At 41.8% G+C, this 72,089-nt stretch overlaps 1 protein-coding gene across 1 annotated transcript; it reads left to right on the plus strand.

The window, feature by feature from the left end:
* The first annotated feature begins 3,194 nt into the window (after positions 1-3,194).
* On the plus strand, positions 3,195-37,136 carry LOC148011826 (4-diphosphocytidyl-2-C-methyl-D-erythritol kinase, chloroplastic-like). Its single transcript, XM_087670197.1, has 11 exons — positions 3,195-3,549; positions 4,233-4,316; positions 23,142-23,210; positions 24,816-24,920; positions 25,017-25,073; positions 34,612-34,812; positions 34,987-35,076; positions 35,164-35,263; positions 35,373-35,472; positions 36,402-36,487; positions 36,576-37,136. The coding sequence occupies exons 1-11, from the start codon at positions 3,328-3,330 to the stop codon at positions 36,683-36,685; spliced, it is 1,224 nt and encodes a 407-aa protein (XP_087526323.1). The 5' UTR covers positions 3,195-3,327; the 3' UTR covers positions 36,686-37,136.
* The last annotated feature ends 34,953 nt before the right edge of the window (positions 37,137-72,089 follow it).

Genomic DNA, 72,089 nt, shown 5'->3' on the forward strand with positions numbered 1-72,089 from the left:
GTGTAAGAGTGGAGAGATCATATGTTTTGATGTGATTGGCACGAGAGAGAGAGAGAGAGAGAGAGAGAGAGAGAGAGAGAGAGAGAGAGAGAGAGAGAGAGAGAGAGAGAGAGAGAGAGAGAGAGAGAGAGAGAGAGAGAGAGAGAGATATCACATTTTCAAATCCTCTCTTTGAAGGTTATAGGATGTGTTTGATGTGATTACTATGAGAGATGGCATTGGTTAATAGAAGACATGTTAATGGTTAGTCAACCCAATTTTATTAAATTGAATAAGGAAATACCTAATCAAGGCTAGAGTATGACAAGCATTACAAATAACTTGCAATAAGCAAAGAAAGAGTGTTGAAAGGAGTGCCATCCTTTTAGCACATGTTACGTGCCTCTATTCAAGAGTTGGAAACAATCAATGATGTGCAAAGCAAGAAAAGTACTCTACAAACATGATAAAGTCACATCGGCAAGAAAAGTGCCTCAACATGTTTATTCAAATACCCACACAAGTGATTAAAGAATGCTCTATCTTTGGGGATGCACATGATGTAAATTTATAAATTTTCAAGAATAATAAATTTGGTGCAGAATCCTCAATATTTGGGGATGTTAATGATGCATGTTTATACAAATGACAGAATAATGTAAATTTATAAAATTTCAAGAATAATAAATTTGGTGCAGAATCCTCAATATTTGGGGATGTTAATGATGCATGTTTATACAAATGATAGAATAATGAAATTGAATAGTGGTGAGAAGAAATGGTTCACAAAGAATGTGCATCATTTTTTTATACAATAAGTACTTGTCTTCAGATTTCTTCATTGATGTGCTTTATGTCGAGAAGAATTGACAATCTCCTTCCTAAAAATTGCATAACGTATTTCAATCTTTATGCAATTAAGGACCGAAAGGAAACTACTCATTTTTTAATGGGAATCATAAAACAAGAAGTAGGTTATCTAGCTAACTTGCCATTCTTATGTTTAGAGAAAAGCCCCACAAACATGTGGACACAACAAATCCCCAAAGAAATGGTGGCTTTGCAACTTAGCTTCTCAACTTCAACCACATCCTATAGCACAAATATGGTATTATTAGTGGGTAACAAGGTTTTAGCACACATAGACCTTGATCTAATGGCCACCTATCGTATTTATGTTGTTATGTTTGATCTATAAGAAGCTTGTGATGTGGTTTTCACATGGTTTGAATTATGCCAAGCAAAAGTTCTATAGGGGCAAGGTAAATATAGTGATGGGTATGCCAAGCAAAAGTTCTATAGGGGCAAGGTAAATATAGTGATGGGTAGGTGACTAGTTGTCTTTGAATGGTTGGATTTAATATACCCATTCAAGAACACTTAGGTGGATGTGTGTTTTTGACTTGAGCATTGTACATGTACACATATATGATCCCTTTTAGCTTGGGTTGTGGTGCAAATTTTAGATAAAGATGGGCCAAGTAAATAACTCATGGATAATAAGGAATGATGGTTCAATGGAATTTGTTCCATCCCCCTAGTTACATTAGGACATAAGTGCCCAATGGCAACAATTTGCTCCCCTTTTATTGAGGCATCTTGACACAACAATCAACTATTCATTTATTGTTGACCCCCACTAATTGTTTCACAATCTTAGTGTTTTCCAATATGGATGAACATAAAACCACCATCTCATTATATATTTCCACTTTTCTAACAAAGAGTTTGTTGTCACGCTAGTGTTGGATCAAGTTATATAGCATTACTATTAGCAAAACATTTGAATAACGATTATGAGAAACTATTATGTGCAAGCCTTCAAGGTAATACATGGCAAATACTACAAAGGTTATAGCCTTTCCAAACTTTGAAGTAGAAGGGGAAATTAGCCTTCTGTCCCATCAAGGTGTGGTATGCCAATGGTGATTTGGTGCTCCATATCCTAAATGTTGGCTAGTTGACATCCAAAAAAGGCTCAATACTTGGCCTAGAGAGTAACCAAATGAGGAAAGGTTTAGATCATTTGATTTAGTATGTGTTCTTGTTTGTCTTTGAGTGCCATTATATTCACAAGTGAGATCTTTGGCCAAGTGGTCTACATGGAGGTGTTTAACTATTAGGTTTTCATCCAGCATGCTTAGAATCATATAATTAAATGGGGGTCACTTGACATCCAACCATTCTAAGCTGAAACCCACAAGGTGGTAGACTATCACAATGAAAATAATGTAGCAAATGCAAAGCCACCGCTTGTAAAGGAAGGTAATTGACTTGGTTTCCATTTCGAACCCACCACCACTGTTAGCTCAAAACTTTTTTTGTTTAATGGTTGATAAGAGAAACTTCCCATGAACTCAAATATTTGGTGTAGATGGATGGTTTTTCAAACCTACTTCTTTGTAATCAATCTAAGATGCATATGTAAGTGGAAATTTATGCATATGTTTTTGATGGAATTTTCCATTTTAAAGGGAACTTGACTATCTAAATCGAGTCTAAATTCAACAATTCCCACTCTCCAACCTAGAATGTATACAAGAGATTTTGAATAACTTTATCCTTCAATGAAGACGACAACAACTCACTCCTCAAGGTGAAAATGCACACACTAGGATAATAGGAAACCAACATGCCATTGTGTCCATTTAAATCTATGATGCCATGTAAAGTCGATGCAAATAGTAGGTCCAAAGTTGCACATCATAACTTGTGTGAATCAACATCAGAGATTCATGCTCATGTGAAGTCACTCTAAGAGTGGGTTTAGACCTTAATGGATGGCTTACATGGTGAACCTCATTTCCAGTGGTGCAGTGTTCGTACAAAAAGGCAACCACCGTTTGAATACGATAGATCTTCTTGGCGTACCAGTCTACATGATAGTTAGTGTTTGATTGAGCGTTGGCCTGTAGTGGTTGAAATCTTGCTTGCATCTCCTTGTGTCCGACTTGTCCAACTTGGAACGCTCTTGAAAGCAAAATTTTACCACAATGTTTGTAGAGCAAACTAGAAATGCACATGTAGCTTAGCAGTGACCTTCTTTACTTTTCCTACTACTAGGTCTGAATTCACCCCAAGGATCGAAGGACATGAGCTCAACATTGTCAATGTCCGGCCCCTTTGGCAACTTGGGGGTGGTGGACGTGAGCTTGTGCACTAGAGGACGAGAGGGAGGCTCAATGGCATCTAATGATCTAATAAATAGCATTAGGGAGGATCATTCATGCCTTGGGATCTCTCATATCTTCCAAGGTGGTGAAGGAGAGGGGAGCTCACACCATCCTCTCTCTCCGTTTCTTTCTCTCAGTGCTCATTCACAATCTCTCTCTCTCTCGCTCCCCGCACATGGCTGCCTCTCTTTTTTTGCCTCGCACCTTCTCCTCCCATTCCTCTGTCCCTTCTGATGGCTTCTCTTCCAGTCGCAGCCATTTCTCCTCCTTCTTTCTCTCCAAGTCCCGGCCCTCCGTCACTTCTCTCACATCACAATCGGCACCTTGTTGGCTTGTGCGAGCTTCCTCTGCATCATCATCATCAGCAGACGCAACCAATGGCCTTCACCAGGTCGAGGTAACTTTGCGTCGATTTCTTCAATCTCGTAAAACAGCATTTCGCACTTCTATCGGAATGTGCAGCACTAAAGGGGGATCTCTTGTGTTTATTTTCTCATTTTCTTTCTGTTTTGCTGCATCAGGTTAATAAATAGTATTTTGATCCTCTAAAGAGTCAAAACCATGAAAATGGCTATAAACATGACGCATGTTGGTCTCAGTTAATAACGTAGCACACTGGCAAATCGTTTTTTCTCCAAAACGTGAAAGACCTTGTAATGAAAAGAAGTTAAGAGGAAAATGCTTGTATTTGAAGGTTTTTATAATAAATCCTCCAAAATTTGAAGTTTTCTTCACCTCTTGTTTTAGTTTTAGAGGTAAACTGCAGGATTTAAATCTAGATTTTCTTCAAGCAGTTGAATCCCTGTCAATTTCTGTTAATGTTGACAAAAACACCTTATCCTAACTGCTATTTTACCTTAACCCTGACTTATTTTTGTTACAATTGATAGCAAAGACCTTATCAGTTTCTGTTCATGTTTATCAAAGCATCTTATCCTAACTGCATTTTTTAACCTTAAAACATGGCTTAGTTTTGTTACAGTTAATAGCATATTGGAAATATATTCCCTTTCATTTCCTGCTAATGTTAATACCCAGAGCATTTTATCCTAACTGCGTTTTTACCTTTTTGTAGAGCAGCTCGTTTATGATCCCCTTTCAAAATTTCAGGAGCTCGAGCATAATGCCCCACCTCATAATTTGACTTTGTTCTCTCCATGCAAGGCGAGTCTGTTTTTCTCTGCTGTTTTGTTTTTTAGAACAAATGGAACTCTTCAAAGCTTTCATAGCAATGGAGAACTAGTAAAAATGATGGGAAGCGGTTATAAATGAGTAAATGGCTGCCAAAGTTTTAGGCTATCCTAAAACTGAATACAGATAACTTGAAGGACAATAGCGCAAAAGTTTTATCATGGATGTGCGAGCAATAACAGGGAATTGCCTCTAGGCATACGGCTAGCACAATGACCATCCTCCACTATATTGTTGTTGATATTGTTACTTTTAGAGATTCAAATGGATTGCATTTGCGAGTATTCCCTAGCTTAAGAGATTTTTGCAGTTCTCCAGAAGCTCCCCTTAGGTTCAAACGAAAAGATGGTCATTCCCTGGGTGGGTGCATTTGAAGCTCAGCCTTTGGCTATGAGACAGTACTAAAGGATTTATTCGTCCTCTTTTCAAGTCCATTTCAATCCTTTCCAAGCCTTCCTTTTTTAAAATAGGATTGATTTAATAGCAATTTTCTTATCCTATGAGCTGAAAACTACTCAATATCTAGTGTCCGCAAGTTTGCAAAGAGCACATTGCTTATTGAGCCACAAGATCCACAAAGTTACACACCAGCAGAATTCAGCTCCTTGAGGGCCATAAAGCAGTATGCAATCCGTATAAGATGAAAAGTCGAGCACCAACAGCAGCAACCAGCTTAGGCAATCTGAAAGAAAAGAGAACGCAACAGAGTGCAGGAAATTTGTATGCAAGCAACAAACAGAGAATATGGAGAATTAGAATTGCAGATGCTTACCATAGATAACTGATGCTTCCCCACTGTTTGCTTTTGTTAAGAAGCTTTGATAGCTCATAGGAAACAAGAAAAAGCAAAGGTTATGTATATAGAAAGGTGTGACTTAAGCTTGTAAAACAAGGCACAAACTATTATGCTAAATAGAGCATTCCATGCATCCTATTTCGAGTATGCAAACAAAATTGACCACTGAATGTATATTCAACAGGTCCAAGAATCCCCCATGATATTTAGTGTAACAGCCCTTTAGTTAGCTCATAGGAAACAAGAAAAAGCAAAGGTTATGTATATAGAAAGGTGTGACTTAAGCTTGTAAAACAAGGCACAAACTATTATGCTAAATAGAGCATTCCATGCATCCTATTTCGAGTATGCAAACAAAATTGACCACTGAATGTATATTCAACGGGTCCAAGAATCCCCCATGATATTTAGTGTAACAGCCCTTTAGTTGCCCAAGGGTGGGGGGGCTCTACCCCCTCTGCACCTTCCCCCAAGTCCCCCCCAGGAAGTTTGGTGGGAAAAGCCATGCTGCAACTCGCCCTCAAATAAGAAGCTAGTGTGCTAATGACTACATGTGCATGTAGCCAGGTTGACAATGTGCCAACCCCCTCTAGGGTTTGTCTCAAGCTATTTGGCCACTCGCCTACCATCCAATGTTGAGATTGGACCTATGATATAAATATGTTGCTCATAAATGTCTAATCCTAATATGGGGTGCTCACAAAAATAATTCGCTATGGAGCTAGATGCAAATGGATTATAAGCTTTGATATCATGATGTAAACCTTGATGGCGTTGACAACACCTTCTTCTCGTGACCCCATAATGTTTTATCAGGCTTCTCCATCATTGGAGGCCTTGAGGAGGCATTATGGACTCTACGAGGAGGACGACACTCCATATTCACCCTCATCATCACTCTTTATGTTTACACCCATGCCAGATATTCCAAATTTCATTAACCTCATAGAGGAGTTTGAGGAGTACCTACGTAACAAGTATTGAGCAAAAGACATCTCTTCAATGGGTCGAAGTTCACTATTTGGTCGAACTATATGCAGCAAGTGCTTGCGTCTCAGGGTCTTTGGGACCTTGTTGTTGGTCTTGAGTCTATACTTGACCCTTATCTAGCCCACTCTGATTACATCCGTCTATGGAGAGCTTGCAATGTCACAGCCAATGTTGAGCTGATGCAGGGTTTGTTTCTTGAGTTTCACTCTCAGTTATAGCACTTTCCTCTTGCATCGGAATGTTGGAGACATCTCATTAACCGCTATGTGGCTAGAGATCGTAGTCAGCGTATAAACATCAACTTTGAGCTTCAAGAATTTTCCATTAAGGGAATGATTTGAAAGTCAAGTTGGCAGAATATCAAAGGTTACTAGTTGAGTTTGCCACTACTGGCTCTCCGAAGTCAAATGATGATCAGGTCACGTTCTTCTTGAACAAGTTGCATGACAAATACTTCCATTTTATCTAGCACATTATCTCACTGCCTAGATTGCTAACCTTCTACGAGCTGTGAGTTCTTGTTGCATGATTAAGTCCACAAGAAGTCCACTAATATCTATTCAGAGAGACGCGGGTTGATTGCATCTTCTTTGGGAGGGAAAACGAACAGTGGCAAGAACTTGTAAGATGTGAAGGCAAGCCAACAAAGGGGGACATCACTTCCTTTGACGGAAACAAAGAACCTCGATCCCTTTGGCAACAAATTTCTAAGAAAAATAGATTTTGCACTCATTGCCAGAGGTCGGGCCATGTGGATGAGGAGTGTCGTACCAAGGCTCAAGGTCTTCCTTCTAGAAAACCACAGTAGACTACTATGACTACGTAGTCTAGTGGGGCTACGCCTCCCGTTGCTGCCCCATTTACTCCTTTAGCCCCCACGGATGTTGGACATGTGGCACATAGACAGCCTTAGCCCTACTCTACTCCTAAGGGGTTGACTGATTGGTCTGATAGCACCGATCCTATTCCACTTTATGCATCCCTTTCTAGGAACTACACTGCACCTTCTAGGTCTTTTTCCCCACCTTGCCATATGTAATGGTGGCCACACACTTAGCCTTTCATTTTGAAGTCTTCCGTTGCATTTACGCACATATATACATTTGCATCATTACACTTGTTCATTGAGTTCATTTTTCATTTCAATTTTGTTTTTGTTTTTAGAGCATCTTACTACTTTACTGACCTCTGTGATTGTAGATCTTACTTTCTTTTGCAGACTTTGTTTTTAGCGTAGGGCTAACATACACATTTGTCTAGTCCTACTTGGGCTAGAGACATGGGATGCAGACCGTTTCCTTCATGGTCTCATCTTTCTAGGAGTTCTATTCTTCTACTCCTGAGGTGGATTGTACAACATCTCTCTTGATGCTATCATGGCAATGACTTCTACCTCGCTCTTCCAGTCGGGATGCTTCTTTTCATCATGGTTCTCAACACCACATGAAGAAAGACATTTGGCTTCTCTTTCTCCTTCGGTGTCACCATTCCAGGTTGAGAGGGGGTTCCTACCCTTCTTGGTATTCTATAGGTTTCGGCACTTGTCTTCAACATCAACCTCCTCGCCCCCTTCGTTGTTGTACCTTCACCCTTTGCATTGTATAATTTCATCTTTGTACTAGGATGCTTGGGTAAGTAAATAATTTTCCCACGAGGGACACTGTCTATGTGGATAGATGCATGAGCATTTCACAGCATGTAGCATACTCATTGTGCAAAGCTTCACTAGATGGATCCTAAGTTGTTTCCATCGGCGATTTGTACACTACACCCCACCATTACTTCCTCACCATTCCCTTTTCATTGATATCCTTGAGTGGATGGGTGGCTTGTCTGTTTTGTGATGGGTTGGACCTAACCATCCCTTCTCGTTCTCCCGTCTTCTACTCAATTGATCATAAACCATCTCTCACTTAAAAAAATAAATAAATCAAGTTCATTGTAGTTTCATCCGCCTTTGTAGGGCTTGGTAGCCCATTGGTCAGCCGATGAGCATCCTTTATCCGATGCCCTGTCCACTCTGGGTTGACTACTTGGGCTCCCTTGGTAAGATAACCATCGCCTCTGTAGTCTTGGTAGGCCATTGGGTAGTCATCATGCACCCTTTGCCTGATGCCCTAGTTGCTTTGGGATGGGATGCCTTGGGCAAACTGGGTTGGCATTCTCCTAACCCTGTTTTGGGCTTGAAAGGGGGTGTTGAGCTAAGAAATGCATTCCATGCTGAGTAGCTACTTAAACAGGCCAAAACAAGTTCAATTTAATGAAAACCCTAAAATGGAGAGCGGTTCAAGAGAGTTCAGTGAAACCCTAATTCGGAAAGGTTCATCCTCATCTATAAATAGACAGGATGTCCCCATTCAGTCCTATCTCTTCCGTGCAGGTTTTTCATCCTTGTGTGTAGATCTTAGCCCTCAGTCTCCCACCATGTGACCGTTCAGCCTTCGCGACTGTTGCCATCACCTCATTCTACTATCGCGTTTTACTGTGGTATTCTACTGTGGCGTTTTATTGCGCCGTTCTATTATTGCGTTTTACTTCCACGTTTTACTGTGGCATTCTACTGCGGCATTTTATTACGCATTTAATTGCTATGTTTTGTTGCTTTGTCCACATCATCAAGCATTATTATTTGCGGTCGCCTCAGTCTTCTTACACTTTGATGATGAGCGTTTGGTGTTTCTCTCACAGTGTCACTTCGACTGGTGGTCACAGCACTTGGGATTTGTCTCCGGTGGATGTTACTCTCTGATACACTGCTCTCCCCTTGGACACATTGTATACTCTTATATTCATTTACAACATTCATTCACTTCAGAGTTGTGTTCTTTCTATCCCTTCTTTTGTTTGTGTTTAAGTTTTGAGTTTTTGCATTTAGGGTTTAAGTTTTGCTTTCTGTGTCCGTGTTTGTCTCGTTGTGCTTCTGTTGTGGTCGTATACTTTGTGTTTCCTTAGTGCAAACCCTAGCAATGCCTCCACACTCTTCTTCACAACCCCTACTCTATTAAACCTGATTGAGCCCAAATTGTAGTCGGCTCTAATTGAAAGGCATCTAGATAAAGTCGCAACAACTAAGGATAGTCTGTCAAGTCATCCTCTTTCATCCATTTGGCATCCATTGGTGAATAATTCTAAAATTTCACTAGATATCTCTTGGAAACTTTATCTTTGACCTTTCTTTCCTTATATGCCAAAATCAGCTCAGTTACCAAAATCTCATCTAGCTTTTTGATCTCAGGTTGAATCTCAGCAGATATATCCTCTAGCATATCTCCATGAAAAGGCCTTAACAAATTGATATGAAAGGCATTGTGTATCTGCCAATGTGGAGGAAACTTCAGCTAATAGGCCACATTGCTGATCTTATACTCAACTTTAGATACAGTCTTTCTCTTCCTTTTATCTTTTTTAGCCTGGCCTTTTCAAAATGCAATGATACATAATCGCCCTCTGCAAATCGCAAAGCACGTCTATGAGGATCAACTGCTCTCTTTTGTTTTTCTTGTGATCTGTGCATACTTTATCTTTGTATAGGCTACATCCAAGTTTTTCACATAACGGTCAGCCTCAAAGATCTTATTCTTAGTTTGCAAGATAGGTGGTACCTTCTTGCCACCCTCAACCACCTCAAATGGAGCTTTGCCAGTGGAATTGAAACTAGCCTTCCTTCTCGGATAGGGTGGTAAATAGCCTAATTAAGCACTTAATTACAACAACTAATAAATTTAAAAATTGAAATGTACACTTAACTATACAATTTTGGACATTGGATAGCTTGTTGGTCCCAATCCCTTGCGATATTTCTTCAACGTTTATTGCAAATGGATGTATAACTGAGATCCTCTTATCTCCTCTGCTAATCCAAGTGTTTCTTGTCGTCAAAACTGACTAGCAAGTCTCCAAACCAAATTGCCCCTTGGTTCACTTAGGGATTAGCCTTCATGTAAAGAGAAAAATTTTAGAGTTTCATTGCGAGAAATGTTGAAAAACTACAGCTGCCTTGCTCAAACAGCCATGGAAGTTATCACTTGCAGTTTAGGAACACTAGAACATGTTGTAGGATTGATCTTGGTGGTTGCAAATCATATCAACAGCCTTTCCTTGCTCTCTAACATGTTCCTTCTCTCTCACCATGGTTGGAAACTTCCACCTGTCCTTAAAAACGTTTTTCCACTTGTATGGGCAAGTTTTGCCAAGTGGCAGTCTTCTAATCCTCTTATTCAACATAATCCATTTTATTAAATTAATTTTCAGAATATTAATTTTGAAAATTAATTTAATAATTGAGTAGTTATTGACTCTTAGACTAGTATTAATTAATTAATTAATGTCTAGTCTCTAATATCACTACTAACATTTGTGGCCAATAAATTAGTCTAGGCTCAAATCTGATACCGGGTACCTAGTACTTGTTAGGCATAACTTATTACAACTTTTGCCTTTGTGTCCTTGGTCTATTACCATGAAATAATTGCCATGTGTATCACATGTGCTAAGCAACCTTGTACATTTGATTGATATCTTAATTAAATGTTATCAACAAGATTAGAGTATCTTGAAATTTCATGTCCCCGTGACAGGAACTATGCACTGTGTTGTTGTGAGCAAACTCAACCAAGGGCAAATACTACCTTCACTATGTTTTGTGGTCTGAAATATAACACCTCAAAAGATCTAACATTGCAGAATTTGCTTCCTTAGATTGAACCATCTGTTTGTGGATGGAAGGATGATGAGAATTTCAGCGTGTTACCCGTATTCTCAAACAATCCCTTCCAAAATAAATTGGTTATCCGAGGGTCTCTATCACTAATGATAGACTTTGGTATACCATGATACCTAAAGATGTGTTGTAAAAACAATCATGCCATATAATCGGCCTTATTTTCTTCCTTGTCGAAATAAAATGGGCTTGTTTGCTATACTTGCAAATGATAGTCTATATCCCATCATTCCTTGTAGGTGTCCTAGGAAGCTTAAAAATAAAATCCATTGCAATGCGTTGCCAAAGCCTATCTGGAATAGGCAAGGGCTACAACAAACCTAGCATCTTTTGCCTATCATACATTACCTTTTGTTATATGATGCATGTCCTGAGAAATTGCTTTACATCATGCCTCAAACTGGCCAATGAAGGAAATGCTCCATTGCCCCAATTAGCTGTCATGATGTCAAGCTCAAAGATACTTGTCAACCAATTTGATGTAAACATTTGCTTGAATTGTACCCACGTTGACGGTGCTCTACCATGCATCAAAAGAGTGGACTACCATTGCAATGCATTCCCTTTCAAAAAAGTGGTTACCTTTCGAATCTTTGAGGACTCCATGAAGTTCCCCTTGAATAGGTTGCATCAAATTATTGAATGAAACTCAAAGCTTTCAGCCTATCTTGTGCACCACTAAAGGAATCAAACTTCACTACTTTTCCACCCTCATCATAGTCTTTTGCTACCCCTTTGGGTGTCAAGTTGTCATACATTGGTTGTTGCAAAAAGGGTGATGGGGCTTGACGGAGCTGAGAGTGAACGTGACGGATAAAACACACACACAGAGTAGAGAGAATAGTGAGTAGAAAGGAGAGAGTGAGCATGAGATTTGATGTTCGGTACAATGACGAGTATATCTCTTTAGGTTTTTTAGATAGATATATATATGAAAGTACAAATGTGCTAAGGGTGTGTTCACACCCGTGCACATATAAAGGGCATGATGGCCCTTTATTCCCAACAACCTTCCATCTAAAGGCAATGTGCCTTAAGAGGAGAAAAGAATTAGCTAAGTCAAGGTATGTACAAAGTTGAAATACATATATCTATCCAACTCCCATCCTCTGTCGGCAATGAGCAAACCGCTTTGCTGGAAGACCCTTCACCTGTATGTGCTTTGTCTTTGTATAAAAGACGGGATTCCATGCTAGCGTGATAGCACTCTGACTATCACAATGGAGAACAGATAACTCTGTAATGCCAAGCTCTCCCACTAGACGTGAAAGGCATAAAGCCTCCTTGCATGCCTCAGTGGCAGCCACATACTCTGCCTTTGTAGTAGACAATGCAACACACTTTTGTAGCCTGGAGATCCAAGAGATTGCTCCTCTTGTGAAGGCAAACACATACCCAGAAGTGGACTTTTTGCAATCCACATGACCATCATAGTTTGCATCCATAAAGCCAACAAAAGATGCCTTCTCCGTTTCAAAGCAAATGCATAAATCTGCTGTGCCTTTGAGGTATCTCATAATACCTTTCATTGCTTTCCAATGCTTTTTACCAGGGTGTGCCATGTATTTGCTAACCACTCCCATTGCAAAGGCAATGTCAAGACGTGTAACAACCATAGCATACATCAAACTGCCAACAGCTGAAGCAAGCCTTCTCATCATCCGATGTAGGGCTATCCTTTGCACCGAGTTTCACATACGGAGGCAATGGAACCCCAATTGTTTTCTCCCCTCCATATTGAAATGCTGCAAAACCTTGGAGATATACTCCTGCTGAGATAGATAGAGTAATCCTTTTGACCTATCTCTGAGTATTCGCATACCAAGAATGTGATTTGCATCACCAAGATCCTTCATGTCAAAGCTGCCATGAAGACTTTGCTTCAGTGAGTCCAAGGCATGAGTATCCCTGCCAGCAATCAGCATGTTATCAACATATGGAACTAAGATAATCAGGCTGCCATTTGCTACCTTCTTGGTGTACAAGCAGTGATCCACTTGACTTCTATGAAAACCTTGAGATTGCACTTCTATGAAAACCTTGAGATTGCATAAATGTATCAAATTTATGATATCATGCTCTTGGTGCTTGTTTCAGCCCATACAAACTCCTTTTGAGTTTACATACCATCTTCTCTTTCCCTTTTGCCACAAACCCTTCAGGCTGCTGTATATATATGTCTTCATGAAGATCACCATGTAAGAATGCAATCTTTACATCCATCTGTATGAGCTCCATATCCTCACCTGCAACCAAGCCCAAAATGGTTCTCAATGTAGTCATCTTGACAACAAGAGAGATCTCATCAAAGTCAACTCCATGTTCTTGCTTGTACCCCTTTGAAACCAATCTTGCTTTGTACTTTGGCAAGGAACCAGAAGTGACCTTCATCTTGTAAACCCATTTGCATGGAAGGGTTTTCTGCCCTTTAGGCAACTGCACCAACTCCCAAGTGCCATTTTTCTCAAGAGATTCCATCTCTGACAACATGGCTTTACACCATTTCTTGCTGTCCTGTTTGTCAATTGCTTCCTTGAAGCAAGATGGTTCACCACAATCTGTCAGCATGACATAATCAGCCACATTGTTTGCACTAGGAACGAATCTATCAAGTTGTCTAGTAGCCCTAGACGATCTCCTAACCCAATGATCATTGTTTGCTGGCTATTCCTGCAAATTGCCATTTTCAGCTTGCTGTCTTGGCATTTCAGCTTGCAAGTTAGCATTAACAGCTTACTATCCTGGCTGTTCCTGCACATTCAGTGGCTCATCATTATGGGCAATGGCTGGCTAATCATTTCGAGCATTATTTTTTGCATTGGTAGGTTTATTTACAGCAAGTATTTGCTGCTGTACAACGGGCACATTTTGCTGTCCAAAAGTTATTTCTTCCTAGAATACAACCTTACGGACTTCCTCCGTTCTTTTGGGCTGTTTGTGCACGCGATCTTCCCGGAAGATAACATCATTATTGCGTACTACTTTTCTTTTCTCAGGATCCCATAATCTATAACCCATTTCACCTTCATCACCATATCCTAGGAAAATACATTTTTAGGACTTTGGCTCAAGTTTGTTGCATTTTTCCTTACGTATGTGCACAAATGCTTCGCAGCCAAAGACTTTCAAGTGTGCATATGAAGGTGGCTTGCCCGACCATGCTTCTTCGGGAACTCTTTCCCCTAAGATTTGTTTGGTGAGTGATTAATCAAGTGTGTAGCTGTCATAATAGTCTCTGCCCAAAAACCATGGAGCATGAGACAGCATCGTACGGACCTTGTCCTGTATGGTCCGATTCATACGCTCCGTAACTCCAATTTGGGATGGATTATGAGGGGCAGTGAGCTCCCTCTTTTTCCCTTTGCTGTCACAAAATGTGTGAAAGGCCTTGGACACATATTCCCCACCATTGTCAGAGCAAAGAAACTTAAGTGTTTTATCAGTCTGATTTTCAACCAATGCAAAGAATTTTTTAAACTTGTCAAGCACTTCGTCCTTGCTACGAATAGGATAAACCCATACCTTCCGTGTAGCATCATTGACAAAGGTGACAAAGTATCTCTTCCCCCCTAAAGATAACACTGGCATCTGACATACATTAAAATGTACTAACTTTAGAGGAGAAGATTTCAGCGAAAGAGGCTTCTATAAGACGTTTGCGCATGTTTACCGTAAACACAATGATCACAATGCTCAAAATCAACATAATGAAGACAAGGCAAGTAACCCAAATGAGAAAGCACTTTCATTCCAGTTTGACTTATGTGTTCCAACCGGCCATGCCACAAAGAAACACTTGGCTACTCTGTCACAGCAACAACATGGTCACGCACACTAGATACATGGAGAGGATACAAGGTATCACTTTTACAACCTTTGGCAATCTCTCTAGATCCTTTACAAATCTTCCATTTTCCATCACCAAAGGTGGTATGAAATCCATCATCATCTAGTTGCCCTGTGCTATTCAAGCTCTTCTTGAGCTGCGGTACATGTCGTACATGCTGTAGTGTGAGGACACAACCATGCTGAAACTGCAACTGCATATTGCCAATACCTGCAATGTCACATGCATAGTTGTCCCCAAGATGAACAATGCCATGTTGACCCCCTGTATAGTTAGAAAACCACTCATGATGAGGGGTGACATGAAAGGAAGCACGTGAATCTAGAATCCAAGCGTGCATGTCATCATCCGTATCTGCAAGTAAAGCATGTGTACTAAAGTGTGAAGAGACAAAGAGTAGGTCATTTCCACTGTCACTGTTATGAGTGACTACATTCACCTTTTTAATTTTGACACTGCTATTTTTAGGTTGACTCTCTTTCTTCTATTTCTTGCTATCATCTGTCTTCTTGCCCTTTCCTTTCTCTTTCTTCCATTTGTAGTAGTCACGTTTAAAGTGACTCTTCTTGCCACAATGATGGCATTCAACATCCTTACCACGTGATTTACTGCGTCCCTTGCTATCGGATTTGCCTTTCTGTTGTGATCTGCCTCTAGTATGCAAAGCATTGGAAGATTTACTGGATGCATTGTTTTGTCGATTCATTTCTTTCATGAGTAGAGCACTCTCTACATCAGCATACAAAAGCATCGCATTAGAATTGCTCATAGCAGTCCTGAATGTATCCCAACTCTCTGGCAGAGTACAAAGCAAGAAACGTAGCCTTGAATTGTTCATCAATCTTGAACTCCAAGGCAACCAACTGGTTGAAAATGGAGTTAAACTCACTCAAGTGAGTAGACATTGTTGTATCCTCTTTCATACTCAAATCCATAAGCTTTTTCAGCCAATAAACTTTGCTTGCGGCACTCTTTTGGGCATACAGTTCTTCTAGTCGAGTCCAAATAGCATAGGCAGAATCCAAACCTTTAATGTTAAACAGCAAGGCATAAAAAATTGATAGCTCGATGGTTGAGCGTGCAAGCTCATTTAACTCATCCCAGTCCTCCTGTTCCATATTTGCAGGCTTTGCCCCTTTGGTCTTAATCGGCTTTGCTTGCTTCTTTTACAACAGGATATTATAGCATTGTTTTTGCCAGACTGCAAAGTTATGTGCTCCTTCAAGCTTCTTAATGTGCATGAGATGACTGCTGTCATTGCTGCCAGCCATGATTTTGAGTCCAAATGTGACAAAAAATTCAGCAAATGCAGGCCCAAACTGTCACACAAGTGACCAAGGTACAAACAAGTACCAACCAACAATAAATAACCACGTAAAAGCAGAAATTTCAGACCTGCAAATAAATTTTCAGAAGCACTAAACATTGTGCTACAACACTCCACAATTGATTACAGTTGTTTCAAGGATAAATACATCACATTACATGAGAAGTCCCAAATTTTAGCTGTAATTTCTGTTGTACATGCATCCACGGGCACAAAATTTAACACGCACGGTCAAAAGCCCCAAAATTTTTGTGCTCAAAGTATCAACCATACATTTGCACTGTCTCTGACATACATAGAATAGACCAATTTTGCCAAAATAGAGCAATTTCAGCAAAACCCACAAAATTTTCCAAGTGCTAGGTGTCCAAATTGCATGGAATTAAACCCGCATGTACATCAAATTATTGGGGGTAAATGCATCTCTGCCTAGCTACCCTTGCATTACTACACTGACAGTACTCACCATTGTACACTGCAGGTGGCGGGCGTCCGTCACCGTCACTTTATTTTTTATTCTTTTACTGATTGTTTGAATAAAGGAAGGCCCAGTCACACATTGTGACTATTGGAGTTTCCATTTGTGTCTCTCTCTCTTTTTGCTCTTGCTCTCTGCCATAGCTCACTTCCTAGCAAGTTTCGATCCTTCTTACCTTTCAACTGGTATCAGAGCTTGATCATGGAACTTGGCCCGGTATTACTTCTGCCCGGATTGAAGACCTAGAGCTTGGACCTTCAATGCCAGCCATGGCTTCTTCCCCTTGAGGTAAGATTTCATCTCCCGCCTCTTCCCGGCCCTCATAGGCTCTTTCCAAGCGTTCCTTGGCTTCATTGGGCATCTTGTATGCCCCCATTTGCCCCCTAATCCATAGCATAACCAGTAGGCCCAACAATTAGCTTACGTTTTTTTTTTTTTTTTTTTTTGCGCCTGTTTCAAAATCTGGCTCAAAAACCCAAATTTTTCTCATATCTCGAGCATTCAAAACTCGATTTAGGCAAGGTAAGAGTCTAACTTGGGATTTTGGCACGCTCCATACACGATGGCGATGTTAGATTTACCAAATTCTGATCACAGCATTTTTTGCAACAGATCTGAGCTGATTTATAGCAAGAAAATATCATGCTTTCGAGGCTTGGTATTTGATGCCCAGATACTTTAAGGATGTTTGTCCAATGTTTTGAGATGCTTTGGGACTGGGTTTGAGTTTCCATAGCTCGATTTATGCAGGGATTTACTGTTGTACATTGTTTGGTCAATAAGGTTTTATTAGGGACGGCTTATGCATAATGCTCTTTGTTGACATTTGGGTGTCTAGTTGGATGTATTGATGCTTGGTCATCATGGTTTATGCTCGGATATGCTATTTGAGAGCTATTAAGCCTTGATTTGGATGTGGACACTTCGTTGTTGGTTGAGATTTATGCTACCTTGGTTGACAGGTTATTTTACCTCCAGTTTGGTTATGCCTATTGGTTTCAGGTTATGTCTTTGGGATATGCAATGAAGTATTGACCTTTGGGGTACAACATCGAGCTTGTCTTTAGTTCTGGATCAGGGACAGCTTATGCATGATGCTCTTTGTTGACATTCGGGGTACGACATCGAGCTTGTCTTTGGTTCCGGATCTTCATTTGAGCTTGAGCTCGGTTTTGGAATGCATTTGATGCTTCGTCTTGGATGTATTTTTAGCATGTATGTTACCTATGTCTGACCGGTCTTAACATGCTTGGCCTATGCCACTACTACATGCTACTTACATTGTTTGGAGCCGATTGCTACTAGTGCCTTGTCTTGGCTTGCATCTGGGTTCCGGGAAAGAATTTGGGATATTTCTTGGCTTGCCAGAGTTGTATTTGGGATACAGTTGATGTCTATGGATGCTCTAATTGGAGGCCTCAAAGCCTATATGCTCATGATGTCTTATTGATGTCTGGTCTTGGATCTTTCGTCATTGGTGCTCTCATATGCCATTCTTGAGGTTTTTGGCTTGATCCATACGGCTTTTGTGCTAGTGGGAGCATCGTTGGATGTTTGACAGACATTGAGCAGGTTGTTTATGCTATTGAGCTTTGAGTCTTCTGAGACTGGGATCTTCTTCACTTGGATGCTGCATGGTTGATATGCTGTGGTCCGTATACATGTACTTGGGTTGATTTGGGCTTCGTACTCCTTGAGCATACACCTCTTTGTGTCAGATCTTGCTAGTGTTGTGTATACTTTGCCCTATTACACAGGGAGCGTGCCGGCTTATTGATGGATTCGTTTGACATGCTTGGGTGTTTGCTTGATTTCGCCTATAGTTTGCTCTCATTGTACCTGGTTGTAATTTATTACAGCAAGCAGTTATGTATGGACTGATGTGGAATTTTCATGTTGAATAATCTTGATTTTATGTACTTTTGATGGTACTTGGTGGGTAGCATCATTAGCTATCAGTTTGTGGTCATTTTGCCTTGGTTTTGGTGGTATTTTTTGGCTGTTTACAGCAGAAAACAGCAAGCAGTTTTTGAATTGTTTGCACTGTTTTGGATTGCGTTATGGGTTCTTTTTCCACTGACAGTGCTATCTTTAATATCACTAAGCTTGATGGTATGAATTATGCCCATTGGAAGTGCTAAGTTTGGTAGGTATTGGTGCAGAAATCGCAGATAAAGCCACTGAGGATGCATGGCGAGCAGCCTGAAACTATGATTGATGACGAATGGGATGAGCTTGATGAGTTATGCAAGTCCACCCTCATCTTGTCTCTCACTGAACAGGTGCATTACAATGTGGTTGAGGAAGCACAAAGTGCTTGGCAGCTTTGTGATAAAATTAAGAACCTCTATGACAAGAAAATTTCAGCAAGTCAGATGTATTGGTTGAAGTAGCTTATGGACCTGCACATGAAGGAGAATATGATAATGTTTGCTCATTTGGGCCAGGTTTATGCTATTCTCAAGAACTTGACTTCGCAGGGTATTACCTTTAATGATGAGGTTACTCCATTGTTTTTGCTTGGGACTCTAAGTGAGTCATGGGTATTCCACACTACCTTATGCGCTCTTGCTACTATTTTGAAATTTCCTGATGTAGAGAGTGCTCTTCTGCAGGAAGAGATCAACTGTAAGAACTTGGATGTCTCTTGTGTGTCGCATGCTTTGACTATTAGAGGCAGAGATGGTATGACAAGAATGGCCATGGGAATGCAGTGGCAGAAACTCGCAAAAGTCTAGGTCTAAGTCGCATGGTAAGTCGCGCGCAAGTCTCGTGGGAGAAATGTTAATGTGACATATCATCATTGTGGCAAAAAGGATCATATATGCCCATAGAGCCATGAGTTGTACAATGAGAAGGGCAAAGAGAAGAGGAAAGACAAAGTATAGGAAAAGTTCTCTGATCGTAGCATTATGCTTACGAAATCCAGTGTGAAAATCGAGGAGATAAATGTCATGCAGATTGATGACTCCGATGAGGAGTACATACTTGTAACTAGTTCTTGTGATGCTACATCGATGACTGATGTTCACTCTATGTATGCACAGTGCTGGCTTTTGGATTTTGGTGCTTTATTTCATGTTACTCCATGTTGTGAGTGGTTTCATTCCTAACGCATTGTCTCTGGTTCAGTTCGCTTGGGTGATGATAGGTCACTTGCTATTGTTGGCATTGGGAATGTACGGATGCAGTTCTCTACTAGCAGTATTTTTGTGTTACAGGATGTATGTCATGTACCTGCGCTTACACGCAGTCTTATGTCTATAGGGCAGCTTGATGATGCTGGGTTTCATGTTTCATTTGGGGATTTTGCTTGGAAGATCACTCGTGGCAAATTTGTGCTTGCTAGAGGTGCCAAAGCTGGTAGCCTCTATCCTCTTGTAGTTAATGGATTCTCTGTTGACCATGTTTTGTTAGTGGGTTCCATCCCACATGTATCTCTTTGGCATGTCCGTTTAGGCCATATGTCCTTGAAGGGAATGAAAATGCTTTCTGGTTTGCAATACTTACCGTCCCTTGACTACGCATGTTTTGATTCATGTGAGCATTGTCTTTATGGCAGACAGACTAGGAATACACATAAGAAGTGTGGTAGAACAGGCATGAGTGAGCCCCTTACATTGGTACATTTGGATGTTTGTGGATCCATGCTGTGTCAGTCTATGGGTGGTGCAAAGTATTTTGTAAAGTTTAGGCTTATCTCATTAAGCTTAAGTTCGATGTGTTGGTTGTATTTCAGAGATGGCTTGCATTTGTTGAAAACCAGATTGGACATAGGCTGAAATGCCTTAGAATTGACAATGGGGAAGAATATGTAATGTGCTTTTGAGCACCTATGTGATGAGAGGGGTATTAAGCGCCAATTGACTGCCTCCTATACCCCATCCCAGAATGGTTTGACTGAGTAGATGAATAGAACCATTCAGGAGCGTGTACGCAGTATGCTTAGCCATGCAGGCTTACCACAGAGCTTTTGGGCTAAGGCAGTCAGTACAGCTGTGCATGTCATAAATAGATCACTTTCTAGTGGTTTGGATTTTCAGGTTGCAGAGGAGGTATGGATTGGAAAACCTCCATCTTATGTGCATCTACGTGTCTTTGGATGTGAGGCATTCTGCTATGTGTTCAAAGACAAGAGTACTAAGTTGGATCCTAAGAGTATCAAATGCATTTTCCTTGGCTATGGGGATGCGTGCAAGATGGGTTACCACCTTTGGGATCCGCAAGTGCGGAAAGTCATTTGCAGCCATGATGTAGTCTTCCATGAAGACAAGATGCATAGACAGCTTGAGAAGGTGGTACAGATATGCAAGCTTATATTCCAGGAGGAGCCACGTGCTCTTGCACAGCCAGTTGGACAGCCTGCAACAGCAGTTGGTACACATGGCCAGGGTGTCGGACTGGCCGCAGAGCTTGCTGTGAGACGGTCTACTAGAGATAGACGTCCACCCGATAGATTTGAGCCCTCGATACATTATGTCTTGGTTACAGATGCAGGAGAGCCTCTCACCTGGCAGGGAGCACCTAGTGTGCAAGTTGAAGAAAAGTCTTTATGGCTTGAAGCAGACACCTAGGGAGTGGTATCATAAGTTGATGCCTTTATGCAGTCACAGGGCTATAGCATAAGTGCTATGGATCTGTGTCTTTACAGAAGAAAGCCCGTGATGGCTTATTGCTTATTTTGGTACTTTATGTGGATGATATATTGATAGCAGGGAAAGCTCATGATAAGCTGGATGCTCTTAAATCTCAGCTGAAGAAGAGCTTTGAGATGAAGGTTTTGGGATAGGTCTCTCACATTCTTGGTATGCGCATTAAGCACAATAGGTATTAGGGACTACTCTATCTCTCACAGAGAGAGTACATTCATAAAGTCCGCGAGCATTTTCGCATGCAGAACGTAAAGCCTATTGGCTGTCCATTATCTTTTTATGTGAAGGTTTCACAGGTTGATTGTCCGCAGACAAATGAGCAGAGAGTCGAGATGGTTAAGATTCCTTATGCATCAGGCGTGGGCAGTTTGATGTATGCCATGATAGCTACTCATCCAGATATTACCTTTGCAGTTGGTGTTGTGGCATGCTATATGGCTACACTTGGCAAAAAGCATTGGGGTGCCGTAAAGGGTATCATGAGATACATGAAGGGCACAGCAGATATGTGTATTTGCTATGGCAGCCAAGATACATGAGTTATGGGCTACACAGACTCCGATTATGCTGGATATACAGATAGTAGGAAGTCCACTTCTGGCTATGTCTTTACTTATGCTGGAGGTGTTGTTTCTTGGATGTCTAGGGTTCAGAAGTGTACGGCTCTCTCTACCACTGAGACCGAGTATGTTGCGGCCACTTAGGTTTGCAAGGAGGCCATATGGTTGGGCCGTTTGGTTCATGACCTTGGGATTGATACTATACCTACGCTGCATTTGGATTCTATGAGTGCTATTCAGCTAGCCAAGAATCTGGTCTTCAATATGAAGATAAAACACATTGAGGTGAGGTATCACTTCATACGTGGAGTCGTGGAGGACAAGTCTGTTGACCTTGTTAAGATCTCCATAGACGAAAATCTTGTAGATCTGCTTACGAAATGCCTCACTACTGAGCACTTTGCCTTTCTCAGGAGATTAATGAGTGTTGGATGAGATGATGTTTTTCCTCATCCTGTTGTGCATGTGTACATTGTATTGTCTTTTCTTTTTCTTTTCACTCCTCATTGGGGCAGATTCACCTTTAGGTAGGAGGTTGTAAAGGCGCCTCTGCCTAGCCGCCCGTGTATTACTACACTGACAGTACCCGCCACTGCACACTGCAGGTGGCGGGCACCCGTCACCGTCACTTTATTTTTATTCTTTTAGTGATAGTTTGAATAAAGGAAGGCCCAATCACACATTGTGACTGTTGGAGTTTCCATTTGTGTGTCTCTCTCTTCTTGCTCTTGCTCTCCATCATAGCTCACTTCCAAGCAAGCTTCGATCCTTCTCACCTTTCAAAAATGACCAAATGGTGCAAATTTGGAATGAGAATAATCTATATGATGGAGCTTAGCTAATAAAGACAGATTTGAAGGGCAAAAAACTATAGTAGGAGCTCAAAAATGGTTAATACTTTACAGACCTTTTGCATAATTTTTTTACTCAAATACTTTTCAGGTGTGTCTTATCTTAGCGATAAAAAACCCATTTTGAGGTAAATGCCTTGGGTCAAGGGCCTGCAATGTAAGGGTAAATAAAAAAAATATTAATCTAAGAAGTGGTATGCTGAACGTTTGTGCCCTGCAAGCCATTGCAGTAAAAAATAAATATAAAAAGGGCAAGGGTCATATGCACTTGTGAACTCCTGTTAGCCAAGTAATTACATTGAGATGTGGAACAAGGTCCATGGCTCTTAGGCAGCTGATTTCCTTAGTTTTCTATCTTGTTTCATGAATAAGAGTATTTCTACTTAAAAGATTTGATGCTCAAACACTAATTTCGTCTTTAAGCATGTTTCAAGCTTAGTATATTTGTTCAACTTTATGTCTCTTTGTCATGAAAGCAGGGAAGGAGCCCTGTAGGATTTGCGAATCTAATTGATACAATCTGAAGTTGATTGTAGCAGTGTATAATGTCTTATATTCGGCTCTGTACATGTTGCAGATAAATGTCTTCCTCAGAATAACAAGCAAGAGACCTGATGGATATCATGATCTGGCTTCTCTCTTTCATGTATGTGATGCTTTGAAGGAAAAAGTTCTTTTGCTGCAGTAACTGTTTATTATGACATTGCTACTAGGACAATATTTGTAGTTGGAATGTATGTTTTTCAGGCAGGGGTGAAGTTTGTTTTAAATAGGAAGTTCTACATTTGGAAGTATGCTAAGAACGACTGCCACCTTATTTAGAATATAAAACTGCCACACAGATAAATTAACAGGACTGTCTTTCCTCATAGACATTTTCATTACCAGTTGATAGTATGTGTGGAATTCATCAAGCAGGTGCAAGACTTTAAGGATCTGTAATGACTCGAGCTGCAGATCTTACCTGCATGGCACAAAGTCATAATCAGGAATGACAGGGATATTATAATTCATCATGTTCTGTGAATCTGAGCTGCAACATGGCTCCAATCTCACTAACAGTAGTTTTGGACAGCAAAAAATCAGCTTAACTTTCTACCACACAAGTGCATTGACAAGTTATCATTGAGCTTCACTAGCTTGAGCTATTGCAAATTCGGTTGGTTTTTGAAACGTTTCTCTTGGGAGTTACACTTGCATTGAAAACTTTCCTTGAGCGTTATTAATACAATGCTCTTAAACATGTTAACGTCTATCTTCCTGGGAGGGGGTGCAAATTCAGCTTGGCTTGGACTGGAGTGTCTGTTTCCTTAGAAATTTATCACCCACAGTCCACTGATTCCCATCAGCACAAAGAAATTTTGAAAGCTAATTCCCCTTCAACAAGAGGACTATTTTCTTCTATGGATCAGATAAATGGTCTCTATGCAACCCACAACCCCTTTGGATTGGCTTTAAATCATCATGTTACTTACTGGTCTTTGGCCTGATTGTGTTCCCTTAATTGAAAACTTAGAGTTGTTTTGGGTGAGTCATTGATATGTCTTACTCCACTCTGAGTTGTGGTTGCATTTACCAAAGGTATACCCGGCATTATAGATTTCCCAAGGCTTAGCTAATTGTGATGTCAGGCCTTTTGGCCTTGATGGCCAATTACTATTTGTAGGCAAATGGGGTGTATGCCTGAAGCATTGTTTTGGCATTTTACGACCATCTACTTTTTCACTTGCCTCCACCTTATCATAATGGAGAGGGGCAGGTTCATTGAGAACAGAACTCGATCGCAATCTCAATTTTAGTCTAATAGCACCTTTTTTTTGAAATACCTCATAGTTTGTAGATCTGAACACTAAAGCAAGTCCAGAGAGGAAAAAAAAAGAAAACTATCTCACAAAGAGTAATCCACAATGTAGCTTGTCCCTGCTTGCTATGCCCTAGGTGTGCACATGACATGCCAGCCTTCGTCAATACAAATAGTCAAAGAAATAGGACAAAAAAAAACCTAATATTTTTAATAAACCATGAATCATCTCTTCTTCAGGTCTTTCATTGTAAGATTTGTGATTTGATATTAAAGTTACTGCAAGTTTTTCAATAGTTGAGTGTTGTGCCAGTTTCTTGTTGTACTGTGCTTGGGTAACTATGCAATAAGAGTTATCTAAAAAAGAATGCACTATTACCATTGTGGCCAATGTTGCATCGTATTTTCTTGAACCCAACTATGATAACTTACACATTCTTGATTTTACAGGCAGTCAGTTTAGGTGATGTACTGAAATTCTCAGTGTCACCTTCAACAACTAAAGATTCTCTGACGACAAATGTTGCAGGAATTCCTTTAGATGACAGTAATCTGGTAAATAATGGTCTGTCTTTGTATTTGAAAGAGGTGACTTAACTGTCATTATGGTCAGTTTGGATGGTGATAAGGTCTTGTGTACTTATGGCTCAGATTATAAAGGCCCTCAATTTGTTCCGCCAAAAGACTGGATCCAACACCCACTATTGGGTAATATATGCTTCAATATTTCTCCACATTTTCTTAATTTGTTTGTTCCTTGTCGTATTGGTGTGAAAGAGAAAATTGTTTTTCATTAATGTGTTTGTGTGATGAGAAATACATGTGAAAAATCACTTGTATGCATATTTCAATTGGATCTGTTCCTGTAGCAATGCCAATTTTGAAGTAGGCATTAACAGTTCATAATGTGATTTATTTCCCTTTTAAAGGTTCTTCGCTTTCACTTTGCAGTTATTCTTTAGCTTCTGATACTAGATAAGGTTAAAGGACGGTTCTACCCGCAGCTTAAAAGGTTTGATTAAGATTACCAATCATGCTTCTTGTCTTCTTGTCACTATGGTAGTATATTGGCAGGAGTAGAGGTTAATATTCTATCAATTTTACTCACTGATCTTGTTGGAAGCTTCAGTGAGGTCCTGTGATTTATTGCTCACAGCCCCTTTCTGTCAAGGGACCAAGCATTTTTCCATAATCTATTCCACTTTGACGATTTTCTGTGGTCTAATTTCTTTCTCTTTCAGGGGGATTACTCATCAGGCTAGCTTGGTTACCTAGGAGCCAGCTTGCCACTTATAGTTCGCCTCGAAGCTTCTTGAGATAAGATTATCCTTGATGACCTGTTTGAGCTGAAAGTCCTTTGTGTCTTCACAATTCATATGGTGGCTTAGGTACTGTTTGAATCTGTACATTGTTGTTTCTGTCTGCTCTCATACCCATTCTGCTTGTTCTTACTTCCAACTTTGTTTCACACTTCTCATCAGATTATGCTTTACAAACCTCCTCAAATTTTCTGCAAAACTCCCTTTTCTTCTACATGATGGTTGCATCCAGAATGTTGTGGATCAGGCTTGTCATGGCTACACCCTTGAGATTTGCATTTCACAGAGTCTCAGCAGTGGAAAGGTTGGGTCTCACTGTAAGAGCTGAAGTAGCTGGGACATCATTTCTTGAGAGCAGGAAATCTATAGTGGATGATGTACAAACAAAAGCTCAACCAAGGTGGGAAACAATGGTTGTTTCTGTCTAAGTGTACGTTTGGAAGGCAACTTTAAAGTTTGCCCTGTGACTCTGTGAGAGTGTGCAATGGAAGAGAAGCACGAACACGGAGAGAAAGCGGCACTTATGGAAGAAGAATGCTAATTACAAAGGAGGGGACTGATCAGTCCCTGCATGCAGCCCAATGCGTCAGTGAGGACACCGGATCAGGCTGAAATGATGATGACAGCAGCACCGATGGTGATGGAGATGGAGGCGGTGACGGAGATGGAGAATATCCAGCCTGCTGTCTGTGCTGGTGGTGGAGGAGACTGCAGCAACCAATGGAGCACCTGCCAAAAGAGAGGAGAAGATGATCCGCCCAGCCCACCCCTCAGCTATAAATAGCTGAAAATCACCTAAAATGGCTGGCCAGGCAATCTAGGGACAAATATGGCCATGCAGTTGGCAGCCCTAAAAATGCTGATGTGGTAGACACAATGTTGATGTGGCCATCGTGGGACAGTCGCACACTAGCAGGGGCTGGAAACTGACTGGAAATGCAAGAAATGCACACAAATTTCAATTGGAAGAAGAAATACGTACTCTAGAATGAGCTGCCTTCTTTGTCAAAGCACATGACATACATATTAGAGCTCCTAAGGTACCCGTTTGACTCAAGACTGAGGGTTAAACATAGGAGATGATAGCATATGACAAACATGACTGCTAATACCTCCTCTTGGTTATGGATTTGAGTTAGAAAGGAAAAGTGCCGATGACGATGAAGAAGCTCCTGACGATCGTGGGAATCCCCCTCGAACCATCGGAGCAGTGGGTGGGGGATGGGAAAGAACCTGTGGAATAGATGGCGCACAAGTGGGAATAGGTGTAGCAATAGAGAAGTGCCTTGGAGGACCTTGCATATGAGAAGGAATGGAGCTTGTAGAGCCCACTTTTCTACCAACATGTTGCTAAAATAGCTCCTGAAGAAGAATCCACAATAAACATGGCCTTCTTGGTGAAGACAACCTTGGTACCAAGTCTAGCTAAGCCCTAAATGGGGAAGAGTGAAAAGGTCCAATTTTGAAATGGAGCTAGAGGAACAATCTAGCAATAATGGCAAAGTGTCAACACCATGAATAGGCATCGGACAAATGTCGCCAAGAATGACTAAACCCTTGGATGAGTATCCTATAGCATATCACCTCGGAGAGTTATATGACTCGAAGCATCAATGAAGGGGAGTCAACCATTGAAAAAGGCTCCTCGAACACATGGATATGAAGGAACACAGACTCATGGGTAATAGCTGGTGTAGGGGTAGAGGAAGGCTCGGATGACGTAGATCCATCCTTCGCTCTTGGACGAAGGTGAGGGTACTTCTTCCAACACTTCTCCTTAGGATGTGTCCCCTTTCCACAGTGTGGGCATTGAGGCTTCTCTGAATTAGTGTTAGAGCCTGAAGAATGCTCGTGTCTCCTTCTTGGGCTTATCCTTTGTTTTCTCCTTCTTTCCCCCCTCCTGTACCGGCAATAAAAGCTTTTGTGGAGTTGGATCCATTGGCTACCTCTTTCAAATGCTTGGCATGCTCCAAGACAAGCGAGCTAAACTTCTCCCATAAAAGAGTCTCGCGGGTCCTCGACATAAGAAGAGTGGTGTAGAAGACATCATATTTCAGAGATGGCAGCTAAGTCAAGAGAATCATGGCCATATCCTCTAAAGAGATGATCCCGTCGATGGAAGAAAGCTCATCCTCCATGTCCTTCAATTTGTTGATGTGATCCTTCATGGAAGGAGAGTCGTTAAGAGCGAGCATCTATAATTTCTTCTCAAGAGTAATTGGGTGGACAAATGTCTTTTGATGGTACAAAGAAGCAAGCTTTGTCCCCACTTTTGCTACCTGCCGCAACCTACGTACATGCACTAGGACAAAATTTGACCTAGAGACATGCTAGTCTAAGAAGGTGGCCACCATCGCGTACGTCCAATAGCAAGGCTTTGCTAAGGGAACGCCTGACGAGGTGGGGTGGAAGGTGAGATAGATGCATGAAGTGCAACGGGATTGGAACCTGCAGATCAATTAGCCAGTCCCTCAGGGGTAGTGAAAGAGATAGGTTACTGAGGTTTTACTCGAGCCACATATCTAGTAGCAGCAACGGGTGCTGAAGGAGCAGATGAAGCAGGAGCGGAAGGTGTAGCTCCACTGGACGGTGTAGTCGTAGCGGTGTGCAGAGGCTTTTTAGGTGGAATACCTTGGGCCTTGGAGTGACACTCCTCGTCCACATGGCTTGCTCTCTAGCAATGTGTGCAAAACTGGTTTTTCTTAGGGAGTTGCTGCTAGATAGATCTAGATTCTTTGGTTCCATTTGAGGAAGAGGAGTCACCCTTTGATTGGCTTGCCTTCACATCTTGCGAGTTCTTACTACTGGTGGTTTTCTCTCCCGAAGAAGAGGCAACCAACCCCCTTTGCTCTAAATAAGGTTGTGATGATGATTTCTTGTGGAGTTGATCATGCAGTCTCGTGTAATGCAAAAACTGGCACTCAAACTTGTAGAAGGTTTGCAATCGGGTTGGAAGATGATGCGTTGAATGAAATTGAAGTACTTTTTGGTCAACTTATTCAAGAAGAATGCAACTTGATCATCATTTGACTTTGGAGAGCCAGTAGTGGTGAACTCGGTAAGTAACCGCCTATATTCAGCCAGCTTAACTTTCAGATCATCCCCTTTCTTAATAGAAAACTCTTGAAGCTCAAAGTCGAGATTGATGCGCCGAGTATGATCACGAGCCGTATAGCGGTCGAGAAGGTGACTCCAACGCTCTGACGCGAGCGGGAAGTGTTGCAACTGAGAGTGAAACTCAAGAAGCAATCCTTGCATCAGCTCAACATTGACTATGGCATTTTGGGCTCTCTATCGACGGATGAGTTAGGGTAAGCTAGTCGAGGGTCCGACATAGGGTCTAGACCAATGACGAGGTTCCAAAGACCTTGAGACTCAAGCACTTGTGTGAAATTAGACCAAGTGGTTAAAATTTGACCTATTAAAACGTGTCTTATCTGTGAAGGCATTCTTGACCATTGCTACAGGAGTGGTAGTGCTCGGAGATGGATAGTGTGAAAAAGTGTAGTGTAGGTAGGATGGGGGAGTGGAGTACACTTGGGAATGGGCACCAGAGTGCCCACCAGGCATGGAGGTAGTGTGCGAGGTGGATCCATAGGCAGGGATGGGCTAACTAGGCATAGTCACATGAGGAACCCAAGGAGGTAAAACGGGAACATGGGAAGCAGAAGATGGGAATCCCTGCGTAGGTGTAATCCAAGGAGAGTGTGAACACACACCATAAGCTGAGGATAGAAATCCTTGCGTATGAGTGGTCATGTGAGATGTGAAGCTGGGGATAGTGTGGGGGATGCCCATCATAGTCGTCGACCTAGGAGTTATAGTTGTGTGCTCATTTGCTGAAAGGTGAGAGGCACTGTGTTAAAGGATGGCATTCCCCCTAACGAAGTACCATGGTGCAAAGAGGTAGAGAATGGGGTAGAGAAGGAAAAGGTGCTAGGAGTAGAGATGGAAGATCCAACCCCTAGGGTGTGTGATGCAGATGTGGAGTGTAATCCAAGGTTTTGGAAAGCTGATGAGAGGTGATCAAGATGTGATATAGAAGAGGGTGGGATGGGAGGGAAGTGAGAAGTGTGTGTGATATGCTCAAATGAAATAGAAGTTGTAGATGTCTCTGAATTTCGTCTGCTTCGTGAGCCCCCTCTATTGAAGTTCACATACGCAAAGCCATCTGGATCTTGTACCTCAAAAGAAGAAACATGCGAGGGTTTTGATTCATGCAATACAAAAGAATTGTATGAACCTGACATCGGATCTGGCTGAGATAATGAAGATGGATCGCTAGACGTTTCGAATGCCGTATGTCCTCCATGATTGGAGAGGTGGCCAGCCTTACCAACCGGTCCGAATGTGGTAGCAAAACTGGTAGGAGGGGTGTAAACATCATTGTACTTGTTGCGATAGTACTGCTCAAAGTCCTTTATCATGCTAGTGAAATTTGGTAAAGGTGGATTGTGGTTCTTCTCACCGAGTTCATAATGTCGTCTCAGGGTCCCCAATGATGGAGAAGCCTGATAAGACATCATAGGAACTGGAGAAGGTGTGTGGGACATTGTGCTTCGGTTATGAGTTGTATTGTGTGCCTCACACAAAGACAAGCTGTCCACAATATCCGTAGGATACTCTTTACAAGAGCACCGGCTCTGATACCATGTGAAGAAAACTGCTAGGGTTTGCACTGAGGACACACAGAGTGCACGACCACGACAGAAACACAGAGATAGAGACAGACACAGACACAGAGGGCAAAACTCAAACCCTAAACACAAAACTCAACTCTGAAGTGAATGAAAGCTGTAAATGAATGTAAGAGTGTACAATGTGCTCAAGGGAAGAGCAATGCCGGAGTGTGACGTCCATCAGAGACACCGATCCCAAGTCTGTGACCACTAGTCAGAGTGTAGGAGTGTTGGATAGTGAATGGCAGCAGGTTGGTCACCAAAATGCAGCAGGCTGGAGGTTGGAAACTGGTAAACGCAGTAGTGTACTGCCAATCGGAGGCTGGAAATTGCGCACAATTTGCTGTAAACAGCAGGCTGAAAGAGTGTTTGATGTGGCTGGCAATAGCTGGATGATCAGATCGCAGGAGATGATGATGTTGCTAGCAGTTGACGTCAACATGGATGAAGGCACCAGCAGTAGGAGCAAAAACGGATGGAGTGGCAGCAGTTTTGAGGGCTGGATAACCACGTGGGAGGAGGTAGATGATTGAAATCTGCACGTGGAGTGAGAAACCTGCACAGACGGAATAAGGCTGAATGGGGGCAGCCTGTCTATTTATAGGTGTGGAAGGGCGCCCCAAAAATTAGAGTTTCCACTGAACTCTCTCGAACCGCTCCTCATTTTAGGGTTTTACTCTAAAAGAGCATTTTTAGTGTGATTTGGGGTTGTTTAAGAGGCTAATTAGCAAGCAATGCATATGTTAGCTCAACATAAAGGACCTTAGGCGAGTGTTATACGTTGCTCTATGAGCTTGATTGAACAAAGCCAAGAGGTTGTGTGACATAAACCTCCTCGTGAAGACAAGCATTCAGAAAAATATTATTCACATCCAATTGATGCACAAGCCAATCAAAATGGGTAGCCAAAGCAATGACACTGTAAATAGTGGTTATTCATGATGTGGGTACTAACATTCCATCATAGTCAATCCCATGTTGTTGGGCATACCCTTTGGCAACCAGACGTGGATCAATGCTACCATTAGATCTACGTTTCAATTTGTAAACCCACTTTGTGCCTATAGCACGCTTACCATCAGGCAAGGGACATAACTCCCATGTGCCATTTTTATGAACATAGTCCATTTTCATTCCATAGTTGCCATCTAATGCTCATCCTCTAAAGCATCACGTTTCTCGTTGCATGTAGTAGATAGATACAATTGCTTGTGCAATCAAGTTACCGTGTGCTTACTGTGTGCATGGCGAATGATTGCTGTAGTTCTACCAAGAAGTGGAATGGATAGTTTGCTATCCTGTAGTGTATCCAACAGCCATCAAGGGACTGTTTTAGCTTCCCGAAGAGCTGCCTTTTCATCAACCACTTCATCATTAGCAATGTCTTGATCAATGGGTTGAAAGTCTTTGTTGGTCAACATGTGTTTGCTGTTGATTTTGTTGTTGTAAACCCTAAATAGGTTGCTGAAATTGACCAAAGTCAAGTGCACTTTGCTGAAATATTGGTAACGAACTATCAAACATATCCATAGGCGCCACAATGGCTAATTTTTGTAGTCCATGAAGGGCTGACCAGCATATTCAGTGAATATCACATCTCTACTAATAAAAATCTTGTTCGTGGAGGGTTGATACAAGCAGTACCCTTTGCTTTCTACATTGTAACCAATGAAAATGCATTTGACAGCCTTGTCTTGCAACTTATGTCTTCGTGGTTGTGGCACCAAAGCATATGCCAAGCAACCAAAGTCATGAAAGTGTGACACCACTAGTTTTCAGCCATTCCAAGCCTCATAAGGTGTACATTCAGCCAATGCTTTAGTAGGGCTACAATTCAACATAGTATCCTGGTCTTTTACCTACCTTGGGAAACCTTGCTAGTCATCTCCTAAGTTGACATTATCTATTCATATTACACTTGCATAGTAGTTGATATCGATGCAGGCTAATGTCACATTCAGCCAATGCTTTAGTAGGGCTACAATTCAACATAGTATCCTGGTCTTTTACCTACCTTGGGAAACCTTGCTAGTCATCTCCTAAGTTGACATTATCTATTCATATTACACTTGCATAGTAGTTGATATCGATGCAGGCTAATGTCGTGGTGTGGGTTTGGGTTGCCCTTGTGGTGGTAGTGTCACATCCTAGTTGCGAGAATGTAATTTGATAAGGTTTTCTAGTGTCAATTCTTTGCAACATCAAGTCCTCATTGTAATAGTTTTTGGGAATTGTCAAACTTGCATAAAAACATCTTGAAAGAGGTTAATTGACAAAGTCTTTGTTGAGTTAGTAGAAAAGACAACGAGCACAATTTCATTGTTTGTATCTCCTTGTATAAGCTTTTGCAAGTCAGCAAAGTGTAGTGGCAAAGCTTTGATAAGTGTTAGGTAGGCCAACCAAGGCTGTAGAAACAAGAGAGGCATCAATAATTATTTCATCAATATTTGCAAGTTGTTCAGTTATGTCCTTGACATGTATAATATAGGCTCTATCATGTGCTCCATCTCAAGCTGTTTGCGCAAATTGGCTACACGATTGAATATGCAGGATAATTTACATTTTGCATGAGAGTGCAATCAAAGCATGTGCCCGGGCATTTTGCCCATCCCTTCTCAATTGATCCACAGTAGGAGGTGTAGTAGGGGTTGGAGTGGAAGATCCATTGGTGATAGTGGATGGACTAGATGAACCAGCAACATCTTGTGTAGCAGGGCTTGCAGGCTGAACCTCTGAACGAGATACATAACCCCAAAGTGCAGGCTGTTGGCACACAAAATGGGGCTGCCATGTCAGATTGGTTAATGCATAGGCTGTCGGACTGAATTTGGACCTGTCGGGGCAGATGTGACATGCCATGGACTGATGGACAGGCAGGCAACAGGTATGCGATGGGCAGGAGACGAACAGACAGGTGATTGGGGAGTGTTTGAGACACATTTGACCCGACGTTGCACTGCAGGAGGTGGAAGATCTGACAAGCAGATGTGATGGGCAGCAGGCAGCTGATCAGAAGGGACCGTCTGGTGCGAAACGTGCTGCTGGACAGGTTGGATCGGCAACCGTATATGAGAGAGTAGCTGAGTGCGAGGCTCAATGGCGGTAGTGGTGGTGGCAGCTCATGAGCTGAGTGGTGGGGCTGAGAAGAGGTATGGCTGTTGGCACACAAAATGGGGTTGCCGTGTCAGATTGGTCAATGCACAGGCTGTTGGACTGAATTTGAACCTGTCGGGGCAGATGCGACACGTCACGGACTGATGGACAGGCAGGCAACAGGTTTGCGATGGGCAGGAGATGAACAGGCAGGTGATTGGGGAGTGTTTGAGACACATTTGACCTAGCATTGTACATGCAGGAGGTGGAAGATCTGACAAGCAGATGTGATGGGCAGCAGGCAGCTGATCAGAAGGGACTGTTTAGTGCCAAATGTGCTGCTGGACAGGTTGGATTGGCAACGGTATATGAGAGAGTAGCTGAGTGTGAGGCTTAATGGCAGCATTGGTGGTGGCAACTCATGAGTTGAGTGGTGGGGCTGAGAAGAGGTATGGCTTTGATACCATTGTCAGGTTAGGATTTGGCAATATGCACACAATCACACACACTCACAGTGAACAAGTGAATAGCAAGAGAGAAGAGAGTGTTGGAAGGTCACATGCACTATGTGAGAATGATTATGAAAGCACAATCTCTAAGGTACTATGTTCCACATCCACTGATGGGTGTTCACATGGGGGAAAAACCCTTATCCAGCTAGAATGTAAAAAGTGCCTGTGGATAAGGGAGTGTTCACACCAGAACTACGGAGGAACGCAATAAGTGTAAAATTTTATTTTGACAGAATTCCATTGATCAAGCATTGCTAAAAAGAAAAGGAACATGTTGGTGAGAAAGGAAAACTTCCCTCCTCTTTCCGTGGTCTCGTCGTTTTGTATTTTTTGTTATTTGATAGAAACTTTGTGATTATACCGAGGAGATTTATGGTGGATTCTTGGGCTCTGTTTGTGCTAGAGGGCTAACCCCCAAGTAATCATGTTCATAACTGCGAACAGGTCAGTATATGTGTCTGGTTATATCCTTGAAGGGATGCCAGCTAGATAGATATTTGCTCGTGCGGCATAGTCATAATTGTGTGTCAGCAGTGCGGAATGTTCAGTAAAACTTATCCAGTTAATATATGGAAGTGCAACGATTGTCAATGAGAAGTGTTCATCTTATGAGATCTAAATTTCATTAACATAAATACTGCAGATTCATCTAGACAAGAGGGTACCTACCGGTGCAGGACTGGGAGGAGGCAGTGGGAATGCAGCAACAGCCCTTTGGGCTGCAAACTGGCTGACTGGTGGACTTGCAGAGGAAAAGCAACTTCAAGAATGGTCAGGGGAGATTGGATCAGACATACCCTTTTTCTTCTCCAAGGGAGCTGCATACTGTACTGGGAGAGGGGAGGTTTGTCTCAGCTGCAAATGTTTGAAAAAAAGGGCATAAATGTAGCTACATACATCGTGTTTGGATGGGGCTGTGTACGTGCCTGCATGTCTTGAGTGTGCATGTGCACTTCTATAGATGTTTCATTGAATATGATAATGGTTGAAGCTCAATTAACCAACTGAAATTGACCAGGTTGTGGACGATGTATCTCCTCTACCTTCAGATTTGCCAATGGTCCTCATAAAACCAGAGGAGGAGTGTTCAACTGCAGAGGTGTACAAGGTTTGTCTCTTATGATGTGCTTATTCTGTAATTTCCTCATCATTCCATGGATCTTTAATGAACTTGTGGGCTTTGTTCAATTCAAAGCACTTCCGTTTGGATCAAGCCAGTTCTGTGGATCCACGGAAGTTACTGGAGGGAATAACAGGAGGTGGCATCTCTCAATCTGTGTGCATCAATGATCTTGGTAAAAATAGTTTGTATTACTATGCAAGAGCATATGTGTTTGCTCTGCTGGTGTCATCAGTGGCTTTGAAAAGACGTATGCTTATGGTCTTGCCTTAGTGTTATTGCAGAACCTCCTGCATTTGAAGTGTTACCATCACTGAAGAAACTCAAAGAAAGGGTGCTGGCTGCTGGCAGGGGTAGATATCAGGCAGTTTTCATGTCTGGAAGGTGAGTACCGTCCCCATGATGCTTTGGACCCAACTGAAACATTGCGTTTTCTATTTAAGAGTGTGGTTCCGCTTTCTGAAAATCCCTGGGGTATACTCCATTGAATCACACTTTTTCCATGTATGCAATTCCTACTTCACCATCCTACAACCTCAACACCTTCAAATCAGTCTTGCAAGTAATTCCTTCAAAGTTCTGTCCAGTAAATAAGTATCCCGTTTTTCAAAATTATGTTTAGAGCCTTTGTGCTCTCACAACTGGTTTCACATGAGTGATTGTGTGATGTAGGCATAAGTAAAGAACAAAATTGTCGGATTCACATCCTGTTTTGTGAATTTGGACTTAAATATTTCACAGCTTACCTCTTTTTTGTTGTTTCACATGATGTGTATTTGTAGCATGCATGTGATAGTAGCTGTCAGAAATCAAAATCTTTTTCCTTCACCTTCCTGCCACCAATGGATATTTGGGCATGGCTGATCACTGGATCAAAAACTGCTACTTCTATTCAATGCATTTAACAAGAGTAGCTGATTAAAATTTCCTGGAAACTTAGTTGAGGATGCTACATCTGCAACAAGGCATTTTAAGTTCTGCAGCTACTTCGGAAAAAAAGAGCAAAAATTGCAATAGAAATGAGAGCTTTACTGTCTTTTAATAAAAGGGGGAGCTCTATATTACCGAATAGGTGTTACTGAGTCATAATCTGCATTTTATGGCATTGCTACCAAACATCAGCTTATGAGGACACTGGTACCAATGATAATTGGGTTTTATGTTTTCAAAACTGATAGCCTATGTTTTACTAAATTGTTAAAGTTGGAACAGCACATCATATGAGTTGGTTTCTCATCTTTCAGATTAACTTGAAAAAAGAGAAAGGAAAAGGAAAGACGGCATATAAAGTGTGAGCTTGATTGTGTGTGCAGTGGCAGTACCATAGTCGCAGTTGGGGATAGTGAACCACCACAATTTATCTATGACGAGGAGGATTATCAAAAGGTTTTTACTTCAGGTGATTTTCTATGAACACGACTGATTTCATGGTTGCTACTTCCACAATGTTCAGGTTTTGTGTAATACTTCTATGCTGGAATATGCAGAGGCTTTTTTCTTGACGAGGAAGGAGAATGAGTGGTACCAGCAAGTGAGCACAGAATGTCCTATAAGCCCTGGGGAAATGGGAGAGGTACCAGAGGCTTGCCGAGGGTGAAGTAAATCAAATATGCTCAAAAACATCACTAATATTTTCCCTCAGTTGTGAGCTTTGAGGTATGCTGCTTGCCGGAGTAGTAATTGGAACACCTTGCCATTTGGCTAAATTAGGATATCTGAGTTAGACCGTAGGCAGGACAAAGCAAGCTACACCTCAGCCAAATAGGGAGTTCTGCCTATGCATCTAGAATGCGAGGAGGGAAAATTTGTGGCAGACACTGTTGCTGATAACAAGCCTCAAATCTGCTGTCTGCAATGGAAATTGAGGATGTAACAATATTCTGAACCTTTACTGCAAGGTGAGTATAGTTGAGGTATCAAGGGTGTTCATTTTTATCCAGATGCACAACAGAGGAATAATATACATTCTGATAAAGAGGATTCTAGGTTACCAAGCCCAGAATTGTATTGTAGCTTCGTCAAAAGTAGTAACTATTTCAATACTCAAAAGCTGGACAAGATGTCGTACCCATGGAGCTCTAATTGCCTGTAACTACATTTAAAGCATGAAATGTATCCTACTGAGTAGCATTATTGTGCTAGTTAATTAGTTCTTTTTTTCATTGGGTTTCTTTTTGCTCTTTTTTTTTTTGGGGGGGGGGGGGGGTGCACATGTCAAAACATGAGAAAACCCATAGTCTCATTTCGATTTGATTGTCAAGTGGTGGGTACACAATCACCAAACAACCCCAAATGAGAATGTTACTTTTTAAAGAGCTTGTTTATCCAAATTTTCTGCATATTCTTCCAAGCCATCTTGTACTTGGGAAAGGGAGTGATATGAGAATCTTTGCTTCAATGGAAAAGCTTTTGCGCAAATCTTTTGCACATCTAAACTCTTCTAGTTGGCCAATTTGTCAAAGCTAGAGATCGTTGGCATGGGCAGCAATGTAAACAATCTTTGGTATCTTCCTTCTCTTTTGCATCGATGATCATTAAAGGACATTACTATATAGTGTAATGCTTACTTTTGGTGCACACTTGCAACTATGTCCTAGTTATTACTAAAATGTCTCAATTTTTCATTTTGTCTTTTGTAATGAACTCAACACAATATCATTATACAAGACTTGGCATCTAATAGGACAAGTTTCACAAGCACTACAACACTTGGAACAAGACTCGATCTCAGCCCCAAAAAGTCTCTTCATTGCCATATCCATGGCAACAAAAAATCCACTTGTTGATAATATATTGTTCAAAACATTGATCTTTCTCCTCTTTGGTAAAATAACAAGAAGAAGAGCTATTGACATTTCATATGGTTTTGATGTATACATGTTTGCTAGCTCCACATTTCTTGAAGTTATGATATGTAGTAGGCACAATCACACATACGCAAGGGCTTGATGTGATGCTTGGTAGTATTGCTTCAACAACAACATTCTAAAGTGGAAAGCATACCAAGACTTGTCATGTTGTGACAATTTGTGCATTGCAACTTGAGCTTCCATGATACTAAGCTTGCTAGATATCTTGACAAGAGCACTAACAACAAATACTTCGGGATCAATTGAGCATCAACACGTAATGGATGTGGAACTCTCAAAGCTTTCAATCTAGAAACTATTTGATGACATTGTTTGTACTTGAACTTCTTAGGCCATACAAAGTAAGCGCTATCCAAATTCTATACCCTACCTTTGTATGCAGCCATACTAAAGTTAGGCCTTTGTGACATGAAAGCATCTAGGGAAGAAATACATCTATCTACCATGGGACAACAACACAAACATTGGACACTTAAATAGAGTGTAATGACGACAAAATTACAAAATATCAAGCCATCATACAACAAAAAATCACTTGAATGGAAATCCATCAACCATCATCTCCCCCATAGGAATAGTGTTTTCCATGACGAGCATACAGACATCATTTAGATCCAATTGAGAACCATGCCTCTCAATCCATGAAGGAGAAGTGCCTAGGATGCACAACCCAAAAGAGAGCAAGTGATTAGAATTAAAAATTAAGGCAAGCTACTTAAACCATTGAAAATCCCACTTGAAATTCATGTGAGAAAAACCACCCATTTAGATTCTCCCAAGCATACCAATGTGACCCTGACCTGCCATGGCGAGTGTGTTCCTTTGTCACTTTGTTCCATGTTGGAACACCAACTCTATCCAATGACGCATCCACATGAAAATCTAGGAGAATGGAGTCAATGATACCCCTTCCCTTGATGTACTCAATCCCAAGCTTATTTATGCTTGAAAAGATTACAGGAATCTTAACAAACTCATTGTTTCTAATTGAGGATGCAAAATCCTTGTCCATGCCTTTGTAATGACAAACTTGAAATGAATAGAGAGCAAGATCACAATCATAATCAGTGTGTGCTAGATAGTATGATGAGGGCATATGGTGGGATGTATGAGAGTACATAGATTGGTGTCCTATGAAAGCAAAAGAGAAGAGAAAAGAAATTGAGGGACTTGCACTAGAGTAATAAAAAGGAAACTTAAGAGATACCTCTATCAATACTCTCCTGTGAAGACATATCCATCAAGGTATCTATGAAGTCACAATGCACCCCAGTTGTCGAGTGAAAACACAACACCTTGAATTGAATTGCACACATTCCAACCAAAACCATACCAATCCATGGTGCAGACACTAGTTTCTTTCTGTTTTCCATTGTTTTGGAAACTTTTCCATCCCTTTTTCCGGTCCTCTCTTCTCTCTTAAGATCACTTAGAGGGAAAACAAGAAGCACGATCTTCAAAGACATACATGTCAAAGTCAAAGTTGCAATGCTCAAATCTCATTATACCACCATGTGCTTGTGAATGAGCGACCACCTCCAAGCCTATTCATTAACATTCGTCTCTTGAGTCCTAACCGGCATGACTGTTAAACTAGGTAGGTCTCCCTTGATTCCCTTATTGATGCGTATGCAATCAAAGGGTAAGGGAACTTAGACACGATTTGCTAGTGCTCAAGGTGGGATTTGAGAATGCAGGCTACATCCCCACCAAAGGCTCTTTTATCCTCTTAGTCGCCTTGCTAGATGGGACACAACAAGAGGTGGATGACAACATTGTTTCCATGTGGGAAAACAAACTGGCAACTATTCAATGAGGAGTTTGAAAAGGAGTTAGAAAGCAGTGAAGATTGGAGCATCCTAAAGCATAAAAACGTTTTATGTTTGGGAGGGAAACCATAGGACCATAGCATAGATGGAGAGCATTGATGACCTATACAGAAATAACAAGGCAAGTCATGTAAGAGTGCAATCACAGTTCATTTTGCCAAAGCCCAAGGATGAGTTGGCAAGTCATTCATGTTTTTGTCTTTCTCTAATTCATTATGAATAGTGTTTTAGTCTACTTTAATTAGATTTATGCTTTTCATTGGTCTAACTACATATAATTGCAAATTCATAGATTGAACAAAGATGCAAGTGTTGTCACAAACCTCAAGGACTACTTGTACCATACAAATACCTTGTGTTCATGTGACATACAAGAATTCATCAATAGATTCATAGAAGAAGAGAAGAATTCTATTCAAAAGATTGGGCTTTGGAGGCAAGTATGGGTAGAACAATGTGGTATCCTCTTAGCGAGTGCATCCTAGGGTGGATGGTTTATGTAGGGAGTTGCCAAATTTTGTTTTGTCTTTCATGTCTTTCATCAACATTAATTTTTTATTCTTGTGATTGATTTAGGAAAAATGGGAGGCTAACTTTGAGTTTGTATGCAAGAAGATCCCTTTCAATCTTCCAAAGAATGAAATGGAGGCAAAAATCAATGTGGCAAGAAAGGTAATCATGAAAGCCTATAGGTAGGAAGTTGCATGGTTTAGAGTCACGATTTTATAATCTCTGCTCACACCAAACAAAAGTAATATTAAGTCAAGGTTATGTATTTCTAGATCTTAGCAGTGGTAAATCCATTGTTAGGCAATGATTGGTTTCAAATACTATGGAAGCTACCTTTTGAGGATGTGAAGTTTAAAATAACAATTGAGAAGTTGCACTCCATTGCTTCAGTTGCACATTCTATGCAAAAGAAACTGTCACTCCTCTCATTGCTTGGGGAAAATGAAAATTTAGGACAAAGCTATGGAATGCCAATGGGTGATCATGTCTTCATCCTACGGTTGGCAAAGGAGGCATGGATGGATCAAGCCTTGGAAGAGGCTTCTTGATTGCTAAAGAAAGTGATCGAGTCCAATGTTGCAAGATAGAATATTGAGCTTCCATTAGAGCCAATGTTGGATCTTCCATGACATTGTGGCCAGATACAGAGGGGTCCTATTTCTTCCTATCTTAGAAGAAGATCTCTACGACCACTCTACTGGCCACACATGTGGACATACAAAATGCCTCTGGTGCGCAGATCGAATGCTGGACGCGTGTGTAGTGAATGTGGAAGGTCCTCAAGAACAAAGAACTCTGCAAACCTTCATAATTTCAAGTACAAAAGCAAAAGGAAATTTGCACAATATGAGACAAAAGAGACAAATTGGGTGCAATCTCCCTCATGCCCTCTGTGGTATGAAAGGGCACCAGAGCCACTACAGTGTCTCTTCATAGCTCACTACTGTCACTGTCACTTCATCTTCTCTTCAGTCTTCAGCAGCTACCTCTTCCATTTGTTTTAGCTCTTTTGAACTTAGATTCATCATTTCCAAAAGTTAGAAAACTTTCCCAAAGTCACTCGTACATTCTACATAACACTTACAGAAGATCTACAAAACAAAACAGGATAGGAACAGAGCAGAGATAGAACAGAGACAAAGGCTCCACAGAAGGTCTACAGAGGGTCATAAGAGAACGACAGATCCTCATAACTCATACTAAAACCATTCCAAACTTTCAAAAACTATTCAATAAAATTTCAAAAGATTTCAATTTTCATCAATCATCAATCCATGCTTCATATAGAAGAAAATCAGAACAAAACAGAAGCCATACAAAAGATATCAGAACCAATCAGAACCTCACACAACCTATCAGAACATCACAAAGCCTCATATTTCTACTAAGAATCATCACGAACTTCCAAAACATAATCAATATAATCCAAAACACTCTCAAATACTTCCATTAACAACCATACATCACTCAAAATCCATAAAAAATCAACCATTCAGACCTCAAAAACAACAAAAAGCAATAAAAAATTATCTTTTTCCACTCTCAACACTTTTATTCTTTTATAGCTTAAGCCTTTGGTGACATACTTAAGTACATAATCTCTCAGCTTCTCCCAATAGTAGATTTTCCCAACTGTGTTGAGCACCTTGGCATAGATAGGGTGTCTCACTAATAGGGAATCGTGGGCTTCCCAAAGTATCTGCAACCCAAGAAATAGAAGAGCTAAAACAGTTAGAGGACTCTAACTTTCCTTTTTGCAAAAACGGTATGCTCTTCATCTCCAATGGGAATAAGAGGGCTACCAAATTATGACCAACACTGAGTAGAGACACACAATCAAAACCTCTAAGTACGATCCAACCTATGTGGCTCCTTTCTCATTCAGATTATTGGCCATCACCCACAATCAACATTTAGAAGATCACGTTATGGAAATCCCTATTTGGATTGACTTGTGACTCAGGAAGAACTGCAGATGTCGCTAGCAAGATGAAATCCCTATTTGGATTGACTCTTGACTGAGGAAGAACTGTAGATGTCGCTAGCAAGATGAACTCCAGTGACTTCCCAACCAATGTCGTGACCTACATTACACACATAAGCATTAGGCCTCAAAACATGGACCATTATGTCCACTTAGAGTATAACCCACAGTTCTATGCTTGGCTCATGAAGAAATAAAGCACAAGAAGTAGGTGTGCTAAATGCCCTTAACCCTTCATCCTCCAATCCAAGGAAAGGTCTTCATCATTCTTGGGGGGAGGGGACAAGGTGAAAAAGAACTTGAACTTCAAAAGTTCATATCGAACTTCAAAAGACAAAAGGGCGAATTAAGGGAACTTGTACTTGAAGTGAGCTTTTTTATGGAATTTGTGCTTGGAATGTGTGGATTGCTTGAAGTATAAAATATTTCCATTCCTTATTGGAAAATCACACCATTCCATAGTGTTTGTTCTTAATATTTTTTTTCTTTTTTTTTCATAAAAGGTACTCTCAAATGAGCTAATTGTAGGTTTTTGTGCCATAATAGAAACCCAATATGATAGGACAACTTCCGCTCTTAGAGGAGGAGCACAATAGGTATCGATTGTGTTACAGCTTCCTCCAATGCCATAACAATCAAGACACAGTACTTTGCTTGAAAACACTACAATATTGCAAAAAAATTCATGAATAAATTTGCAATTATTAATATCGTATAACATTCAAGAATAAGATCCAAGCATGAAGTACTTATCATATTCAGCAACACAAAACTGCTGCCCATCAAATGTTACGCTGTTTTACATGTCATGATATGCATAAGTCATCCAGCACGGCTCAACTCAGAATATTATTGGATAATGTGGTGTTGCAAGCTCAAAATCCTTCAAATAAGCTTTTGGATGTTCATGTCAAGAGTTCTTATCTAGAATGCATGCATTATTACTATTATTATACTTACATCCTATATTCATTTTTTAAAAATTATTTTTACATTTTTTTAAATAAGTTGCAACAGGTGCAATTATTCAACAGATGAAGACTCTAGGCTACTAATCATACTCAGAATGACCTTTGTATTGAGTGGATGCATTTGTTCAACTTGTTTGTTCTAGTCTAACTTCTTGGTGTTGTATTTCCTTTTTGTTGTAGTATATTAAAAATTGACTGGAAAAGTTTGTCATTCACACTATTGTCATCTTGCTATTGTCTTCTTTATGAGTTCTGTCATCAATGTATGCATTTGTAGGACTTGTTAATTTTGGTTTGGTTGAGATCAAGACCTCTTGTTATCCCATTACTAATAGTGATGTGATGGCTATTTCTTATTGTCTCTTCGTCGTTGATGGGAAATATTTGTCATTTGAAGTATTATTATTTTGCTATCGTCTCTTAATCAAGGAATAGAAACATTTGCCATTTACTAGAATTCTTGCTATCCCTTAATCATGAGAAATGTGAATTGTTTTTCCTTGTCCGTATGAATTTGATGTTCAGGTACAAGATGTCATAGCTAGATGCATCTTCTCCATGATGTTATTAGCCTGCAATTTTATTGACATCGGCACCTTCCATTTGCAAAATAGCTTACATAGTAGAGTATTCTAACTTTATTTTCATGTCCTTGCATCTGTTTTGTTTGGATTTTCTCTTAAAATCGTCGTGTTCTTTCCCTGTTCACTAATTCCTTGTTTGGATCAACCCAATGTTTGGTTACACTTATTGTCATTTGATATTGCGTCGCTTATACTAGAAATTTCGAGTGTCAATGTGGCACTTAGGAAATGTTACGGTTTATTGTAGGCCATAATCTCTTCTTCTTACCATGCACTGCTCACTAAACTAACAAGGAGCAAGGTTAGGATGAAGAGGAGGTTTGGTCTCAAACAACACAAGTTCCACAAACACCACCTCACAGATTGCCCACAACACAATTCTCCCACTTGTCATTCATACCTTTTGCTTCATTGCATGTTGCAACACAATTTGGTTCCACACCATCCTTTATATCCCCACCTTCTAGATCTTTTGGGATGGTTCCCCTACTTCTGCTAACTCCTACAACATATCCATCCTCTAACGTGCCCTCTCCCTATACACCTACACATGTTCCAGGATAGTGGCAAGGTCCATCAACCAAAAATGCCAAGTGCTAGTGCTTCTATATCATTATAGCCTTGAATACACATGAGAAAATGCTTGGATACTGTGGCTCTCAGATACCATGAGCAAAAAGTGCTTGAATAAAGGTGAACAAACGAAACTTTCTTCTTGCACATAAGAAAACCCTAAAATTGAGTTAAGTATAAATGATTAAAACGATCTCTTACCATCAAATCTATGTAGGAGTGAGATAGGAAAAATGGAGATAGACATAAAAGACACAATATTGCATGGAGGGAGTCAAAGGACCTATGAAAAAAAAGCACTTGGAGAATATTGCAAACTTGAGCACACTAACCCTAGAAATGTGATGTGTTGGCACTTCAAAACCATGACACAAAAAGTGTTTGAAAACACTAGCATAAACAACTTTCTTCTTGCACACAAAGTAAACCCAAAACTTGGGTTTAAGTATAAAGAATTAAACAAATCTCTTACCTTCAAACCTATGCAAGATTGAGACAAGGACAGACAAAGAGAGATATAAAGATGAAGATAGAGGGAGTCAAAGGGCTTGTGAATAAAAATGCCAAACTGTCCTAAAAGTTGCCAAACAAGAAAAGATTAACAAAAGAAAATGGGCAAGAAGCTCCAAGTACGCTCTTCTCACTAAACTAGAAAAACAAGTAGATCTAGGTAATGAGAAGGCTCAATACCAAATTTTGGAAATTAAAAGAAGCTTAAGAAAGCTTGAAGAGGATGAAGGAAAAACAATCCACCTTTATCTTAGAACATGGTGGATTGGTAAAATAGACAAACCCTCTAAAGAAATGTTCAACTTATTGAAGATGTATCTAGTACCTATGCTCCAAAAGAAGGATGGTTCAATTTCCTTAAACAAGGAAGAGAATCTAGAGACAACTAGGGCTTTCTTTGAAGATATATTTTCTTCCCCTAGTCAACAGTCTCAAGAAGCAATACTGGCCATAGCCAAAATAGCGAGAATAAGACCAAAAGTAGTACCACAATCCAGAGCAAGAATACTAGATTCTGATATCACAGAGGTGGAACTTTTAGATACCATAGACAGTTTAGCAAATGGCAAGAGTCTCGGACTCCCTAATGAATTCTATAAAGAATTTAAGAATTCAATATTGACCCCTCTAATAATGGTCTAAGGAGTCGATTAAATTTGGTGCCCTTCCTGTAGATATTAACCAGGGAGTGATCAAACTTACACGCAAGAGAGATGATAGAACTCTCATCAGCATACAAAATATTTGCAAAAGCTCTAGCAAGAAGACTCAGCCCCCACTTAGATGGATGGCTTAGAAAGGAACAGAAAGGCTTTGTTAAGGGTAGTTTTATCCTAGATGCTATCATCAGCTTGTGGGAGGGATTTGAACATGCCCAAAAAAAGAAACAAGACTTCCTATTCTTTAAAATTGATTTTGATAAGGCCTACAATTGACTAGAGATTGGTGTTTTGTCTTACAATCCTTGTAGGATATGGGCATGGGACAAAGATTTATTAGATTTGTAAGTACTTTATTTGGTAATGGAAGTGCTAAAGTGGCAAATTAATGGTGAGTTGTTACCAACTTTCCCCCTGTACAAATCCATGAGACACATCTGTCCACTAGCCCCTTTGCTATTTGCAATAGCATCTAATGCACTAGGTTGGTTAATTGAGGAAGAAGTCAAATGGGTCAGACTCAAAGGAATAATTATGCCCAACAATAAGAAAGAACATAGTTCTTAATTTGTTTTGCGAATGACACAAATGGAATAGTTAACAATGATCCATCCTCTATAGAAGCCTTTTGGATATGTATAAAAGAATTCTGTTAGGCATCAGGCTCCATTGTAAACTCTAGTAAAATTGGCATTAAGGCACTAATTAACCACCCCCCCCCCCCCCCCCCCCCCCCCCCCCCCCCCCGCCTTTCAGATTACTGGGAATCCCAATAGGGTTTGGGGTCTTAATGAAACAAAGATTGGAATGGGGTGCTGACCAAAGTTAAGAAAAAGCTAGAGTATCTCAACGGAAGAGGGCAAGTTTTTTAGATTACTGGGAATCCCAATAGGGTTTGGGGTCTTAATGAAACAAAGATGGGAATGGGTGCTGACTAAAGTTAAGAAAAAGCTAGAGTATCTCAATGGATTTCAGTGCTCCTTTGCTAGTAGAATGGTGGTTTTGAAGCACATTCTGATACCCTCTAGAATATATTTCTTAGCTTGCTGGAGACCTTCAAAATCTAGACTCAAGAAGCTAGAATCACTTGCTAGAAATTTCTTATGGTCAGGTAACAATGAGCAATTCAATATTTCCAAGGTCGCATGGGAAGATTGCACTCTTCCAAAGGAATTGGGAGGACTTGGATTCCCAAACCTAGAAAAGATAGCCAACAAGATGGCTGCAAAATGGATCTCAAGAACATTTCAACATGGAAATGAAGATTGGGCTGTACTCATCAAGGCCAGCTATAGGAATTTCTCTATCCTTAACTTTCCAAGATGGAAAGAGATGGATCCCTTAATAGTTTGCTATTAGTCAAGTAAAAGTCAAAGTCAAAGGATGCTCAAATTTGATGAGAAACATCTAGCTGTCATGGCTTACTTTCAAAGATTAGATTGTCATCTCTCCAATCAGTAACTTCACTCTTCCATGAAGTGCATCCGACTCTATTTGGCTTAGCATTTTTCATGGTTTGGTGGAGGAAGAGCAATTTCCTATTGCATACAAGATGCTCAAAAAAGGAATTAAACAATGGTAAAACATTTGGGATTACTCTTGAGGGGACTGGAAAGAGTTGGATACTCTAAATAACCATTTTTAGCTTTTCAAGGGAAGAAATAACCTTGATATTGCAGAGAAGGAACTCCTGGGGGTCACACATTTATTGCACAATTCAATTGAATAAGGATTTTAACTTCAAAGGGATTTGCTAGTTAAATGATAAACCACTTCTACCTATTCAAGAGAGAAAAGAGTCACCCAACAAGCTAGTTAAGAAATTGAACAAGAGATGGCACATCAATTGGGGTCAACACCAATGGATTTATAGATTCCATATGATCTGGATTTCTAGCATATAGCCTAAAAAATCTAGCCTTCTATGGTGGCTGATTCAGTTGAAAGCAGTTTGGACATTCTCCAGAGCTAAAAAGCTAGGCATTGGCACTGGTATATGTCCACGATGCTGTAAAGAAGAAGAAACCATCCCCCATCTTTTCTTCTCGTGTCAATCTAATCGAAATGCCCTGAATCTTCTACAAAAAATGGTTTCCCCTTTTCATCCCTCAACCATAACATGGAAATAATCAATTCTTGGTCAAATTTATAATTTGCATCCACTCATTTGGAATTGGCTACATAGTTTACTATTGTGGTAGATATGGGTTTCACGTAATAAAAAATTATTTAAACAGCTCATTGTTGATCCAATGCATAGTTTTAAAGAGGATTTTTTGTTTTGGGAAAAAACCCAAATGAAATAGTTGGCTAAAGAGTGCAGCAAGCATCCCTCACCCAAGAAGAAAAAGGAATATCCGTATGAAGGACTAGGTATCGAGTTGATTAAGTTCCTCATTCATGAGGAAAGGAGAGAGAAAATGGAGTGAAGGGAAGCATGGTTTATTGCAATGTATGAGAAACCTACTTGCCAACACCCTTGATGTAATGGAAGCTCAAGCTAGGAAATGAAAAGGAAAGCAAATTAAAAGTAAATGTAAATAGAAGCTAGTCTACCTAGCAACCAAAGACTACTTAGACTTTTTGGGTGGACCCCTGCTTAAGTCCACACATTTTGTAATACTCTTTTTTAAACTTTTATCCATACTAATACAACTTCTAGTTTCATTAAAAAAATAACAAATCCCTTCTTTGATAGAGGATACTCGCAATCATTTGTTATCCTCATTATGGTTGTTATTTCTTTGGTGTCAAAATAATAGAACTAAATTGTTTTTAATTAGAATCAACACAATCTTTTGCTTTCCTCTCTCTCTCTCTCTCTCTCCCACCTACTTTTGTCAATGAATCTCTCTCTCTCTCTCTCTGTCTCTTTGTCTCTTCTCTCTCTCTCTCTCTCTCTCTCTCTCTCTCTCCACACATAAATGCAGAAGGGTGTCTCTCCTCGCTATTTTCGTCGGCAAAACTAGCTAGATCAATCCACTTCTGATCTCTATTTGCAAACACCGTGTGATTATAGCTATTGTTGGAAGTCTATGCGTATTGATTATTTGTAGTTAGCTTAATCGTGAAGAGGCCTTGGTTTCTATAGCTTCTTGACTGCGAGGGCTTCTGTGAGTGAATGGAACAATGTTTTTTTCCTTCAAAAAAGTGTTGTGGTCTTCACGAAAAAAATGTTAATTACTCCCTTCCAAGAAATCGTTACTCATTTGGAATAGAGTTGTTGTGACGTTGGGAATCGTCTTATTGGTGCATCTTGGCTGGACCTTCAATTTTCTACATCTTGATTTAGGCAAAAGCTTATTTACAAATGACATGCTTGGCATGTAGGTGTGCATGTGTCCAATCCCAAACATAGTTACCATTCAACATTATGGTCTACCAACTTGGTCACAACTAACAATCAAGATAATTTTAAAGCTGTGTTGGCACGTCAATCTCAACGAATCTGCAATAGAAATTAAAAAAATCAATGAAGCGTACAATGTACATGAATTTGGGATTTCCAGCGGCAAAGAGTTAAGTACAAAAGTCTCAAGCTCCAGGGCTAGAGCAAGGTGAGTTGTAGTTTGGAGCCATTTGCTAAGCTAAGACTAATTGATCCAATTTGACATGTTCCTAGTTTAACATGGTCATGTAGGATCATGCCACCATCCTCCCTCCCAAACCCGGTTATTGCCTATTGTGAACTGTCATGTACCTTCTTTGTCATCCTTGGCTCTGGGGTAGTTGGTTTTTGACTGAATACTAGATTAGTTTGCCTTTACTTACATATGCATGAAGCTTATCTTCTAGGATTTGGCTAACCCTTTCTATTCCCCAATCAACTTGTAGATGATCCACAATATGCATGCTAAGTTTAGGGGCTAGCCTCCTAAATGCCTCCCTCCTAAAGTGAATATTATAATTTCTATCCCAAATTGAAACAATATTTTCATGAAGAAATCATGGTGGATTTGGCAAAGCATATGGAGTGTTGAATGAGCCTTCTGTTTGGAATGCAGCAGCTTGGAATGCACTTATGGAAACATATTGGATTATTTTGAATAGATGCAACTGTATTTCTTGGGTGCCTATCAAGAGTGGCCAAATGTGAAGCTTAGACAATTAGCTTTCAATCATGCACTTCGAATAGGAAAATATGATGATGCTGCCTATGTTTGTATGGCTAATATTTATGTTACAACTGGCATGCAAGATGATGTTAAGACATGATTGAAGTCATGTGAGTGGCAAACAAGGCTTTGAGATGCACACAAAATTGCACAATCATACCATGAAAAATTTGGTTCTCATGGTATGTGAATTTGACATATAATTAAAGATCCAAGATTTCATGCATGTGTGAAGGCTAGTTTCGGTAGTGAAACTTCTAGTGCCATCCCATCCACTAAAGGCCATGCCTCACTCAAGGGTACCATCACACTCAGGGATCCCCACAATCATATTTCTTTTGAGGCCATGCTGTATAGATATTTGATCCCTGAATAAATGGATTGATAGTTAACAATAATTTGTTAATAATGCATGTGTGGTTCAATATTGTTTGTAATTCAAGTATATTGAAGCATTTCTTCTTTTGTATATAGACATGGTGAAGTGAAGGGGTTCTTCAAGCTTAGATCTGGAAAAGAAAAGAAAAAACCTTGTGGAAAGGAGTGTGGGACAACATGACATGATTGATGTGCCACCCAATGAGGCATGCAGAGCTACTTCCAATCTAGAAGAAAGTGAGATTGGTGATGAACATGGTGCCAACACTTCCAATGTTGCAAGGAAGAAAGAGTAGGAAGAAATAGATACTGAGTGCATGATTCCACAAGTTGTGGTAAAACCATATGGATTTGACACCCTTGAAGCTTTGACTGTTAACCCAGGTAGGTCTCCCTTGATTCCCTTATTGATGCGTATGCAATCAAAGGGTAAGGGAACTTAGACACGATTTGCTAGTGCTCAAGGTGGGATTTGAGAATGCAGGCTACATCCCCACCAAAGGCTCTTTTATCCTCTTAGTCGCCTTGCTAGATGGGACACAACAAGAGGTGGATGACAACATTGTTTCCATGTGGGAAAACAAACTGGCAACTATTCAATGAGGAGTTTGAAAAGGAGTTAGAAAGCAGTGAAGATTGGAGCATCCTAAAGCATAAAAACGTTTTATGTTTGGGAGGGAAACCATAGGACCATAGCATGGATGGAGAGCATTGATGACCTATACAGAAATAACAAGGCAAGTCATGTAAGAGTGCAATCACAGTTCATTTTGCCAAAGCCCAAGGATGAGTTGGCAAGTCATTCATGTTTTTGTCTTTCTCTACTTCATTATGAATAGTGTTTTAGTCTACTTTAATTAGATTTATGCTTTTCATTGGTCTAACTACATATAATTGCAAATTCATAGATTGAACAAAGATGCAAGTGTTGTCACAAACCTCAAGGACTACTTGTACCATACAAATACCTTGTGTTAATGTGACATACAAGAATTCATCAATAGATTCATAGAAGAAGAGAAGAATTCTATTCAAAAGATTGGGCTTTGGAGGCAAGTATGGGTAGAACAATGTGGTATCCTCTTAGCGAGTGCATCCTAGGGTGGATGGTTTATGTAGGGAGTTGCCAAATTTTGTTTTGTCTTTCATGTCTTTCATGTCTTTCATCAACATTAATTTTTTATTCTTGTGATTGATTTAGGAAAAATGGGAGGCTAACTTTGAGGTTGTATGCAAGAAGATCCCTTCCAATCTTCCAAAGAATGAAATGGAGGCAAAAATCAATGTGGCAAGAAAGGTCATCATGAAAGCCTATAGATAGGAAGTTGCATGGTTTAGAGTCACGATTTTATAATCTCTGCTCACACCAAACAAAAGTAATATTAAGTCAAGGTTATGTATTTCTAGATCTTAGCAGTGGTAAATCCATCGTTAGGCAATGACTGGTTTCAAATACTATGGAAGCTACCTTTTGAGGATGTGAAGTTTAAAATAACAATTGAGAAGTTGCACTCCATTGCTTCAGTTGCACATTCTATGCAAAAGAAACTGTCACTCCTCTCATTGCTTGGGGAAAATGAAAATTTAGGACAAAGCTATGGAATGCCAATGGGTGATCATGTCTTCATCCTACGGTTGGCAAAGGAGGCATGGATGGATCAAGCCTTGGAAGAGGCTTCTTGATTGCTAAAGAAAGTGATCGAGTCCAATGTTGCAAGATAGAATATTGAGCTTCCATTAGAGCCAATGTTGGATCTTCCATGACATTGTGGCCAGATACAGAGGGGTCCTATTTCTTCCTATCTTAGAACTTCATCTTCTCTTCAGTCTTCAGCAACTGCCTCTTCCATTTGTTTTAGCTCTTTTGAACTTAGATTCATCATTTCCAAAAGTTAGAAAACTTTCCCAAAGTCACTCATACATTCTACATAACACTTACAGAAGATCTACAGAACAAAACAGGACAGGAACAGAGCAGAGATAGAATAGAGACAAAGGCTCCACAGAAGGTCTACAGAGGGTCATAAGAGAACGACAGATCCTCCTCATACTAAAACCATTCCAAACTATCAAAAACTATTCAATAAAATTCCAAAAGATTTCAACCTTCATCAATCATCAATCCATTCTTCATATAGAAGAAAATCAGAACAAAACAGAAGCTATACAGAAGGTATCAGAACCAATCAGAACCTCACACAACCTATCAGAACATCACAAAGCCTCATATTTCTACTAAGAATCATCACAAACTTCCAAAACATAATCAATATCATCCAGAACACTCTCAAACACTTCCATTAACAACCATACATCACTCAAAATCCATAAAAAATCAACCATTCAGACCTCAAAAACAACAAAAAGCAGTAAAAAATTATCTTTTTTCACTCTCAACACTTTTATTCTTTGATAGCTTAAGTCTTTGGTGACATACTTAAGTACATAATCTCTCAGCTTCTCCCAATAGTAGATTTTCCCAACTGTGTTGAGCACCTTGGCATAGATAGGGTGTCTCACTAATAGGGAATCGTGGGCTTCCCAAAGTATCTGCTACCCAAGAAATAGAAGAGCTAAAACAGTTAGAGGACTCTAGATTTCCTTTTTGCAAAAATGGTATGCTCTTCATCTCCAATGGGAACAAGAGGGCTACCAAATTATGACCAACACTGAGTAGAGACGCACAATCAAAACCTCTAAGTAGGATCCAACCTATATGGCTCCTTCCTCATTCAGATTATTGGCCATCACCCACAATCAATCTTTAGAAGATCATGTTATGGCAATCCCTATTTGGATTGACTCGTGACTCAGGAAGAACTGCAGATGTTGCTAGCAAGATGAAATCCCTATTTGGATTGACTCCTGACTGAGGAAGAACTGTAGATGTCGCTAGCAAGATGAACTCCAGTGACTTCCCAACCAATGTCGTGACCTACATTACACACATAAGCATTAGGCCTCAAAACATGGACCATTATGTCCACTTAGAGTATAACCCACAGTTCTATGCTTGGCTCATGAAGAAATAAAGTACAACAAGTAGGTGTGCTAAATGCCCTTAACCCTTCATCCTGCAATCCAAGGAAAGATCTTCATCATTCTTGGGGGGAGGGGACAAGGTGAAAAAGAACTTGAACTTCAAAAGTTCATATGGAACTTCAAAAGTTCATATGGAACTTCAAAAGAAAAAAGGGCGAATTAAGGGAACTTGTACTTGAAGTGAGCTTTTTTATGGAATTTGTGCTTGGAATGCGTGGATTGCTTGAAGTATAAAATATTTCCATTCCTTATTGGAACATCGCACCATTCCATAGTGTTTGTTGTTAATATTTTTCTCTTTTTTTTTTCATAAAAGGTACTCTCAAATGAGCTAATTGCAAGTTGTTGTGCCATAATAGAAACCCAATATGATAGGACAACTTCCGCTCTCAGAGGAGGAGCACAATAGGTATCGATTGTGTTACGGCTTCCTCCAATGCCATAACAATCAAGACACAGTACTTTGCTTGAAAACACTACAATATTGCAAAAAAATTCATGAATAAATTTGCAATTATTAATATCGTATAACATTCAAGAATAAGATCCAAGCATGAAGCACTTATCATATTCAGCAAGACAGAACTGCTACCCATCAAATGTTATGCTGTTTTACTATCACCATAGATCATTAGTTAAATAACATGAGAGAACGACATCAATACTCAATGAACCACCAAAGAGCTTGCTCTCAAGAAATCTCATTGGCAATCAAGTCCTCGACCACATCGAGAATCTTAACAAACATATTTCTGTTGCTAATGGCTCATTGAGGATGCCTAAATCCAACCGTTTGTAGCTTTTAACAAACATGGTGAAGGTGGCATCGAAGCATCTAATGCAAGTGATTAGGTCATCACTGGTATTCACAGCTAGATCTAATACGAAATTAAGGATAGATATCCAGTTATAGGAGCCTCTAAGGCTTGCAAGAGGGACTAGAAAGCTTAGCTATTGAGGCCTATCTTATGGGCTTGGTTGGACTAGAAAGCTTAGCTATCGAGGCTTGCCTTATGGGCTATTTAGTGGCGTGTCTGTTGGCCACTTGTACGATGGATTGGTCTTGTATCTTAGCTGCCATGCTTCTTTATGCTTGTGGAGCAGTTGGAATAGTAAACTTGTCAGGTCGAGTCAGTTTGGATGTAGTGGTGCGTGGTTTTAGTGGGCCAGTAGACCTGTTGAGGCTCGATGGGTTTAGTTCCTTTTGGTTTAGTTCGTTTCTCATACCTAGCTGGCTTATAATCTCGTGGAGATGGGTTGGAAGGTTGGAGGGGAGCTTCAAGCTCTACCCCAAGACCTACGGACCACTTATTGCTTAAGTGTTTCGAACCGAGCGGCCATGGCTACCTCTCACATAGCCGACGCGCAATGCTTACCTTACGGGTGTAGTGAGCTTACCTTGATGCTTGATCGAGTACCCTCCTCTCTCTTGCATGTCAGTAGCTCCACGATCCTTGAGGCAAGCTCAAGCAACCTCAATCCCTCTCCCATGATCTTCATCCTCCATAGCCACGCGAGAGACGAGAGAAGAGAAGAGAGGAGAAGAAGATGAAGAGAGAAGATGGAGAACTTCTTCTCCAAGATCCCTCGCTCTCACACAATCACTCCCTCACTCCCTCACACTCTCTCAATCCCTCTCTCAAGCACAAGCAAGAAGGCAAGAAAGAAGAGAAGAAGAAGAAGAAGCTTTGGCCACACACAAGAATGAGGTTCCCATTCACTTTTCAACTTTATATACATGCCCTATTTTTCATGGGCGGTCATCCCCCTTTTTTACATGGCCAGCCATTAGCCTAGGCCCATTTCTCATTTCCCACCGTTCTAGTCTATCCTATCCCCAACTAATGCATATAATTTGCACAGGAGTGAGCCTAGTGCTCTCTTATAAGGTTTTGGAAGTGTTTTCACACTTAATGGTGCGCTTTTCATTCTTTTACTCTCCTTGGGCGACTTTAAGACTTCTTGAGGGTTGTGCCCGTGCATTTAATTTTTTCCAGGGTCTAGTTGCCAGTTAAGACGCCTTTTCCTTCTTTTCTTTTTTTCCATTTCTAGCTCCTCTGTGTTGTAGTAAATATTACCCCCTCTTAGCCAAGTGCCAGTCCCATGGCATGGTGGTGGAAGGTAGTGGGATAGATGATGTTGTCGTGAGGTGGATCGGGTGAGTAGATGACGCTGATGCTTGTGAATGAGAAGTGATGGGGTTTGATGACGATAACCAAGAGAGATTCCAGCGGGCTTTAGGCTCCATGAAGATCCTAGGCATCTGTCACACTATTGTGGCGCCCCGTTAGGTAGCTGGTTGTCCTTTGTGTACCTGAAACGCTTGAAGCAATAAGCAATCCCTTAGGACGATGGTATTGGAGGGATTGATTCTGGGAAAACCCCCCAATCGCTAGTTGCCTTGAAAACTCGTGGCTATGGTTGGAGATCCTTGTCTTTGAGTAGAAGGTTTTCAGTTTTGAGTTGAAGGTCTTCAGGCTTGTGGAATCAATAAGCGATCCATAGATCTTGAGGCATTGGGCAGGGATCGTTGGACGATGAGGTTCCAAGTTCTATGCCAATGGCAGATCCATCCGGGGTTTTCTTCTACTTGATCTGGTTCAGTCATGGCAGCCATCAGGAGACGGATGCTTGGCAACATAAAGTGTGTGGAGCCCTTTAGACCTTTGCGATGAAGCTTCAAATGTGTGGGAATGGAGTTATGTCCAATTGATGGAAAAATTCCTTGCCATTGGAGGATGTAGTGGACGATCTTCTTCAGCCAAACAACCAGCTCTGGAGACACGAACATAACCTGCAAGAAAAGTTGTGCACTTCCTAGGGGGTGTGTCTGTCTCACTGTGTAGTGCATGGTGCATGTGCCAGTGGAATTGGGAAATGGGTCTAACCTTGGGCAAGCCCTTGGTAATGTCCCACTCTTGAGGACGCAATTCATGTGTCGTTGGAGGTGCAGTGTAAAACTTAGGGTGACAGGTTTGAAAGTCCTGCCCTTGATGTGCCCTAAGTGTGAAGTGGGGGAGGGCTAGAGAGGACGCTAGATGCAGTGAGTGTGGTGCACAATAATAGTGAAGAAATACTGCAAGCACATGTGAAGTGTCTTCCCTGTCAACCTATTTAGTAGTAAATTCATCTTTCAGCTTTGCTGTTTTTGCCCTTGTCTGGCCCCCTTAAAAAAAAAAAAGAATAAAAGAGAGTACATTTGGCAAGGTATATGGCACCTATTTAGTCATGGGGCGATCGCAGGCATTGTGATAAAAATGCGCGACTTTGTAGGTATTCTTTAATACCGGCTTTAGCTGTCAGAGGAGTGGTGGACAAGAAGGGGTGATTACACCTTGCAAAGCGGGTGTCACTCATATTTTCTAAGAGCTCTAGGGAGAAGGCAGGGAGGAGAGCAACCCGCATCATCAACCTAGTCATGGCTCTACTATCTATTCCTAGGTTAATATCGAAGAAGAGTGGGGGGAGATGGGCTTCCTCTATGGTGGGTTTCTGGAGCATCAAGAATTTGATAAGCCAGAGGTAATTACAAGTGGTCAAAAATGCCGGATCGGGGCAGGAAGAAAAGTCTACAAGAAAATGATTTATGGAGGGAAGTATATCTTCTACCCTAAACACTAAACACTCCTCAGGGCTCCTAGCATTTACATTATATATTCTCGGGAAGTCATAATCCCCATGTAAATCTCTATCATAGTCCACTCCATGCCTATGGGGGTAGGGCATGTATATGGGATCGTTACGCTCTTCGGGGAGTGAACTACAAAATGCGGTCCAGGCATCAAAATTGGTGTCCCAAATCCTCCTTCACCATTTCAGCTGTGCCTCGTAGCCTTGGACGGTTTTGGGAACCAGATTGACCTTGTCTTCCCAGTACTCTTGTGGCTCTTGTCACCACCTAGTCATTATCATGCTTCTTTCTTCCATCCATCTGTTTGCAAGTTCATTAGCCAGATCTTTGATCTTGGCTACGACTCCTAGAGGCAGGGCTCGGTCTAGAGAGTGTGGGAAAGCAAATGAAAGCTCGAACGGCCTCTTATGTAACTCTCGCTGACGCCAGATGACCAACTCCTGGGGCCAGTCTACATGATGTGTATCATTCCTTAGTGGCATGGGCTCCTCAGGGAGTTGTCGTGGAAGTGTGCATGCTCGGCGTTGGGCCTTCTCAGCTAACTCTTGTCTCCTTCTCGTTGTTGCAACTATGTGTTTAGGTAGATCGGCATCTGCAGGTTCCTCCTGTGGGATCTCGGGTTGAGGCAGACTCGGCATCCTTTGCGGCTCTTCGTCATCATCTTGCTCGAAATCCGGACCCTCTTTGACATTTCGCTCAACCACAAGGGGAATGACTGGTGGTGGTGGTGGTGGCTGGTCCTGCTCCTGAAAACCTAACTCCTTGAGCTCAGCAGTGGAGAGGCCCGTACAGTGTAGGTAATAGAATTGTTGCTCTTTGGTGATTCCTGTACTTGTTGGAAGCTCCCACTCTTGAAGACCGTATCTTAGAGCTCGGGTGGTTAGCTCCAACTTTCTTTTCACCTTTTCCACTAAATCATCGCCCTCAGCTTGCGTCACGTGGAGCATTGTGTTGAGGAAGGCCTACCGCTGGGTCTTAGTGGCTATTTCTGTAGCCTCAACCCTAGCTTCGGCAAAGCATTCTTTCGCATTCTGCCACTACCAGGCGTTCGGTTAAGTCCCTTACCCTATCAAAGTTTTTCCTTTTTCACTCTATGGCTCTCTCCTCTGCCAGGGTGGTTACTACCTGTTGCTGCTCATTTGATAAAAACCATACTGGTTTCTTTCTCTTAATTTCTAAGCTAGCTGTTCTTCAGCAATCCCTCTGGCTTGATCGACAATGTTGAGCCTTTGGTGCACCTCGACCAGGATTTTTTATTTTTCATGCACCAGCCGCTCTTGGCTTTAGATTTCAGCGAGGAATAGCCTTTTTTGATTGAAAGCGATGGCCATGAGGGCTTCTATGTCTTCCTGGGAGGTCTCCAGCGAATCTTGCAATCTTTGCACTTCATCCTGTAGCCGTTTTGCTTCAGCTGCTGCTGAGACTCCTGGCCCTTCACTCTTTAGGAATTCAAATTCACTTATTAACCTGTTCTGTTCTTCTAACTCCTGCCACGACTGGGGCTCCATGGCATGTTCTTGTGGAACAGTGGCTTCGCCTTCCTGAACCCCTTGGTAGAGCATTTCCACTTGGGCGACTCTTTGCTGTAGATCACTGTATTGCTGCATCAGTAGCTTTAGGTTCCTTTGTTCTGCGACCAAGCTCTGCTCCTCGTCCTCCAGCCTTTGTCTAAGGCGGCTTTCATTGTTTTGTGCTTCCTTCGTATTTTTTGCTAGCTGGTCCTGCAGGGCCTTCAGTTCTCTTCGTCTGTCAGCTTCCTGCCTTGAGACTTCTAGCCTGAGGGCCACTAACATCTCCTTTTCTTTCTCTAGCTCCAGCAAGGCCACCTTCTTTTCTTCTTTTGCCTTGTCTAGTTGTGTCAGTAGCTCAGCCACATATGCGTCATAGTTAGTGTCGGCATGCAGGAGTATGCGGCAGTGGGCCTTTTCAATCTAGTTTCAGGCACGATTTCGGCCACCTTGCTCACTAGCATTTGCACCATGGTCATGAGATGTGCCATGTCGAGGGGAGGCATGGGTTGTGCGGTGGTTGTAGTCGTAGTTTCAGCCGTTGTCGACACAAAGGAGGAAGGAAGTGGATGTAGGAGGGACTTGCCCTTGCCTACGACCACTGGAGCTGCTTCCACACTTGCACTGGCTTCGACTTTATGGCGGGGCTTACGGGTTTGAGTTCTCCGCCCCCATGGGTCTCTTCCACAGATCTTCATGTAGCTTCCACCAATTCGGCCAGTGCTGCTCTTCGGCTTCTTCTCCCGCCCTTCTTTTCCTGTCCTCTTCTGCCTTCTTCGACTCCTCTCTTATCCTTGCAAGCTTCTCCTCCTCTTTCCTACTCCTTTCTTCCTCAGCTCTTCGAGACTCTCTTTGAGCCCTTTTGATGTCAGCCCGTTCTTCCTTACTTAATTTCTCTTTCTTCTCCTTCCGTCTCCTGTCACTCTTGTTTTGTTCTTCGGGTTTGCTCGCTCGTGTAGGTGGCACCTCCTGCTCTCCCTTGTCACTTATTGTTCTTTTGCTTGATTCCCCTCCTTCGTGGTGAGGTGGGCTTTGATGCACAACTTCCTCATCCATGACGCCCTCATCCTTTATTGCTTCGTCTATGATGGCTATTAGGATACCCCTGTATCTGATTGTAGCTACCTTTGACGCAGGTTTCTTCCTTGCGGAGTGCGCGGTTGAGGCAGGGTATTCTCCTCCTGCTGGTGCTTCCGCTGGGGTGAGGAGGGCAGCTAAACTTTGAATGGTTTTCTGTATGAACCCATTCTATTCTATCTCTTCAGGGACTCCTGCTGCTATGCTTTCCAACAGCGAGACCCCGATCCTATTTATCAATGCATTGTACCATTGGCCCGAGAAGAGGGTATGGATCATCTTCGCTTGTAATTTCACTGCTGGGTCCAGGATGTCAGCCAAGCTGATTCCATCCACGGTGTGCACCGCTTCTTTCTTTACCCCCAGCATGGCGTAAACATCTCATCTCGGTTGTCTCTCTTTCTTGGGCACGAGCCCCAGGGCCTTTTCTATGATTGTTGCATTGAGGGGCACTTCGATTCTTCTTTCCTGCTCCCCTATCCTTAATGTGACAGTGCCACAGTTCTTGCTCTTGTTGAAGCTCCTTAGGAAATCCGCACGCATGTTGTAATCCACGGCCTGCCCCATCTTTTCCACATACTTGTGGAGGTGGCATCTGTCCACCAAGTCTTTGATCATAGGTTCCTCCAGGATGGCCTTGTCCAGATTCAGTGTGTGCCTGAAAGTGAACTGACTGAATCCTCGCGTCTCGATGCTAATGCCGAATTTGGTCATCTCTTCTTCAGAGAATGGGAGTTTTCCCCCTTTGTCTTGTCTTACCATGGTTGTGACTTGTCAACACACCATGCCAACATTAATGCCTAACAATCGGCTTATTTCTAATCAAAACTCAGTTTGAGAGAAAAATGTATGTGCCCAAAATGGGTATACTTGCTTAGAGGCTTGACCATTGCTATTGTTTTCCTTTGCAGTATTCTTCCATAAAAACTTACTTAATTATAACAATCTACTAGCTAGATAGCATAACTTTCATTTTTGCTCTGCTCTTGCTCACATTGCTCCCCCTTCCGTCGGGGATCTTTCAAGGAATCCTTCCTAGGGTTAGCACAGGAAGGACGAGGTAAGCACTGTTTCGCATGGGTTGACTTACCTGGCCAATAGCCAATCATAGAAGCTTGGATTGTATTCGAGTTGGGCATGACAATCAAGAGTAGATGGTTGGATGGAGACTTGGGAAATGTAGGTCAAAACATCGTGGAAGAGATCTCTAGTATTGAGGCGACTGGCAACATGTAATTCCTCTGCGGTGAGGAATTGGTCAATGTAGGGGTGGGCGAGCACATGGTCGTCCAAATGCTGATTATGGGTGATGGCCAAGACCCTAAACAAGATAGGTGCCACATAAGTGGGGTCATATTCAATGGTTTTAACTACCTTGCATTGCTCAGCATTGGTCATTATCCGACAACCTTTTTTCTCCCATTGGATCCTTAACGTAAACCACTGCTGCAAGAACGTGGAAGGCAAGCTTGCCATCTGTGTGAGCTCTTGCAACTCCTGTTCAGGAGCAGAACAAGGAGGCTTACGATACAAAGTGATAAGTCTTCTGAGGGCAGCTTGATCCTTTGAGATTTCGTTGTTTGCTATCAGTTCGACAGCAATTTTGGAGAATTTAGTGGTCATAAGTTCGTATTCCTCCCAAGTGCATGATAATGCACGAACATCTGAAGCAAGCGTTTTGCCAAGAAGACCTAGGTCTAGCCTCTCATAACTTCTAGCAAATGTAGTCTTAGCTAGCCATTTTTAGGCACCTGAATCCAAGGATTGCCCTCATAGTATCCTTGTGCCTGCAAGAGATCTTTGGGAATCCAGCGCGGCATGGTTGTGTGTCTACGGCGATAGCGCCTAGACTGCCTTTTAGGTCAAGATGGTTGATAATTTTGACGTTTAGGATCATACTTGGGTGATCTACCTGGATGTGGTTTTTGCAATTTTGGCACCCATAGAAACTTGGACTCTTTGGCCTTGTGAGCGCTCTTGGTGGGTTTGGGCCTAGGGTTGAGAGCCCGGCACGAGGCCATAGTTTCCTTCTGTTCATACTCGGGCTGAAGCGTGGTCGTAGGGGTTTCTACTGGTGGCTTTGTAAAGGTGGGGGAATTAAGACAACCCTTGCTGAAGGTCGTCTGTTGAGTGTTAAAATGACTTGTTTTTTGGCTGATTTTTGTTGTTTTTGAGAGCTGAATGATTGATTTTATGGGATGATTGATTGATTTAGAAGTGATTTGAGAATGTTTTGGATGATATTGATTGTGTTTTGGAAGATTATGATGTTTGTTGGTGGTTCTGTGATGTTCTGATAGGTTCTGTATACCTTCTGTTTTGCTCTGTTTTGGTCTGTTTTGTTCTGATTGTCTTCTGAAAGGAGGGAAGGAGTATTGATTGATGAAGAATGAGATATTGTGAAAGTTTATTGAATGGTTTGTGAGAGTTTGGAATGATTTGAGAATGAGTTATGTGGTTTTGATGACCTTCTGTAACCTTCTGTAGGTCTTCTGTAGAGCTTCTGCTTCTGTTCTGTTTCTGTTCTGTTCTGTACTGTAGCTGTTCTGGTACTGTTCTGTAGACTGTTCTGTATGCTTCTGTAAGTGTTCTGTGGAATGTATGTGTGACTTTGGGAAAGTTTTCTAGCCTTGGAAAGAGGTGAATACAAGTGCAAAAGAGCTGAAGGAAGTGGAAGAAGTAGCTGTTAAAGACTCAAGAGAAGACTAGAGTGAAGTGATAGTAGTGAGCTATGAAAGGACACTGTAGTGGCTCTGGTGACTCTTCATATCAGACATACCTCTTGGGAGGGGTATCCACGACCTAAGAAGGATTATTGAGAGTGATTTTGAGAGATTGTAGTAAGGATATGATGTATTATTGATAGAGTGAGAGAGAGAGAGTTAGAGATAGCCAATTCTACTCAACCAGAGTGATTGTATATGAGAGATTGAGAGAGAAGACTATGAAGATATTGAAGATGAATACTATGTGATGTATTTCCATTCAAAGATGGTGTATTCCTTTGATTTCTTTGTTCTATTGATGGATTTTGTGAAGATGTTGAAGAATATGGTTGATTCTATTCAAAACCGTGGGAGATCTACATGATGCTGCATGAAGATTTGTTGTGCCTGGTGTTCTTTTCTTCATTGTGATCATATGAAACATGATAAACAAGCTTGTTGATGTTACAAGATAGATTTTCTTGCAAGAGAATTCCCTTTTCCTTGGTGTTCCTCTCGGGGCTCCATGTTTTTGGTGCGCAGCCGGGGAATCTGTCAAACAAATTCTTCCTAAGAAAATAGTGGCACATTCCTTAACAGTGGATACTGTAAGCCGACTTCCAAAAGATGCAAAGCCATTATCAATGGGTGAATACTTCCTGCCTGAACCAGGAATGACTTCTGAAATCACTTCTGACAATGAGATAGAAGCATGGATGTACTGCTCTTCCTGTTACATGGTCACAGCAGAAGCAGAAGCAGAAACAGAGGCAGAGGCAGAAGAGGAAATAGAGAATCTATTCTTCTGTTACAGAGCTCCTACAGAGACAGAAGCAGTAACAGAAGCAGAAGCAGACGCAGAGACAGAGACAGAAGAGGATGGATATGATATGGATGAAGAAGATTATGAAAGTGAAATAGAAGAATCTATCCCACCTGAAGATGATACATTTGAAGAAGAAGTTCCAGAAGCATCAGAAGTAGACGAGCTCATGCTATGGGACAGAATGGTGATGGTACCATTCGGTCTGGTAAATGGATCTTCTCATATGCAAAACCTTTATAAGGGATGGATTAAGAAGACCAAGCCGTCTTTCAGCAGTGGCTCATGCCGTCCTAACCCATCCTTGCCGAAGAAAGATGATGATGATGCACCGTGCCAACAAGCACCAATCCAACTAACCCAACAAGCACCAGAGGGTCCCTGTTATGTGACGTTCTTGGATGTGTCATCATCAGAAGATGAGTCTTTAAGCCAAGAGGTAATTAATTTTGAAACCAAACCCAAAACAGCTCTAATCCCATTCCAACGTCTTAAGGAACAACCTAAGTTTTCACCAAAAGAAGAAGTGGGTTCTAGTGGGACATCAGAAGAGGACACCACTCCCTTGAAGGAGTCAGATCTCTACCCAGAATCAGTCCGTGGGACCTTCATCCGTGAAGTAGAAGGTGAAAGGCAGTTAACCTTTGTGGATGCAGATGGCATTGAACGCCACTTGATGGTGGGTAGCAGTCTCCCAGAAGAGGAGTTGTCAACTTTGTACAACTTGTTGAAAGAAAATTTGGACGTGTTTGCGTGGTCCTACAAAGACCTAAAGGGGATTGATCCCACAATATGTCAACATCATATTGACTTGGAGCCTGATGCCAAGCCAGTACGGCAACGACAGAGGCGAATGAACCCGAATTATTCCACATTGGTGAAAGCGGAGCTGCTGAAGCTTCTGGAAGCCAAGTTTATCTATCCAGTGGCAAACAGTGAATGGGTTTCACCCATCGTGGTTGTACCCAAGAAGAATGGAAAATTGCGAATATGTGTGGATTTCCGAAAGCTTAATTCCAAGACAAAGAAGGATCACTTTCCTATCCCTTTCACAGACCAACTGTTGGACACAGTGGCAGGACATGAACTTTATTCTCTTTTGGATGGATTCAACGGATACAACCAAGTCCAAATCGCAGAAGAAGACCAATCCAAAACAACCTTCACCACAGAATGGGGGACCTACGCTTACCGAGTGATGCCATTTGGGCTCTGCAATGCCCCTGCTACTTTCCAACGAGTCATGATGGTTGCATTTCAAAATCATCTGCATGACTTTATTGAGGTATATTTGGATGACTTCTGTGTCTATAGTTTGATCAGTGAACACTGGGGACATTTGGAACAATGCTTTGACCGATGCCGGGAGTATGGGATTTCCCTCAACCCCGACAAATGCATCTTTGGGGTCTCTTCTGGAGTTCTGTTGGGCCATATTGTCTCTGCACAAGGAATATTAACAGACCCTGCAAAGATTGAAAAGATCGCAGCTCTGACAGCACCCACCAACCTCAAACAGTTGAGGGGATTCCTAGGCCATGTGGGTTACTACAGAAGGTTTATAGCCCATTTTGCAACAAAGGCAACCTCTTTGCACAAGCTTCTGAGGAAAGATGCAGAGTTTACTTGGACGGAAGAATGTGACAAAGCCTTCCACACTCTGAAGCAGTGTCTGATTGAGGCACCCATTCTGCAACCTCCTGATTGGACGAAAGAGTTCCATGTACACACTGATGCATCAATTGAAGGTTTAGGTGCTGTCCTTTGCCAGAAGGGCTCCTCGAAGTTGGATCAACCGATCTATTATGCAAGCTGAAAAGTCACTGATAGGGAACGAAACTATACAGTGACCGAGCTGGAGTGCTTGGCAATGGTGTTTGCCCTGGAGAAGTTTCGCCATTACCTCCTATCTACCCACTTTAAATTTTATGTGGACCATGAGGCCCTGTCCTTCTTGATGAACAAAGCAGATGTGAAAGGACGATTGATGAGATGGCTCCTTTTATTCCAGGAGTTCGACTTTGAGGTGATTACTAAGCCTGGTCGTTCCCATGTTCTGGCTGATCATCTATCGCGTATCCCACAAACTGCAGACGAGGAGCAGGATGATCCAGACCTCCCTAATGCTTCCCTATTCTTGGTAGAAACTGTAACTCCCTAGTATGCAGACATTGCCAATCTGCTGGCAACCCAACAGTACCCTCCTGGTATTTCTAGTCGGGAAAGGAAGAAGCTCATGCTAGAATCAGCCCCATACACCCTGCTAGGTGGTGCACTGTACAAGAAAGGAAAAGATGAAGTGCTCCAAAGATGTGTTGCAGGGGATGAGATTGGGATTGTTCTGAAGGCTTGCCACGACGAGCCATGTGGAGGTCACTTTGCAGGAGAAGCTACAGCCAGGAAGGCTTTGCTAGCAGGATATTGGTGGCCTACCATCCACAAAGATTCCTATGATTACTGTAAAAGATGTGATGCTTGTCAAAGAATGGGGAAACCCACGAAGACAAGTGCCATGCCATTGCAACCTATCCTTCCGTTGAAGCCGTTTGAGAAGTGGGGCATTGACTTCTAGGTCCGATCGACCCTCCCACCAGAAGGAAACAGAACCGATACATCCTCGTATGTACGGATTATGTCACAAAGTGGTGTGAAGCTAAAGCCCTAAAGCGAGACGATGGTAACAGCGTGGCCCTGTTCATGTACGAGAATATCATCACCCGTTTTGGTAGTCCCTTAGAGCTGGTAAGTGATAGAGGCACTCATTTCCTCAACAAAGTCATGGAAGAGTTGACAGAGTTGTATAAGATCTGCCATCGCAAGTCCACTCCTTATTACCCTAGAGCCAACGGCCAAGTCGAAGTCACGAATCGCATCCTCTACTCGATTCTGACAAGAACAATTGCCGCACATCGTCGTGATTGGGACGATCGACTTACAGAGGCCCTTTGGGCGTATAGAACCTCCCATAAAGCAGCAACAGGACAGACACCCTTCCAGCTGGTGTATGGTACAGAAGCAGTTTTTCCTGTTGAATTGGAACTACCCTCTTTGAGAGTGGCCATCAAAGAGCGTTTGGGGGATGATGATTCACTGCAACGTCGTCTCCTGCACTTGGAATGTTTGGACGAAATTCGTAGGATGGCTCTACAGTGCATGGAAGCCACGCAAGCTCGACGCAAGGCTTACCATGATAGCTTTATCAAGCATAAGGAGTTCAAAGAAGGTGATTTGGTCCTAGCCTATGATTCACGCTTTGGCAAGTTTCCTGGCAAGCTCCAACAGCGGTGGATGGGCCCCTATAAGGTACTTGCCGTCAAACCTAATGGCTCTGTCCAAGTACAGACCGTGGATGCCTCTGATGATCCCTTTCTGATCAACGGATATCGCTTGAAGAAGTACTTCCCTCCTTGGGGATCTTGACAATTACGGACACTTGATCCTTCCCCTCGTTGGCGTGGCACTGTACTTCTTATGATGCTACTTTTGATAGCCGTTCTTCAATCACTTCTGATGAAGAGGGTGCAACCCTCTGTCCCCTCAAAACCCCCTTCCAGCCTTGATTTCTTATCCTCTATTTTCCACCAGCGACAGTGGCGAGGTGGGTTCTGACAAATGGTCTCTCTACCATTCCCTTGCTCAACTGGAAGAGAAAAAAAAAGAGAGAACAACAAAACAAAACAAAATATATCGGTTATGGGAGAAAAGGACTTAGGTCCCTGTCATGCCGACCTATTCTTCGAGAAAAGGTGGAAACACCCTCGGGAATAGGGGAAAATAAGAAAAAGAAAAAAAACAAAGAAGAAAAAGAAAAAACAAAACAAATCTGTTATGAGAGAAAAGGAAGCAATTCCCTATCATAGCAGGCCTCGTTCCAAGAAAAGGTGATAAACACCCTTGGGCGAGAAGCTGGCTGTGGAAAAGGTGGTAACACCCAGCAGTCCAGAAAGTGGATTTATTAATTGATATCCCTAGGATCCAATTCTGAAGCTGCCTCCCTTGGTACGCTGTGTCCTGGGTCTTTTTGCAAAAGTGACTACCTGTCCTCTTACAGACGACATATTCCTATCCAGCACAATGTTCGATTTGATGGCTACCTCCCTGGGTATGCATCTTCAACAATTGACGAAGCGATCTTCATCGACAACCCCTTGAGTGATGTGAGCTTTCATCCTAACCGGATGGGGAAGTGAGTACGGTTGCCCTCTGTATCTATCAACAGAGAGTGAGACAGAGGGTGGGGCGAGAGACCAGTCTTTTCCCTTCAAATCGAATGAGAGGTGAGAAGTGTGAATGAAGTGTTGCATGCACGGGATGGGCCTCTCAAAGCACAAAGCACAATTTGTCCCTGTGCATTGCACCATAAGGCTCCCTTGCCTTCCTTCTTGCACCATATGCCGGCATAGGGCGGGATGCACAGTTGAACCATCAAATGCGCACAAGGCATACAACCTTTGCACAAGCGACCGTGAGGATTACATCAATGGGTTTTAGGAAAAGGCTGCCCTCCTGTATCTATCCACAGAGCGTGAGACAGAGGGTGGGTTGAGTGTGACTGGAGTTTCTTCAATCAATTACCGAGAGGTGAGATTGAGGGACGTTACGACACTTGGAGTCAGGTATGTTCCCGTTTCCCTATGCACCCACGGGATGGGTTTTTACCGTCAACACAAGACACGTCACCCTGTTCTGTACACTGCACTGTAAGGCTCCCTTGCCTTTCTTCTTGCACCTATGCCAGACGGGTTAGACGCACTAATGCACCATCAACTGTGCACCCTGGCATACTCCCTTTGCACCATTTCTCCCTTGTTGATTCCTCAACCGGGTATGCGATATGGGTTTAATCATTCTTCCTCAAAGTGATATTAGTCATGGGGCGAGTGACTGTTCTTTCATTCCAATTGAGTGATTGTGAGTTGAGTGTAGTATCCCTCATCATCGACGAATTTCCTGCGATTCCTTCCATTAGCTACCTCCCTGGGTACTGCCGCGTGGTCCCTGCCATGACGGTCGTGTGCCGAGAAGATGCCTTGGTCCCTCCAGCACCGACAACAACATTGGACGTGCCATCGACACTCCACCTTGATTCTTGACGAAACGGGCCAAGTTTTTTCTAACCCTCCCACTTTGGTTTCTTCGTGACGGTCATGTTTTAAGTGTGGGGACGTTAGTGGATGGTCTGTGGCATGGTCCCAGGTCCCTGTTGCTTGGTTAACCCTATCCGTTAAGGTCTTAAGTGTGGAGACGCGTCCCTGCGCGTCTACATTGTATACCCCTCTGCATATGCCTTAACCTGCTCATGCATGTATGCCATGTCTTGCTTTTACTCTGATGGGGTCCCTTCCCACCCCCCGGTTATGTTCCACCCACCCTTGGGACTGTTCCCTTGCAGTTTTCCTTCATTCCCTGATTTTGAGGTCCTGCCATGTGAATGCACCCTACGTTCACCAAAGTCCCCATCCAACCTTATAGCCCTGTTCCTCCCTTTGAACGGTCCATTTTTCCTTTTTACCTACCCCTATTCCGGTGCACGGTTTTTGAGTTATTAATTTTTGAAGCATTTTACGCAATTTAGACGGTTTTCCATGTGAACGCGCTTTCCTTGCTTCGGAACCGTGATCTGATGTCATAGCCCTGACCAGCACTTTTCTCTTGACATTTTTTCTTTTTATTCCGCATCATTTCGATACATGGTTTGTCCGTTATTAATTTTCCGGGTTTTCACGACTTTTTCGTGTGTATTTTTGCTATTTTTCCATGTGAACCTGCCCTATTTGCATCGAAATTCCAATTTGATTTGACAGCCGTGTCCCCTGTACCTTCCCCCACCTTTTTTCTTTTTCCTCCACCCTTTTTTGACTTCTGGATTTTTACTTATTAATTTTTAAATGAGTTTTCGGGAGTATTTTTGGAGTTTTTCACATGTGAACCCCTCCTATTTCCGCCGGAACTGCGTTTTAATGTGATCACCCTGTTCCCCTCCTTCCTGTGGACATTTTTCCTTCTTACTGCCTGCCATTCCGACGAAAGGTTCGTTTGATATTAATTTTCGATCCCATTTTCGGGTTTATTTTTTGGGTTTTTCCCATGTGAACGCGTCTTATCTCAGTTGGAATTATGTTTTGATGTGATAGGATTGTCGGGCACATCTTTCTGTACAGTTTTCCTTTTTTTTGCACCTCATTCCGATGCACGGATGTTTCGATATTAGTTTTTAAATTGCGTTTTTGGTTCGTTTTTTGTGTTTTTTTGCACGTGACCGCCTTTACCCCTCCCGGAACCTCCTTCATATATTTTTCTTGTTTTCCCTCTGTAGTCCTGCCCACTTGTTGTTTTTACGCTATTTCGTTTTGACGTCGGGATTGGGAGTTATTAATTTTTCTTTATTTTTACGTTTTTCCTCACGCCCGTTTTGCGCGTGAACGCGCCCTTTTTCGATTTTACGCGTCTCCACGCGCCCCGGTCGTGTCCGCGTAACCCGTACCGTCATCCCAGCTTCATTTCAATCCCGTCACGGCAAATTTTTTTACCCCGCCCTGCGCACGTGCGCGGGACGGGGGTACGCGTCCCTTTCTTTGGGCACCCCCCACTCCGCTTGGGCCCCTACCCATCCACCCTTTCCCCCCTACCCCCCTTGGGCCCCTGCCCATCCACCCTGCCCAAACACCCTGCCCACCCCTTCCCCCCTACCGCCCGACCCCTTCCCCCAACCGCCTCCCTCTCCTTGCGTCCCTCCTCTTCTCCCTCCCCTTCCTCCTTCCCTTCCTCCCGCCTGCATTCTCCCTCCCCTCCATCTTCTCCTCCTCCCCCCTTTCTCATTCCTCTGCCCCGCTGCCGCCACTGTCGCATCCTCCTCGTCGACGCCAGTCGCCCGCGCCAGCCCCTCCACCGCTCCGTCGTGCCGCCAGTGCTGCTCCTCGGCCCTCCTCTGCAGCGCCCGACGACGCCTGCCCCGCCTCGGCTCCAGCATCGATCGCCTGGCCCCTCGTCGTCGTGCCCTCGCAAATCCCAAGGCCCCCTGCCTGCGCCGCCGGGTGTTCAGCCCGCGCCCCGTGCCTGTGGTGCTCGCCGCCTGCACAGCGTCGCCGCCACGCCGTGTGGACTGCCGACGTCGCCGTGTGGACCGCACCACCGTCCGAGCTCGCCCTGCCTCCAGTCGCCGCCTGCCCCTCACCCTCCTCGACGCCTGCCAGACGCGCCACACGTCGGCCGCCTCTCGCCCGGCAGTCCGCCAGCAGCCGCCCGCCGCCACCTTCCTCCTCACCCTCCTCCTCCTCCCTACCTACCCTTAGAGGTTAGTGTACCTAACCTAAGGTTAGTTCAACTAACCTCCCATTCAGTTTAACTAACCTAACTAACTTAACCTAACCCCCATTTAATTAACCATAGTTAGGTTAGCACTAACCCTAACCATCCCACTAACCCTAACCACCACCACTAACCCTAACCACCACCACTAACCCTAACTACCTCCACTAACCCATTCTGCTTAGTACCCTAACCTTAGTTAGTTTTCACCTAACTAACCTAACTAAGACCACTAACTTTAGTTAGTTCCCTAAAAAAACCTTAGTTAGTTGACTAACCTAACTATAGTTACCCTAGACTAACCTAACTATAGTTACCCTAGACTAACCTAACTATAGTTACCCTAGACTAACCTAACTATAGTTAACCTAGACTAACCTAACCATAGTCAACTTAATTAACTAACCCCAACCTAGTTAACCTAACTTAGTTGAGTCACCTACCTAGTTGACTAACCTAGCCTAGTTGACTAACCTAAGCAACCTAGACTAACCTGACTTGACTTAGGAGGACTAACATGACTTACCCCACTAACCAGACTTAATTGACTTATGCCTAACTGACTTATCTGATTAATGTGATTTAGGTGACTTAATTAATCACTACATTAATTTTTCCATAAAAAAATTTCTAAAAATTCCTTTTGCCTTTTGTCAATTTTTGGGAATTTATCTGCTGGCAATTGCCTATCCTAAAATTTTTGAAAATTAAATATTTCCTTATTTAACCCCCAAATTGCCAATAAATGTAGAAAATTCATTTAAAAATAGTAACAAATTCTAAAAAAAATTCTAAATTTTTTTCAAAAATTCCCCTCACCTCCCTTGCTCATTTTCCATTTATTCAACCCTAAATGATCCCAACTTACCATAATAAAAAAAAATAAAAAATAAAATAAAAAATAAACATAAAAATAAAAATAAAAATAAAAAAACCCACAAAAAAAAGAAAAAAAAACCAAATTAACACATCTGCTAAGGTGTTGTTTGTTGTTTCATCAGTGATCTTTACTTTTCCTTTACTGGATTCCCTTCTTTTGGTGGACTCTTCCGTGCGCATTTCTGCATTACATACACACCCCTTCCAGGTATTTATTTTATGTGTTTTATTTTCATTTCCCCCTTAATCACAAATTAATTGTTAAAATGAACCCTTTAATTCACCCAGAGTTTCCACGCGCATTCGCGCTAAACACACATACTTTTTAATTAAAAATGAACCAGCCGTTCACTTAGCACGCGCTACGTGCGCTAAAGAGGCACTTTAATTTTTTATTAAAAAAGAACCAGCCGTCACATGAGCACGCGCTGGCAAAAAAGCGCTCCACATCACCTTAAATTGTAATTAATGAATTGCATTTAGAGACCCAGTCGGGAATCGAAGTCCGGTAATCGAATAACTGTACCGCTTAACTTAATAATTGGTAATTAAATAACTAATAAGGAACCGCCGTTTTCTTATTAAGGTTTATCACCTAATAAAAATTCACCCATTTTTAATAGTTGATTAAAATCAACCCTTCATTAAATTAATTCCCCCTCACTGCACTTAATTTCCTTTTTTTTTTAATGAACCCGTTTCGTGGGATAGGTATGCGCCGTCATTAGAGTTCTTTTCCATGGTCCAGTCTTGGTTTATCACCGATATAGTTTTGATATGTGTCAGATGTGGTTTTATTTTGGTTTCCTGTCTTTGTTACGGTTACAGGTACGGTATGCAGTTTTTTTTCTTTTGTTGCCTGATACGGGGTTCAGGGTGTTTGTCTGATGCATCGCATGAAGCTTTCGGTCACATTTGTCTTGAGGTCATGTCAAATTTTTTTTAAGGATGTGGTTTGCTTGGGGTTAGTTGGTCGTGTCACGTCTTATTTGGTTATTCTCTTATCCTTGGTTTTGGTCTGTTGCTTTGCAGGCATTCTCCTTAA

This window comes from Lygodium microphyllum, chromosome 28 (assembly GCF_053477565.2).
Source record: "Lygodium microphyllum isolate KBCC chromosome 28, Lygodium_microphyllum_v1.1.10, whole genome shotgun sequence".
NCBI lineage: Eukaryota > Viridiplantae > Streptophyta > Polypodiopsida > Schizaeales > Lygodiaceae > Lygodium > Lygodium microphyllum.

Coding starts and splice junctions, on each gene's coding strand:
- LOC148011826 (XM_087670197.1), top strand. CDS start 3,328: ATGGCTGCCTCTCTTTTTTTGCCTCGCACCTTCTCCTCCCATTCCTCT. Junction 4,317..23,141: donor CTTTGTTCTCTCCATGCAAG/GCGAGTCTGTTT, acceptor TACATGTTGCAG/ATAAATGTCTTCCTCAGAAT. Junction 24,921..25,016: donor CTTTAGATGACAGTAATCTG/GTAAATAATGGT, acceptor CTTATGGCTCAG/ATTATAAAGGCCCTCAATTT.